The sequence below is a fragment of the Phyllostomus hastatus genome, unplaced genomic scaffold (assembly GCF_019186645.2).
Source record: "Phyllostomus hastatus isolate PE091 unplaced genomic scaffold, TTU_PhHast_1.1 phas_scaffold_78, whole genome shotgun sequence".
NCBI classification, from domain to species: Eukaryota; Metazoa; Chordata; class Mammalia; order Chiroptera; family Phyllostomidae; genus Phyllostomus; species Phyllostomus hastatus.
Genome location: NW_025334041.1, coordinates 17,250,367 through 17,314,597, shown reverse-complemented (window position 1 = coordinate 17,314,597; position 64,231 = coordinate 17,250,367). Strand labels below are relative to the sequence as shown.

Below are 64,231 nucleotides of genomic sequence, written 5' to 3'. Positions count from 1 at the left end.
TTTTCACTAGTAAATAAGGAAAGGTTTACGACAAGTATTTCACAACATGATAAAGTTATCCTACATACTACTTTGCCTCAATTATCGCACTATTTGAAATTTCCTATTAATTCAGAAATTTTCAAAGGACACGTAAACTGCCAATCCCCACGACAGTGTTTATTCAGCTTCTTCAGTCTGGAAGCAACCTTTCTTCTTGTCCAAAGTGAATAAATACAGCGTTTACACAGTTTTAATAAACGGATTGTTTGTAAATCACAGTAGGTGCTAAGGGGGTAATACTAAGAGCAAAAAGCATAAGTTAACCATTGCATTCTCAATCCCTCTGTTTGTTGTTACTTGTTTTTCTCACTTACATAGTAACTGGATATAATGCTGTTGAAACACCCTGATCGTTATGCTTGGATTATATCTCCTGGCCATAGTTTAGATGTTCTGAATATTATCTAAGAAGAGATTTATCTGTATATATATAAAATATATATGAGGACTATCCAGAAAGTATCCACCCATCTAATATGAAAGATAGAGACGTTTACTGAAGAAGATTTAAGATACCAGAAACATTGCACATAGGACAATGATGCCTCGGTCCCCTTCGAAGTAGGCACCGTGGGACGTCACATGGTTCTCCCAGTCACCATCAGCTGCCCTGTCGTATTTTCCTGAATATCGTTGATGGTCTGAACTCTCTTTCCTTTCAAAGGTGAATTTCAGTTTTGGGAAAAGCCGGAAGTTGCAGGGCACCAAATCTGGGCTGTAGAGGGTGCTGAGTCACCTGGGTGATTTGATGTTTCACCACAAAACTCTGCACAAGACGTGATGCATGAGCAGGTCCATCGTCATGATGAAGCTGCTAATCACCAGTTGCCCATAGCTGTGGCCTTCTAACTCATCTGGATAGTTTCTGCAGAGGAATTTTCAAGCTTAACCCAAAATTTGATGCAGATTTGTTGCTCTACTCACTCAGTCATTTTGAATGCAACAGCCACACAGTACACATGCTCACTCAACAGCATCTACTGCCTGCACTGACTAGTCTAGTGAAGTCATCATTGTTCATGTATCTGCATTCCAGTCCACTCTCCTTGACTGCCAGATTGCATCAATGTCATGCAAATTGTTCTTGTTTATTAAAATGGCTGGACTTTTCTTGGACAGACCTTGTTGTAGTTCCTAATTTTACTTATCACCACATTTTACTTATAATTATATATGCTTTAAATCTGAATTTTCAAATATGGACTCTGATAATGTCATATCACCTGAAGTTGCAAGTATCTATATAAATATTTACCAAACAAGCAGGCAATTACATAGCCCTTTTTAAAAAAAAAAAAAAAAGATTTTATTTATTTATTTATTTTTAGAGAGGGAAGGGAGGGAGAAAGAGAGAGAGAGAGAAACATCAATGTGCAGTTGCTGGGGTTCATGGCCTGCAACTCAGGCATGTACCCTGACTGAGAATCGAACCTGCGACACTTACATAGCCCTTTTGGATGAAATGTTCTAGTTTAAAAGTATTCGCTTAAAATAATGAAATCACTTTGCGATGTGTGTTTGGCGCTGTGCACGTGCACCTTAGCTGTGAGCATCGGGGAGGCTCCCGAAGGGGTGAAGAGGGTATCAGAAGGGGGTGGGCCACTCTCTGAGGTTTTGATGCCATCTTTATATGATTTATACCACCCTTTTATGAAAACTAGGGTCAGCATTTCTTGTAAGGGCCTATTTTCTTCCCAATTAGATCTTACTGCAATGGAGTTTCAACACTGCTCTTTGAAGGTTTTCAAGTCCCAGGAATCTGGCCAATAAAATTAACCATGGAGCTTTCAAGGGGACCTGCGAATATCCTCATTTTCTTCCATCTGTCTTTAGCTGACTGCAGAGCAAAAAAATAGAAAAGTGTTTCCTTTTTTATTTTTGGAATATTATTTTAAAGTTGTAGTTTTAATAAACCACCTGCTGGTTTCACAGTGTGTGAGGGTGTGAACTCACCAATCTTTGACATTAAATATATTCCAAAGAACATGGTATGGAAAGTTTGAGGGTGGAGAGTAGACAAGAAAGAAATCTAGATATGGTGTGTTTTGATATATAATTCATTCTTAAGTCATTCAACAAAATGCATATTAATAGATCATACTCTAGATTCCCTTATAAGAAGTCACAGGGTATTCTTAATATTCCCGTGCTTTGGAAATTATTACAATAATGAATTCATCTTTATCCAGTGGCAAAGAGTGGGCTTCCCCAGTCATAAAACAATGCAACGGCTTGCAGAACTTTACAAGGGAAGACCACATGAAAGCTCTGGAACTCCAAGACTCACACTGAAAAGGGTATTTCTGAGTGAGGAGAAGCAATGACTAATGAACGCAACTGCTGATGTAGGTGTAAGGTGTCCTGTTAAACAATCCTTAAGGCCCTGAGTGAAATGAATGGGTGTAGTGGTCAAAGCTTGACAACTAGAATAATGAAGTGTCAGGTTCAAGTGCAGGGGCAGCTGATGGTGATTCCAACAGAGGATTTTGCAGAGTGTTTTGAACAGTGAAAGAGATGCTGGGAGAACTGTGCGAGGTCCCAAGTTACCTACATTGAAGGGGACTGAGGTGTCATTGTCCTAGGTACAATGTTTCTTGTATCTTGCATCCTCTTTAATAAATGTCTTTATTTTTCGTATCACATGGCTGGATACATTCTGGACAGACCTTGTATACCTAGAGGACCGAAAAGGCAGAGAAGCTCAGATCTTAAAAGACTGAAATGTAATGAGGGCAGGAAATATCCAGACAACACAGGACCTATAGAGTATGTTTATATGATAAGGTTGAGTGCTACCTCTTTGATTGGCTGATTTATAATGAGGGACAGAATGTTTCACTGGTAAAGCCATCCACAAAAAAAAAATGTAGCTTTTTTTTTTCAGTCCTGGGCAGTGACCTTGGAGGACACAAGGCATTTCTCCTAGCCCTCTTTCAGGATGCTGTGGAATGATGTGTGAGGGGCACCTCCGTTACTGAGCAAGGTGGGGACCAATATCCTGACTGATTAATAGGAGCAGTCATGAGTGCTGACTCCTTGTGGTAAAGGAAGGTTGGTTGCAGACTGACAATATTTTAGCTTTCTCTCTGAAGCTTCAGCCAAGATCTAGAGTATCTCTGGCAATTTACATTAACACAACACATTTTGAATTTGGGAGTTAGAGTTTATAATATATTGTATAATAACAAAGCAGAGCCTTTGGGTGTTAATGAAGAAAAAAACTTTAAAATCAATAGTTCATGGCTCATGTGAAGGAAATAAATATGGATCCTAGGTCTTGAAGATGTCCTATTAAATGAAGCTATCTGCCTATAATTAGTTGATATAGATACGATTTAATTGTTAAAATATTGAAATAACTTTTTCTAGATATAGAATTTAACTTTTCACAATATATTTCTTGGGAAATACACCCCTGGTAAAAGACTTACATTTCATAAATAATGTTCCTGGCATCTACATTTCCAAGCAATTTCTGAATTGGTTTCCTCTGCTATCACTAACTGACAACCTGTGATTTATGGATTGGGAATAATTGAATTTCTTGGCTGTCATATACTTTGAGTAAGAAATATTACATGCGTTTCCAGAAAAATGATTTAAGGAAGAGAAGAGTGAAGTAATGTCAAGCTTTGAAACTTTATTTGGAAACTGTGTTCTAACCAAATGGTACTTAAGATGCTCTAAGTTTCTGAAATGTGTTTAAATAACCTTTGAAGAAATGTTGAAGTAGTTTGAGACAGATGGATACCAAGCTTGCTACTTTTGAGCTAAATCGATAAACAAAAAGGAGACTGCAGCTTATTGTTGTCCTCACCTTTCCAAGCTCAAGAAATGTAGTTTTCATTGACGCATGGTGAAAGGCTGAATAAATTTCTTCAAAAATTGGAGTTACACAACATTTCATTTTGCTTGTCAAACAGAAAATATTTAGTGATTTAGTGAAATCATTCCAGGACCAGATTTCTTTTTTTGAAAACCATGAAATCTCTAAAGCAACTTCTCAGTTTTATTGTGGGTTTGACTTGCACTGTTTCGGGGGGAGTTTTTGCAAGTTTTGGTCAGGTCACGGATTGAATTGGTCCATCAACTTCAAATTCCATACCATTCTATCATAATGATAATTAGTTGACTGTGGCAGAACCTGTATAAGTATTGAAGCTTCCAAAGCACCTCCCCTCCATGTGCTCTTTTTTAAGTCTCTTAAAAATTTGTATTTATCGATTTGAGAGAGAGAAATATGGAGATGTTGATTTGACGTTCCACTTATTGATGCATTCATAGGTTGATTCTTGTGCGTGCCCTGACTGGGAGCGTATTGGGTCAATGTTCTAACCCACTGAGCTACCCAACCAAGGCCCCTCTGTGTGCTTTTGCCTAGCACTGACCAATAGGACTTTCTGAGATGTTGGAAATATGCTTTAACTGTTGTCCATATGCGGCTATTCAGCCCTAGGAATGTGGCTAGTTCAACTGAGAAACTGAACCTTTGCTTTTGTGTCGATTAATTTATATTTAAATTTAGATAACCCCATGAGACAAGCAGTGGCTATTGCATCAGAATATATCAGCTGACGTTAGAACAGTGAGTCTGTGGCCTGGAGCAGGTAGAGTCTGCATTAACGTTGGCTGCTCTGGCTTGTGCTCAGAGGCTTTCCTCAGTGGTTCTACATTTAGGAGGCAATAATTCCCTACCAAAGAGATAGATGAAAATTTGTTAGGACGTTTTTGGTTGTTCTGACTGGGGTGTCCTCCTGGCATTAGTGGGTGGGGCCAGAAGCGCTTAGTGACCCAAAATGCATAGGACAGTCTGCACAATGAATTACCCTCCACCTCACATTGGCTGCCAGCAGCAGCCAACTTGAAAAATGGAAATAGATTAGCAGAGTTCTCTAAGTTCCTCAACTTAGCGATGGGGTTACATCATCATAAACCCATCATAAGTTGAAAATATGATGTCCAAAATGCATTCCAAACACCCAACTACAAATTTCAGGACTCTCAGCCTACCTACCTTAAATGTGCTCAGAATACTTACATTATCAGGACATAATCCCACCATCAGTCAAGGAGTAGCTGTGATTTCCTCCCACCTCTTCTTTTCATCAGAAGAAGAGACATTTATGGGCATTTTGTAAATATGATGGGATGAGAAAACAACCAGCATGACATCCAAGAAACGCTGGCAGTACAGCACACCGCAGAGCGTCGGTTGTTTGCCCTCATAACTGTGTGACTGACTGAAAGGTGAGGGTCACTACTGTCCAGCACCACGAGAGAGGATCACACTGCATATTGCAGCCCAGGAGATGAGCAAAATGCAGACTTCAAAGTACAGTGTCTACTGAATGCGTATAACTTTTGCACCATCAGAAAGATGAAAAATCCGAAGTCGAACCATTGAAAAACAGGGGCTATCTGTATTGTGGTTTCATTTGTGAGATCTGTGATCTCAGTCCTATCTGGAGTTAATTCTGTCCCTTGTGATCTGATCTTATTTCCTCCTGCCTCCCCAGGGACCTCACTTTCCAAGTATGCTCATTTTGTCCTGTATGGACAGCCATTCTCTCTCTCTATTTGAGCACGCTCTAATCTATCCTTTGTCAAACAGTACCTTTCCTTTTTTAAAAAAAGTTTGTATTTATTTTATTTTTAGAGAGAGGGGGATGGAGGGAGAAAGAGAGGAAGAGAAATGTTAATGTGTGGTTGCCTCTCATGTTCCCCCTGCTGGGGACCGGGCCCACAACCCAAGCATGTTGAGAGGGAACCAGAGACTCTGGTTCGCAGGCTCTCTCTCAACCCACTGAGTGACACCAGCTGGGCCCAGATAGAACCTTTTCTTAATTCCATATTTTGGTTGGGACCATCTCTGCCTCTCATTCCCTGTAAAACTCAGAACAGAACTTTTATTCACCAAGCTATTGAGGGAAATTATTTTTTGTATCACGATGAAAGAAAGCCCACACCAAATGTAATTTCAAAACACACTATTTTATTATGCAGACATATGAACAGAGTCATCATACCATGTTCCACTTTCAAACAATTGCATGTATTTGTGTGTAGGTGTGTACACACATACACATATATGTTTAAAAAGTTACAGGATGAGTCCATTTTTGTTCTTTCATGCTACAATAGCTGCCTCTTTTGTAGCTAGTCTCCACAGCACACTACCATACCAGTTTCATGTATATTTTTCTATTTTTGTGTCACTTTAGTTTTTCCCAAGGGTAGGCTTCTACTAAACTGTAATGTCGTCACTTAAAAATATTCTAGTTCACACTTCAGTGTTTGTGAAAATTAAATTTTCAGGTACTGCAATGCTGTCTTCCTAATTTTCCCTACCTACCTCAAAAAGAATGACTATACACTCCAAATATATCACTCTAAGTAACCGAGTCCTGAAAATATTGGGTAAAAATAACTTACATTTAAAGATATAGCTATACTTGGTTATATATACTGTAGACTATTTAGAAAATTGTGATGATTGTATTTCTTCTTAACTCTATGTGAAAGCAGTGATATGCCTACTTTTGTCCTTTAAGTGTGATTTCATGAATTATTTCAAAGGCATTCAAACATCTTACTGATGTATTATAACTCTGTGTTGTGCAAACATGCCTACAAGGAAATGCCACCGAAAATTAGAGTCAGTGACTATTCTTTCAGTACAAAACTACAACTTTAGATAAACTCAGTAAGACCACACACACAAAATGTTGGCATTGTACAGTTTAGATTTCCAGAAACAAAGACCATGCCTGCTTGTGGCATCCAATGAATAGTGCTGATGTGGATTCACTATCTGGGGTTGCATTTATGGCAACTTCGGTAATCTACTGGGGAATGAAATCATCCAAATGAGTTGGGACACTTCAAAAACTACACCACACAATCATAGTCCAGCTATTTTTTTTTTACTATATACAGCCAGAAATTTTTATGAGCTCATTTAAACATGGTAAGTGATTATAATGCTGCTCTAAAACTAAAAGACCTTCAGATTTCCACTAACTGGAATTATCATTTTTCTTAGCACAATTAAAAGCTGTATTTTTGCATCTAAATGACAACATGTTCTCATACTGGGTATTAAAAGTGTTGATTTACTTATGGTTCAGTAAGTAACACACAAAAATGAGTTGAAAATTGATTAGCTTTGGGGAAAAATAAAAATATACAGTACAGTGAGAGTTACATATTTAAAAATATCAGAGTTCTTTATGTGCTACCAGAGGTTATGTTCTTACAAATATTTTCAAAGACCGTACTATTTTCTTGCCTATACATTTTGTATAGGTCACTATCTTAACATTCCATCATGGGAGAATTGATTCTTGCTATGCAAATGCAAGCCTATCTTTTTATTTCCTTCTATAGAGAACTCTTTCAGGTTCTTTGGATCTATGCACTCTTAAAAATGGTTTGTCTATATTGGTCCATGTGAACTGTAAAGCAAACAAAACACTAAATTCAGTTATAGCAAAGCTCACTGTAACTTCATCATTTGGGAATAATTCTTCTTCCTTGCATATGATTTAATTGGGCTGCAAGTGGTTAAAATGTATATATCAGGAATAACCATTTGTCTGTAGTTATGAATGTGGAAGTATGTAATTTAAAGTTATGTTTATAAATCAATATTACTATTGTTATTACATAAACACCATAATAATAGTGAAATAGCCAAATAATTCAGTAATTTATCTTTATACTACACTGTTCAGATCAGTCGACTCTATAAATCCCAGCGACAATAATATGTACACACACCAGATGTATTAAAAAGAATAAAAATGAGCAAATTTAGTAGAAATTCAAATATGTGATTTTGTAGGCATAGAAAAGCCTTGAACAACTGCCTTTGCCCCTCTGTGGGGACAGAATCTCGATGATACCTGCCCAGGATCACAATTTCTCTTCTACCACTTACTCCCATTCACGAATGCTATACATATGTGCTGTATATATTGTCGATATTCACAGTATATACATGCACATACACATGCATACTTGTTTACTCTTAGGCCCCTTCATGAACTTGCAGACCGATCTACACAGTATAATCAATACCTGTTTATTTGCCCTAAATGATATTCATTTACAACTTTTTCGCTCTTGTGCAAAAATGCAAAAATATCATACAGATTAGTATTCTTTCTCTAAAAATCTTTTTATGCTTTAAGTTTTTTTGTCACTTACAAATAAATTAGGAAATATAGTTTATTCAAATTGAAAATCATTACAATGTTTTTACAAGGCATTGCTGAGGTTTTGAATTGTGGCGTTCTTGAAACCATCGTCTTTCAAAACAAGAACTCAGTAAGTTATTGTTATTTCTTGATAGTTGCAATTTGGATTACTTACATGAAATACATCATGACAGATCTAACGCTCATGCTAGTCAAAAAGTGTTTGTATAGAATATGAATCCTTCTGTTTTATCTATTCCTTGTTTTTTTTCTCAAAAAGTCTTTTTAAGAGCCATCTGGAAAATGTTGAAATTACTGTACCAGAACATTTCTGGAAAGTTTTTCACCCAGTAAAAAAAGCTGAAGACATAAGTGAGGCAAAACTGAGGAAGAATAATTTTAGTGGATGTTCAAGAGAGATAACAGCAAATGCAACAAATGTTTTAGTTTTATCTCCCAGTCCTTTGGTGTTTCCTTGCCTCATGAAAATCCTAAAAAATGTTCAGTTCTTTAAACATCGGCTATACTCTTCCATTGAATATCAGTTGTGGTCCGCCATTGCTCATGCTGTCTGTCATTTCCTGTTAGGAAAATAACATGAATTAATTAAAATTTCTATCAGAGTAAAGACATTGATTTGGTTGATGGGTTTGCAAAACAGAAATTTGAAGCCACTGAAGAACTTGCTGGGTTTGGGGGAAGGACAAGGATTGGTATTGGTGTTGCATTGGAGGCAATGGAATTTCATTGGACTGCATCTTGGGGCACACAAAAATACTGAAGTGACAGTCTGTGAGACTAAAGTCTTCTGCCCACAGAAACAGTGCAGTCTAGCTCCAGTTCTGAGTTTCCCCTTTCATTCCCCAACTCTGTTTCGGAAAGACCTCACCTAGAAAGAAGATGGTTATATGCCCAAGTGTCTCTAATGTAGAGGCTCCTCTGCTGAGCATGCCAGCAAAGAGCCAACTAGGGGTTGCCTTCATTCTGCAGACAAGTATGTGGCCTTTTTGCTGAGAACTGGAAAAGGCCCACTAGGGGATCACTGCTTATTTGTAACTATGGCTCACTAATAAATCACAGTGGAAAAATTACTTTTATGACACTGTCACTCATACAGTTAAAAAAAAACAAACAAACAAAAGGAAAACACAACATGTTTTTTAAGGGATCAATTGCTAAGCTAATGAGAAAACTACATGGGATAGCAATTACAACTTAAATATCAAGGATGAGCTAACATAAAAAGTTCCATTTGCAAAGATAGAAAATATGTTAATTTAAGAAAAATTTAGAAGCTTCAAATTTGTATTTTATTAAACCTTACATTCTTCCCTACACAATAAAATGTAGTGAGGAGATGTGAGGTCTGTTCACATTAATAGTGGTTAGTGCACCATATTATAAATAATATTTAGGCAAAACTATCCAAAAATAGGTAAACAGCATCTTTCCTCATTTGAACAAGCCTACTTGCAACAGAACAGTAAAGAACAATTCAAATGAAAATTATTTTCCCAATTATCTCATGTCTATCAGTTTATATCTACTTTCTGTTTGGATGAATTAATAACTACAAAGTAGAGTGTTTGCTTTTATAAGCTTTGGAAATTATTCCAGATATTTATTTGAAAACAAAAAGTTATCCATACCTCGTTTTTAGTCTTTTCTCTTTGAAAATTCAATACACATGTTAAAATAGAGTGAAAATGCTTGCTTTTTTGTATTGGGGGTGTTTTAGAAAGTTTCTGAGGAGGAGCAAAGAGGTACATGAAGATAGGAACTGGCCTGGTGTTTGAACATGACTTTCGAAAACTTTGCTGCGTTTTAGAAGATGGGGTAGAGTTCCTTCCAAGAAAATTCTGGGGAAGGAGACAATGGGCATGCAAGACGTTTCCTCTCACATCAAGACCAGTCTTCCCAGGCGAAGTGCCCTGGCCCCTTCCAGGCTGTAGGGGGTTGGTCATCTTGTCCCTGGGCATCCATTGTGTCTCCCCTAGTAAGCTACTAAGAAATTACCAGAATAAAAGAGCCTAAAAAGTCAAACCCCTTTAGGATAAAGGCTCTGACAGGAAGCAGAGAACATCCCTTAGAGCCCGCAGCCGGCCTCTGTGCCCTGGTGACGGTACAGCGAATTGAGGGGCTGGCCGTGCTAGAGACATGTGAGGCGGAAGTGCATCTGAAACCACACTGAGATTACTGGGCTGTTGTCAAGTTAATAAATAAGAAAACAGATTTAAGGTTTCATTCAAGAACTCAGGGTTGGTGGCAAGGTAAGTAGAAAGAATTCTTCCAAAACAAAATGAACTTTAACAAAATTTACCCATACATCTTTTTCTATTTCTCCTACTAGATCAAAAACACAATTTCCTAATGAATGTATAAGAATGAACTTTCCTAGTTTCCTTTTCTTCTCCTAAAATGACACTGCATTAATAGTGTAGCCTAAAACCATTAAAAACTAATCTAATGTATAATCTTTTATTGCAGGATTAAAATATCTAGTTTCTTAAATCTTAACAAAAAAGAAGAATTTTCTCAACTAAATTCATGCTAATATAGATTCAGTAAAATCACTGATGGAAAGTAACAATGGAAACCAGTTTTTAAATGGGTGAGTATCATACAGTTTATTTGCAAGTAGGCATGTCCTGTTTAACATCTAAATGTGGGCCTGACCAGACGAGAGTATTTGCAAATGGACATCTTTTTGCAATTGGGCCACGGTGTCTATGTGACTTTCTGTACTTCCAATTGTAACCAAACCAAGAACCGCAACTATTTTCAGCGATTCAAAATACGGGAAATAAATTTAAAATGCATCAATCAGATAATTTTGCAAGAAGAAAGTTTCCATACAGGATTTTTACTTTATTCATGTCAGACTTCTTTGCTCATGCAGTCTTGGCATGAGGGAGAAACAGTTTGTCTTGATCAGGTACATCTATTATTAAAAACAAAACTCTGGTCTGAGAATGATGATACTGAGTCAGAATCAATGACATAGCAGAGAATAAAGGAGTCATGAATCATCCAAGCAGAAGTGTGTTTGGATGCCTATAGGCAGGCTGAATATTTTAAATACTCAACCAGATTTCAAGCTTCAGATATGCCATGTAATTGTATGTCTGGTCCTCAAAGTAGCTCTCATGAAAGTGACACTTTGAGGAGCCACATCCAGCATCAGTCCAGACTGATCTGCTGACCCCATGGCTTCCTATAAGAGGCAGCACTTCCTGCAGTGACATTACAACACGGTAACTCCCTGGAAATCAGCGTACCTTGTAGGTAACTCTGGTGTCGGGGGCACCACCGGGCAGCTGGGCAAGTCGGTTATTTCAATAGCCCTCAATCTCTAATGTAAATATAACAATCATACAATAAATATTGCACACACATATACACAAAAATAAATCACACTAGTATTAAAAAATAGAGCATGAAACAGCCACTCTCCAAATAGATAATGATAATCTATTTTGAACAGCCCATTGCTTTACATGACCAGTCTTAGTATTTCTACTATTAACTCTTTTTTTGAAGGACACACATGAATCTAAAATTGCTTTCTAAAAACACTTTAAGAGCCTTTACTCTCCTTAGTTGAATGCATAGATTGTATACAAAATAGAAACATAAAACTACAGAAGAAACTTTTTCTTTAAAATAACATTGTATAGAAATATGCAACAGTAAGTCTTGCTCTTCTTTCTTCAGTTCTGTAGTTATGTAGTTTTATTTCCATGATATCAAGTAAATTATGATGTAACCACTATCTTACTGAGTTTATGTCACAGATGCTTTATCTTTTCCTTAATAGATCCAGTGGCAGGAACTAAATTTAAAAATATGTGCAAATATGGTAGAAACACAGACAGCTCACTATATCATTTGTCCTTTTCTGCAGTAAATGTAACTTCCTGTCTGAATGGGTTTCATGAAACAATTATGCAAAGAACATTGTTTAAAATACCAGCAAAGCTACCCAAATATGCATGAACTGTAGATGAAAATTAAATGAAGCTTTATGTGAATTGCAATTTCTGCACTGATAGGCCAGGCTTTTTGTCGCCTTACTAAAAGGCCCTTTTATGCTTGAAAATCTAATTTACATAATCAAATGCATCTACTTACAAGCACAAGGGGTGGGCTAGAAAGGCGAATTCATCCAATTTCTAAAACTGGCATCACTGAGTGGAGAATGTATTTAGTGTTTTTCCTCAGTATAATACATAAACACCCATATTTACAAAGCATTTAATATTTTATGAAATCCTACTTTAGATACTGTGTTTTTGTATAGGGAGTCTACAAAATTATGTTGAAAATAGGTGTGTCCAGAATTGCAGAGAAAAAAAATAATTGCCCATCCTTGGTCCAATAGGACCAAAATTTCATAAAATGTAATTTCTCACATTCCCATCTAAAGCTCCAAGTTGACTCATCTAGATTTGACTGCGGTCTTCAGCCCCTGCCAGCAGGGAGAGGACAAGGTACAAGACTCACTTTCTCGGCCATCTCGTGAGAGTGGTGCAGCGAATGCTCCCTTTCTGAGAACATCCTCCTCTGTTCATAGCTGGCTAGACGACACGTGAGCCATGAAGAGAGGGTGCAGCCCCCAATCCCAATGCAGGCAAGAGACATGGAGGCGAGATGCAGAGGATAGAGGGAAGAGGTCTTCTTTGTCACTGCCCGGAGGAACTGAACATTCAGGATGCCCCCAATGAGTCCACAGATGCAGCAGGCGGAGAAGAGAATCATCTGGTAGGAAAAAAGAAAGGTGTGTTACTGTTGAGAAAGCAAAGCTGACTCAGTACAGCGCAATCTCCCCTCCACCCTCCCCAACTCTTCCTGTCATTCAAGTTCCAAGCAACTGTTACTACATAGCCTACATCTCCCAAGACTACATAAAGAGTCTTGGGAGAAAAGGTGTAGAAAGAATGAAGGCCATGTCTAAAGAGTGATGGGAGAATTGTAGAGGCTAATCACAATCCTCCAAGAAAAAAATGTAGCTGAAGGTTTCTCTTTATGTAATTTTTAAACATTACATCTTACACGTCTAAAGCAATGGGGCCTTCATCCTTGTCATCACTATAGATATTCTCACACGGAAAAGTGTTATTTGAAGAGGAGTCACACAAACAAGCTGCACTACCCTTCCTTCCTTGCCCTTTTCAGACAACGGGTCTCCCCCGGGACACTCTTTAAGGCTCAAAGATCACTTCCTAGGGTCCGTGTGTGGTATTCATTTTGCCAATATTTAAAGGTCTATGATTTTTCCTATGGCACTCAATAAAATAAACCGCATTTTCCCTTCTTTCCAAACTCTCATAAAAGGACGTGGAAGGCAGTGGGGAGTCCACACTCAAGCACACAGAAGTTGTCCTCCAGCCAGTATCAGAGTTGATGGGGAGTGTGTTCCACACCCCCAAAACCCATGATAGTGCCATAAAACATCTGAAAACACTTACGTTTGCATTCACAGTAATAAAATAAAATTAAATAAAAAATTTTGGGGAATTAACTCTAGCTATAACAACACAGCTGTTTTGCTGCTGTGTAAAATTAACTTTGCAGTCAAGCAGAGCCAGTAATCTTTATGCCTGGTTCCATATTTAACAAGTTAAATCTCCCACAAACTCAAGTTGTATCTTTTTCAGCTTATCGAAGGATTCATGTGTATGTTTGGGAATCTATAAATTGGAAAAGTGGAGACTGTCATCCACAGAAGTCATTAAGGGTTGCATATTCATGTATTTAAAGAGTGTCTTTCTTTCTTTCTTTCTTTCTTTCTTTCTTTCTTTCTTTCTTTCTTTCTTTCTTTCTTCTTCATAATCTCTAATAATCTTCATGGTTTTCTTTGAAAACAAAAAAGCCAGGATTTATTTGTCAGTCTTCTTTTATCCTAAATGAGTAACATTCAACATATGAAAGTTGGCTAGTCACCAGTTCCATTTTTTGAGCTCTGATATTTCAAATACTTCAATGCACAACACAAACAAGTGGGAAACTTACGACAAGTCCAGATTTTTTTTTGGCGCACAATATCCCACATACGCCACAAAGAAGAAACTGAAAGGGAAAAGAACAACAGTTACTTCACATCCAAAGATAAGAGGACGCCTAGTTTTTAGCTTGTAGTTCACTCATGGCATTTGCTCCAGGGAAGTTGGAAAAGTTTACATTCCCATCCAAAGCTGAAAAAGAAAATACTCCATTCCAGAATAGGAAGGGGAAAAAAATGAAAGTTTGTTATTTGCAAGGTTGATATAGGTAACTGTGGTATCTAAGCAAAACTTGAATCAGTTTTACCACAAGGCAAAATTATGAAGTTGATGAATTTAGAGTTCTGTTCCTCCAATTTTCATTCACTGTCTGCTTGTCCCTTCCTACTTTCTCAGGGAAAACATTGGTGTGATACAATCATTCATACTATGCAATTAGAAACCAATGGGCTAGACTGCAGGTAGGGAATCTAGAACAAATGAAAAGATAAGGCATCAGAAAGGGAGATGTTTTTCTATAGACACATTCTTTATACCTCTCAAACTATGCCAGGTAAAATGTCTACCCCTCATTCTACCAGAAATACTCTCCTTGTGAATATGTTGGAAGAATACAAGGGAATGAAGCTACAAGAGTCTCCCCATCTGCTGGGGACATGTTCTGATACCCCCAGAAAATGCCCAAAACCACAGATAGTATTAAACTCTATATATACAATATATTTTTTCCTACACATACATACCTATGACAAAGATTCATTTATAGATTAGGCACAGTAATTTACAAATAATAATAAAAGAACAATAACAATATACTGTAAGAAAAGTTATGGGAATGTAGTCTCTCTCAAAGTATTTTATTGTACTGTGCTTACTTACCTTTTCACTTAAAGCAGTGATTTTCAACTTCTGTGCTGCAGGAATTTTTAAAGTATGCAAAACCTGACTATGTAGTCAGGGGCACTGACCTCTTTCCCCTTAGACTGTCAAATCAAAAAATGACAGCATCCAACACAACAGCCAGCTGGTGTGAATGAATCAAAATTACACCATTTTTTTGATAGATTGGCAAAAAATACATTTTTGGGTGAGCCAGAAATTTTCATAATTAGTTGATGTGTGCCATGAGATGTAAAAGGTTGAAATCGATCACTTAAAGGAAGGACTTTGTGACTCCTCTCTAACCTATCCGAATTGCCAGCATCACTGCTCTTGAGCCTTGGGGCCTTTACTCAGTAAAATAAGGGTGACTTGAACACAAGCATTGTGACAGTACAATAGCTAATCTGATTTTATCACACTACTCAGAATGGTGTGCAGTTTAAAATGTATACATATTTTATTTCTGGAATTTTCCACTTACTATTTTGAGACCATGGTTTTCCATAGGTAACTGAAACAGCAAAAAGCAAAATCGTGGACAAGGGTGAATACTGTATTGATGGCAACTACTTCCCTGTAAGTGAGCACAAGGCTGACCTAATTGCTTTGCAAAATTAGCTGCATCAAATCATCTTTCAATGAGACACTATTAAGACATTTCAGCTGTCAAAAAGGTAAATGGTTTAATTTGGATAGAAACATTTAGGGCCATTTGAATGTACATTTATACATACTTCTGGATGAGAGGAAACCATATAAATAAAATAATCATTCATTAATAAATAGTAAGCTCACTAAGGGCCTTCAGATTAGCAAAAGTAAGTTTGAACGAGGTTAAACTCATTTCCATTTGATTTTCTTCTTTTTAAATTTGCTACCTCAAGTCAGAACTATTTTACATGTTGATAGATTTTTAAAACTACAAATCAAAAGACTTGAAGGATTATCTAAAATAAATTGTATGCTGTGAGAAGCAGCAGTAAAATTGGATAGATAATATTGGGTAAGAGAATTTTCCCTTTGCAAAGGAGTTTTCTGCATAAGGAAACTCAGTGATTATAAAGCAAGCAATGATGCAGCAAGGCAGCTCAGAGAACACAGGGATATATACGAATTTGGTATATAGTATAGGTGATCTTTCAAATTAATGGGGAAAAGATTAGAATAATTTATTCAATAAACAGAATTACGGCAATTTGTTAATCTGCCCCAACATCATATACCAAAATGTCTAGGAAACTGTTTGAATATTTAAATATATAAAAATATAGGACTTCTGGCCAAGATGGAGGTGTAGGTAGATACACTTTGTCTCCTTGCACAACCAAAAGAATGACAACAACAAATTTAAATTAAAAAATAACAAGAACTGGCAGAAAATCAAACTGTATGGATGTCCAACAACCCAGGAGTTAAAGGAGAAACATTCATCCACACCAGTAGGAGGGGTGGAGACAGGCAGCCAGGGTGGAGAGGACTCTTGGAAGGTGGTAGCTGGAGGACTGGGACAGACAAGGAGGTGGCTCACGGACCATGTGAGGTGGCAGCTGGTGGACTGGATGGTCTCACATTTATTTGCAGTTAAACTGGGAGGAACAGCTAGGGAGTGGGGCAGACCATGCAACCCAGGGTTCCAGTGCTGGGAAATGAAGCCTCAAATTTCTGACTGAAAACACCTGTGGGGATTGAGGCAGCAGGAAAACTCCCAGCCTCACAGGAAAGTTTGTTGGAAAGACCCACAGGGTCCTAGAATGTACACAAACCCACCCACCTGGGAATCAGCCCCAGAAGGGCCTGATTTGCTTGGGGGTAGTGGGGGAAGTGACTGAATGCCCACTGAGAGCCCACCAACCCACACTGTTCCCTCTCTGACCCCTCCCCCACATATAACGTGACAGCACAGTGCTGTTGCTTCCACCTCAAACACCTAAGGCTCCACCCCTCACTATATAAAAGGTGCTCTGAGACAAAAAAAAAGTATGGCTCAAATGAAAAAACAGATCAAAGCTCCAACTAAGTGATGAAGAGATAGCCAACCTATCAGATGCACAGTTCAAAACACTGGTAATCAGGATGCTCACAGAAATGGTTGAGTATGGTCACAAAATAGAGGGAAAAGTGAAGGCTATGAAAAGTGAAATAAAGGGAAATGTACAGGGAACCAACAGTGAAGGGAAAAAAAATCGGGACTCAAATCAATAATTTGGAGCAGAAGGAAGAAAGAAACATTCAACCAGAACAGAATGAAGAAACAAGAATTCCAAAAAAAATGAGGGCAGACTTGGAAACCTCCAGGACAACTTTAAATGTTCCAACATCTGAATCACAGGAGTTCCAGAAGGAGAAGAACAGCAGCAAGAAATTGAAAACTTATTTGAAAAAATAATGAAGGAGAACTTCCCCAATCTGGCAAAGGAAATAGACCTCCAAGAAGTCCAGGAAGCTCAGAGCATCCCCAAAAAGTTGGACTCAAAGAAGTACACACCAAGGTACATCATAATTACATTTCCCAAAACTAAAGAGAAGGAGAGAATCTTAAAAGCAGCAAAAAGAAGGAGAGAGTTACCTACAAAAGAATTCCCATAAGACTGTTAGCTGATTTCTCAAAAGAAACCTTGCAGGAAAAAAGGGGCTGGAAAGAAGTATTCCAAGTCATGAAAGACAAGGACCTACATTCAGGATTACTCTACTTACCTATATCCAAGATTGCTCTACTCAGCAAAACTCTCATTTAGAATGGAAGGGCAGATATAATGCTTCCCAGATAAGGTCAAGTTAAAGGAATTCATCATCACCAAGCCCTTATTGTATGAAATATTAAAGAAACTTATCTAAAAAAAGATGATCAAAAATACAAACAGTAAAATGACAACAAACTTACAACTGTCAACAACTGAACCTAAAAAAACAAGAATTAACTAAGCAAACAACTAGAACAGGAACAGATTCACAGAAATAAAGATCACATGGAGGGTTATCAGCAGGGAGAGGGAGGGGAGAGAATGGGAGAAAAGCTACAGGGAATAAGGAGCATAAATGGTAGGTACAGTTAGACAGGGGGAGGTCAAGAATAGTAAGGGAACTGGAGAAGTCAAATAACTTATACATATGACCCGTGGACATGAACTAAGGTGGGGGAATGATTGTGGAAGGGTGGGTACAGGGTGGAGGGAAATAAAGAGGAGAAAAAATGGTACAACCATAATAGCATAACCAATAAAATATATTAAAAAATAAATGTATAAAAATATGAATGTAGAAAGATAATAAAGTTAAATATTTATATGATTTAGAAGAGTAGGGAAGGATTTTCTAAACATACTAGCAAAGTCACACACAAAGGAAAATACCTGTAAACATTAATACATAAAATTGTAATTTTGATAGCCAAAAATATAACTCTCAAAGGCAAAAAAATAAATTGGGATTATATTCAGAAAGCATAGGACAATAGGTTAACAAAGTCATTTCAATATCATAAAACCATGAGAAGATAGAACTCAAATACTTGCATCATTTTTAGAAGCCTTAAAAGCTATTTCCAAGTGACCACTTCTCACTGTCCTCTGTGTCCACGGTGTAGATGATCACGTCCCATACGGCGGAGTCTTGCTTACTGATCCCATCTCACGTCTCTCGGGGCTGGGCTCAAGCCATTCCAGATTGGACCAGTTCTGTACCTCTCGGCGTTTCCAAGATTCAGACCAAAGCACCAGCGTGTTCTTCCCCTTGCTCCCCCAACTAAACTGTTTTTCACCCTGAAAGTCCATTCACCTGGAACTCATTCTTGAAATAATTTGAAAGCAGTTCTTTGGATCTCTTTTGAAATCTATAACCATTGCCATTACTTACTCACAGCCAAGCCTGAGGGGACCTCAGGAGAGGTGAGCAGAGTTCTCCACGCAGCCACTTTGTTGGAGCATCTAGGTGGCAATAAAATCGCTTCTATCTATTGTTCCACTAGGAAAAGGAAGTTCAGGACTTGGGAGGAGGAATGCAGAGTAGGAGGAACATCAGATAATATTTTTTTTCACTCTCAGTCAACCCTGGAGTGTAAGTACTTCCCCATAGTTACTTTTGTTAGGCGACCCAAAATCCACATTCCTTAGAGGAAACTTGTAACCTGAGGAAAATTAGACCCATATAATCAGAAGTATCTAAAATCATGGAATTTCTGAGGAGGTTTTAATGGATCTTGACTGAAGTTCAGCCATCACAGTTTATTGAAAAGTGAAAACAAGCACACAAAGCAGCAAAGGATATTTTATTTCATTGGCTGTCTTTACCCAAGTCGCAGCACTGCAAGGGATCTTAGCAGATGAGTAATCGAGCCCTTACAGTGACCGTGGGAACCAGAGGTCCAGACAGGGTTAGCGGCTTCTTCAAGGTCCCACATCAAGGCCACAAATCAGAAAATAATGTAAGGTTTTATTACGTGTCTAAGTTAATTCTAGTAAGTGAATAGAAATGCTTTTCACAAGCTTTTCAGTGCTAGTGTGGTGTATTATACTGGCAAATCCAACCAGGGGAGTTCAGTGGACACTCGGTCACCTGTAATTGCTCTCCTTTGCCTCTGCCATTATTCATTTTTGTTATAGGAAAAATAATTATGGGATTACTCAACGGCATTGCAGTCTAAAATTAAGTGTGCCTTATTATATAGGGGATTTGTTATAATATTTCAAGACACTTTTTTGTTGCTGAACATAGTTTTATTCACGGTGCCAAGCACTCACCACATTATGGAAATTACAAAACATGTGAAAAACAATTTGATTAAAAGAAGTAAAACTGATGGCTGAAGATTACACACACACACACAATTTAACAAGAGAAAATGTAATTTTATTCCTGAAAAGATGGGCTGCTTTAACACATAGAATGGTATTTGTTTATCTTTATGAAACTATGTAAACTAAGTGATCTAAAGATAGGGAATTAAGTGCAACAATGTAATAAAACTAGTTAGTCCTCCAAGTAGAATTCATATCATTCCAACTTAGATTAAATTCGATAGATAAATAAGGTTGCAAACTCACTGTAGGATAAAATGGAGCTCTTATCCTACATTTTGAGTGGATTTTCTAAATAAAAGGTCCATGGAGATTGCAGAAAGTCCAAAGATGTTCTTTCCACCTTAACAGTAAGCAAAACCAGATAAGGACTACTTTTCCAGACTGACAACTTTTCTGCAGCCAATCAGAGAGCAAAGGTTCCAAGACGGTGAATAACCGCAACTCAAAGAGGAAGATGCTCCTCCAAAACGTCCGGAAACACAAACTATCACTGTCACCAGTTGCAGAGATGGGAGGAAGGGACGCTGGTTGTCATACACATGTGGGGGGAGGGGTGGTGGTGATGCAAAGCCCAGCTTCTCCTTTAGGTCTTCTTTCTTACAAATCAAATGTTCTAAGCCCTTTGCAGAGGGGTAGCAAAACCTGTCATTTCCAGGGCATTTTCAAATGCATATCACTACAGATAATGGAGAAAAAATAGAATAAAAAATTCTTTATGTAAGGGAAGGGGCAAAAATTCATCTCTGGCCTAACATCCTATGAGTATTCTAAAGGAGAGTCAATAACCACAGAGGCAAGGCAGGCACCTTGTACACAAAACCAACCACAGATGCCAGGCCAAGTTTGGCTGTCTCAGGGAATGGGGTACAGGGCACTGAGAAAGTCTTGCCCCTGAGGCCAGATCCCAGGGCCTTCCCAAACCAAGACTGGAGCAGAACAACAAAAAATCTTCATCTCCACTCCCACCTGTCCATCACCATGGGCCTAACAGGTGTGAGTAACAAGCAACAGCAGTCTACACTGAGGGAGATGCAAGAGAGTGGCAGGAGACCTCCACTGCAGGGAGGTGGGTGAGAACAAGAAGAAGCTGAGTTTGAGGCACTGATGCTGAGTAATGTTAAGGCAACTGCGCGCAATCACCATTGATGGAATTGATCGACTGCGGTGCTCCGAAGACAGTCATCGTAACAGTAAAGTCCGCTCCTCACTAGAATGACTCCGCCTTCATACTAATAGCCTAAAGAAGAGACTAAGATAAAATACAACCAGGTTCTGATAAAAAGGACTTTGGATTTTGAGCTATACACCAGCCCAATCCTCACACAAGAGAGTACAAGAAAGACACGCTCATTTGGTCAAAAGCTCTGTGGAAGGCTGGATTATGGCTCTCCAAAGATTATGTCCGAGTCCCCAGAATCCATGACTGTTGCCTTCTGTGGCAAAATAAATAAATAAATTATAGATGTAATTAAATTATAATCTTCACATGAAATTATTGTGGATTATCTAGGTTGTCTTTATATGTAAACACCAGGGTCCTTTAAGAGGAAGACAAGAAGGTCAAAGAAAAAGAAAGCTATAGGAAGGTACCAAAAGACAGAGAGAGAAAGAGACTTGAAAATGCTACACTGCTGGCTTAGAAGACGGATAAGAAGGGCACAAGGCTGCGAACGTAGGCAGCCTTAGAAAAGTGGGGAGGACAAGGATCCTCCAGGAGGAATGTAGCCCTGAAGACCCACGTTGGATCTGTGGCCTCTAGAACTGAGAGAAAAAAAATTTCTGTTGTTTTAAGCCAAAATTTGTTCCAGTGGCAATAGGAAAGTAACACAGGCTCCAAAACGTTATTTCTCTAAAGGAGTTACTAGAAGCTGTTCTTCCAAAACACAAATAGGGGGAGACATGAGATAGGAAAGGAAGGTAGAGTGAAAACACAAAATAAAACAAAATAGTAAACCTTTTAAATTGAAAAATATTGACTGGAAAAGTTAATATCTGTTTAGAATTAACATCCCAGGTGATTTCATGAGAGATGGTGGGTTGGGAGTAAAGAAGGCACAAGTAAACTGTCCCAAGATTCTTGTGTCATTAACAGTATAAAAGAAGACTTAACCTATTTTAGATGTCAATGGAAAAGTAGAACTTTAAATTTGTTCATTTAAAATAGAACTTCTCATTTGTTCATTTGCCCATCAGTAGAGGAGTGGATAAAAAAAGCTGTGGTACATTTACACAAGGGAATACTACTCAGCCATAAAAGAGAAGGAATTCTTACCTTTTGTAACAGCATGGATGGACCTGGAGAATATTATGCTAAATGAAATAAGCCAGTCAGAGAATGACAAGTACCATAGTGATTTCATTTATACATGGAATCTAACGAGTGAAATGAACTAACGAAGTAGAGACAGACTCATGGACCCAGAGAAGAGCTGTCAGAAGGGAGGGAGCTGAGGGCCGGATGAGAAAGGTGAAGTTATTAAAACTCACGGACACAAAGAAAAATATGGTGATTAGCAGAGGGCAGGAGGGTGGGGAAGGTAGAGGAGGATAAAGGGGGGATAAATGGTGATGGATGGAGACTTCAGTTGGGGTGGTAAATGCAAAATATTGTGTACAGATGATGTATTGTGGAATTGTATACCTGGAACCTATATAATTTTATTAAACAATGTCACCCCAATAAATTCAATAAAAAATATAGGTGACCAGAAAAAAGAAAAACCATAAAATGACACTAAAGTTTGAACCAACAGATGTCAGGAAAGTTAAAAAAATGAAAAGAAATAAATGAAGCTATAAAGTAAATTGGTATCATTACAATAATGCAAATGATCCAACTAAATGTGAATTCATTCAATTTTCTTAATAGGAAAAATAAAAAAGGGACAGGTTCACTGCTATGTAAGAAAGAAAAGGGACTTGTTAGAACCTCCCCCCAAATAAATTAAAACCTCTTCTTTCCTTATTGGTTTTCTTCTTCTCTCTCTGCCTGTTTCTTGCTATCTCACTGTCTTCTCTCCCTCTCTCTCTCAGCACTGACCTACATGCTAGTTAATTAGTTCTTCATTAATGTTTCTTTCTGCCCAAGAAACTTTATTTTGGGAAAGGACCAAGAGTAAAACAAGCTATTGTAGATTTTCCGAGTTTAAACTGTGTAATGGAAAGTTTTGGAACCACAGTGGTAATGCAAGCAGGTAAAAGCAATGGTGGTATCAACTGACCGGGAGAACAGTCAGGTGCTGGGTAGTAGGCATTGTCATAGACTGAGGGATGATCTTGTTTTAAGACAGCTTATTGAAATTTTTCCCACATTACATCTATCCACCTCAAATTAAATACTTTTGGAAATTCACTGTTACAGAGATGCACTCATTAATAAATAGAAATGGCACTTTTTTTCTCACGATGATGAGCTGAATCACAAATTGAACTTAATACTTTGATACCTTTTAATATGTATACAATTTCATCAAACTCAGTCAATTTCTTTAAAAGGTATAGAAAAATTACCAGGAAAACACACTGAGAGTGAATGTCGACAAACTGATCTGGAAGGAATCTATCTATGGTTCAATAGTGCATTTTCCATGTGTGGATTAATTTTGATGATTTGCTTCGCTACCACCAGTTGTTGAATAACTTTACTCTACTTCAATCACCAGTGAAGAATGATAACTGAACTCTTTAGGAAATACTTTGTAGTGCACAAAATGCCAGGGTGCTGAGCAGTTCCTATTTTTGCTGGTACTGAGCTGATAAGATGGTGATTTTCCTACATGATACCCTGACTAGACTCATGAGGCCATCCCCTCTGCCATGGGCTTCCTTCCATTTGGGACCCCGTGTCTCCAGTGATGCCAGTATAAATTATCTGTGCAGAACAAGGAAAGTTCATCAAGTTGGAAAGCCTGCCTGATGACAGTGATTCCTGGCCATGTATTAGCTTTTAAAATTCCTGATACCTTGGCCAATTAAACACTGGAATCTCCAAGCTGGGGCTAGGCATCACTATGTTTAAATCTCTCCACTATTTTAAAATCTTCAGTGTGTTCCTGATGTCCAAAGTGGCATGCAAGGGGTTCCCCAGTGCTTTCTCAGAAGGCCTGTTTGCTCAGGCTCCCTGCTGAGGCACCCAGGTTCCCCTTAATCACTCGGTTAGAGATGAACAAGCATGAAGCTACAGGAAGTGCTCTTCAAGGGGGAAATAAAGTCCTTGTTTATGACATAAGGTCAAAGTGTCATAACTGTTCTGTCTCTAATGGATCTTAGAAATAGACATCATTTCATCATCTATTAACTTATTCCACCCAGTGCCTTTCTTTCATCATTGCTCACAGATTTTTGCATATGTATGTGTGTGTGTGTGTGTGTGTGTGTCTGACAATACCCCTTTTTATTACAAAATATTTCATTACAAAATCATAAGCATGTAATTCTGTAACATAACAATATCACCCTCAAGCACATCATATGACATTTTAGGTGAAATTTTCAAATTGCTGTCCATCTTCTGTGAGACATTCATGTACCCTACCAACCACACTCAAGTAGGCGTTTCTTCTGCCGGACCCTGTATCATGTAAACCAGTATATGTGTGAATGAGATAGAATAAAGTGCTGTATATTTCATGCTAATTTGCTTTATTCTATTTGTATGTATATACTATATACTGGCAATGAGCTACCTTTATTTCAGAGGAGAGAAGACACGAAGGTAAACAGTTACAATTGACTTAACAACCAGAGAATTAATTTCACATTCTGCCCTGTAAAGTGACCCAAGCACCTTGTCCTACTGCATGAATGTAATATAGACACAGTTCCCCATTAACCCACAAGGATACTTGTATAGTATATTACTTACATTTTGTTTAAAGTATAGGGCTGTTATAAGGCCCAAATAGAAAAACATGTAAGAAACAAATAGTTGTGATTACCTGGGTTGGGGAAGTGCTGGAAGGTATTACGCAGCGATTGCCCATGAAGATTCATCCTCAATGGTGAATCACTCCCAGCCTTGTGCATAGGCAAGCCAGATAGTGGCCTGAGTGCTGAGATGGAAGAAACACTAGCAGAACTCCTGGACTCTGAAATACAGGCTGCCATCTTCCTGAACACATTCTGGAAATGTATAGGTCAGTGAATGGCTCAAAATTCTGTGCTCCTCATGGGTATGAAAAAAAAAGTACTAGTAAAAATTCCCCAGAACGCGTGTTTGGAAAGCAGGATGGCAGGCCATATTTTGGAGTTGAGGAGGTCTGATTAGTGTTTCTTCAACATCACTGTGTAAGACCATTATCTCGTTTGCCTTTGCACAAGGCTGGGTTTTTGTGTTTAATCGAATTGAACTTGGAACCTGCTATGATCAGAGCTTTCAGGCGTAGATTCGTAAGTGCCATGGAGTGGTTGACAAGGACTGAGCTCAGCCCTTCTGAAATAAATGGAGCCTGTCCTGGAGAATTGAAATTGAAGGCTGAATGTGGCTTATTCTCAGTTAACTGTAACAAAAACTAAACGCCTATATATTAAAGTAGATGTAGTCTCATCTTCAATGACCAGCAGATTTCATCTTTATTTAGAAAAGATTCTGTAGTTCTACACATTCATGGTAGTAGCTGAAGTAAAGCTTTTATTGTGAAGAGCATTTTGAGTCTCTCCACCTTGTAGGAAAAAATGGATAGCAAAAGGAAGGTTTGTTCCATGATGAGCAAGTCAATGAAGAAAAGAAATTATGGGGCAGAGACACAGTTTTGAACCTCATATTATACAAGAAAAGGAATGCAATGTATTATTTATTGGTGATTACTGGTACAGTCATGGTAAAAAATCATCGATTTTTATATCCAACATTGCCATAGCATCTCAGACAAAGCTGTGCTGTTGAAATCAAGTTTCTGGATGGTGTAATGAAATTTCAAACTGAATGAACGAATTGGTAGATGGACAGATTAATGTATTTACAGTAAGCATGGGAAGGGGCAGAAATTAATCAAATTTAGCCAATTTTAAGACACATAACTGAGTGCAATTAGTCTTTTCATGGAATAAAATCCAATTAACTTCTTTTTTGTTTTTCTGAAACAATGGTTCATCAGATTACGTTAATTCTCTTCTCAACGGTGGCATTTCAAAATAATTTGAATGATATTGACCTTTTAAACGTCACAATCATAGCTTTGTGGGTTTCAAAATTTCCTTCTGAAACCTCAGATGCTCTTTATACGTCAGCATTAGACCTTTCTACACCAAAATCACTGAAAAAGGTGTTAGCGTGGCACTGATGATAATCGCCACATTCTTTTTAAAGGTGAGAAGGTACTTCCCAAACTAGAAAAGGTTGTGACCTTTTAAAATATTTTATCAAACATTTTTATTGAGATCTCATTGATACATAACATTATGTTAGCTTGGGTTCTCAATTACGTGAGACAGAAAATGATTTGGGAAAGTAACCTATGAGTATATTTCCCAGCTGTTGTTGATTCATTTTCCCTGAGAACACCAGGCTTGGCTTGAGAATAGACATAAAATAACCTTTTCCACTTTGGCGAAACGAGAAGTTGGACAGGGTCTCAGCACTCTCCTCTGAATGCTGTTACCTATAGTCAGCCTGTCTGTTCTGTAGTAAACTGTCCTTGGTTATTATAGATCCAATTTCCCCTTCGATCACCCTTTCACCTTCATGCACACACTACCCCAATCCCATTCAGAAAGTTGATCCTGGAAGAAATCCAGATACTTTTCCTTCAGTCAGGGTAAAGATCAAATGTAAAACTATCCAAGGATATCACCAAAAAAAAAAAGCACTTCAGGACATTAAAATATCAGAATACAATTTAAAAAAATTGTTTTGTAACTTTTTTTAAGCCATCAGGTACTATACCTGGCAAATGCAACCCGTCTGCACAGAGATGCTAAAGAAAGGAGGGGAGTACCTCACTTCCTAATTATAAGCCATGGCCTGTCCTGGCAGGGCCATAATCAAAGGTAGGTGTTTTCTATCATTATGTGGTCCTTCATACTATGGCAGGCAGAGCAGGGTCCCTACAAATAATTCCAGCAAACCTCAGAGCTTATGTCACAATTATAATATTTCTGACTTTATGTACTTAAAATCTTTGTATGATCATAAAATAAATCAATCTTTCCTCAACTGAGGACATATGTTTCATGTACCAATTCCATCTGAATATGCATGGACCACCCATTTTCAAGTAACAAGGTTTCTCTCAACACTCTTGGCTTCATGCAGCGTATAAAGGTTGCTCATCTACATCCCCATTTTCTTTTTCTCCAAGGACAGTCTTTGAGAATACAAGTTTGGGTATCTTGATGCTTGGACCCATTTTAGCCCCAATGACCCGAGTTATAAAGCATTGACAAGAATTTTTCAAAGGATTTTGTTCATAAACCATTTTATCAGGATGACATGGGGACACTTCTTTTTTTCTTTTTTTTTCTTTTACTCGTTGTTCAAGTATAGTTTTCTCCCTTTTACTCCAATTCCAGCCTACCCACCCAACCCTCCCCACTTCCCCCCCATTACCACCCTCCCCCTAGTTTTTGTCCATGGGGACACTTCTTATAAGTGTAGTCTTGGGCTCCTATTGAATCAAATTTTGATGGGGTGGGATCCAAGCATCTGAATCTTGGATATATCCCAAGGCAACTGCATTGCTCCTTATAGTTTGAGAAACTTAGCTGGAGCATCACAGGACTGATTCAATTTTCTGTCTAATAGTTTGGCTGAATGAGTTGGCCCTACCATAAGCTGGCCAGAGGTGGGAACTGCCATGGGAATAGTAGCCCGTAAAGGAGCAGCAAAGGACATCTGAAATCAGACCCTGAACACTAGGCTTATATGATGAACCAAGCTTCTTCTCTTTCCTGAAGGGTTTAAACTCTCATATTTCTCCATTCCCAGGTATTCAGCTGGTTAACAGAAGCATTCTAGGAGACGTACCATATTTTGCCATGTATAATGTGCTCCTGTGTATAATGTGCACCCAAACATTAAGGAAACACATTTTTGGCCCAAACATTAAGAAAAAAAATCTTTCATCTTAATTTTTTAATTCAATTTCTTATTTATTTATATTTAGAAACAAACCAGTCATCATATTCAGGGTATTATTTTGCATACAGACATCATTATTGCTTTCTGGAGTTATACTTTTAACACATAAGCATAAATAAAAGAATTAAAAACATTTATATAGATATAGAATTACTACGCATGTATAATGTACATCCTTATTTTTCCCTCAAAAATTTGGGCAAATGAAGTGCTCATTATATGTGGCAAAATACGGTAAGAGTGTTTTGTTCATACTTATCTCCATCAGCCACAGGAAGGGAGGAAGTTGATGTTAATTTCTCTGGATACTATTGTGGACATTTTATGTCTCTGCATGGCCAGTTTTAATGGCTTATCTTTGACAGGTTCATTTTTTTCCCATCAAAGAACTAGTAGTATATTTGGGTTTTAAGATCCTTTAAGCTTATTTTTTTTCTCTGTTTTCCATGATGGTGGATCCTGTTCGGGGATCAGAACACCAAGATTTAAGCAAAGATGGGGGCCATCAGTATTCCGCACAGAGCCTCCCAGGATCGAGAGAATTGTTTCTCTAAGTGGGGTTAACAAAAATGGTGATGACAAAGGGGAAAAGGGCCAGAGGCCATTTTTCTGTTCATCTGCTTCTAATTTCTTGCCCCCAAATTTTCTCTCTATCCCTTTCTCTATCTGCCTCTGTCTGGTAAGAAAAAGAGCCTACACCAGTTGATTTAGAGAATCTTGCAAAAGAAACAGAGAAAATGTTTACTTTCACTCTGTGAGTCAGCATTGTAGTTTATATTATGCAGCCAGGCTTTCACTATTTGAAATAGTTCTTATAATAAAAAGTTTGGATCAGGTAGAAAATTCTAGTTTTCTTTTTGAATATATTTATGGCAAAACCTGCCAATAAACATAAAAGGACTGTGAAAACCAAGAGGTTGGAAAGAGTCAACCAGAATAAGGTGTTTCCAAATTCCATGGGTAACCAACGAGTTGCAGAGAGTTATCTATAACACACCTGAAATTTCCTAAGGGAAAAGTGTCCCTTTTCTCCACAAAGCTATTTAGTTAAGTTCAAACTGGTTTTAAACAAGGGCAAACATGCATTGCATCTTTCACTACCTGGTTCAGTTAGATCGTCAGCAAGCCCTAAAATCTTGACGAGGTGCATAGATAGATGAAAGTCAATTCTCAAAAAGGGCTATTGGAAACATTTTGAAGTTAAAACCGATTATAAATTTCTGATTGCCTTAAAATGATCTTACAAGACATGAATCAGGCTGTTCAAATGAGCAGATTCTAGGAAAAGAATCTGGAGAGTGAGGTATTTGAGGACTAAATGTTGGAAGGTATTATTGCAATTAAAGTACAATAATGGTGCAGAAGATTTATAAACTTAAGGTAACAAAGGATCCAGGGAAGATGCTGAGTTTCTGAATTGCTTCAGAATAGCTCTGAATGGTGGTTTCTGAGACTCATTGATTTGTGTTATTAATGTGATGACTTTCAGCTTCCTCTGGATAAAGAGGACGATCATGAAACAATTGGAACCCTTCTTCCAGGCTTCTACCCATTCATTTCCTCATTACTCAGCACCTTTATTATGCCAGTGTAATTGAATAGACACGTACATGACTTTTTAGTATTATAAGATAATATTACAGTGAATAAAAAATAACCTACACACTCAAAAGAGCCAGACAATAGGTTCTGGCTCTTAAAGGAGCAAAAAGATTAAATCTGACAGATTTTCCATTTCCTGGAGTTAAGGTGTGCCTGAAAACCCCACAAAGATTGCAGGAGAAATACAATAATGTGGCTAAAAAAAAGAATTTTGGAGCATAAAAGCATTCCAGATGCGGTCTTTGAAGAAAATAGTAAATGCTGCATTCTCCGTCAATACGCTTCCGCACAAAGACTATTTGCCCTCCTGGAAGAAAGGTTACAGATGCCTTAGCAAAAGGGCCTTCACCTTCACCATCCAGCTCCTTTTTTCATTTCCATTCAGTGGCCCCAAACAGAAATGCTTTCTCAAGTATTGTTGCGATCAATTCTCAATTTTCCACAGTTAACTTTTTCAAAAGTTTGTAACACTTATTGCTTGGGTTCTTCCTCTCGGTATTTCTGGGAAGGCTGGGGAGGGGGGAAAACCCCACACTCTTTAATATTTCCATTTTGTGGATATAGGAATTAAGATGCCAAAGTATCACACAGCATGTGGGTAGCTTACATTCAATGAGAATGGAAGATTGGGGTTCTCACATTATTGCTTGGTGTGCACTCCAGCCTGTTTCACCACAGCTCTAAGTGTATCCGAAACATCTTGTCAAGAGCATTTTTCTAATGAAGAAGTCATCAAATGGTCCCAATGAAAAAGCTTTGAGAAAAGTAGCCAGAGGAGAGGTGGGAGGGGGATAGGGGGGAAGAAAGGGAAAGGTCATCAAGGAACATGTATAAAGGACTTATGGACAAAGTCAATAGAGGGGTGAGGAGTGAATGTGGGAGGTGGGGTGGGTAGGGTGGGGGAGTGTATTGGGGGGAAATGGGGACAACTGTAACTGAACAAGAATAAGCAAACAAACAAACAAACAAAATTTCCAAGGGAAAAAAGAAACTTTTGTGGAGGGAAGAACAGCTATACGCATACACTCATCACCATAGTTTTAACCCTGCCCTTGAAATTCCTTCCTGGTTTTCCTCCCAGTCACTAGCATATTCAGCCTCAGCTTCCTGACTGTATCTCTAGCTCCATTTTGCATAAAACCTAACGTTAAATAAACCCCTCTCTATTTATCCCCTCAACACAGCTGAAATAAGCTGGTATTATAAAAACAACTGGATAAGAAAACAAAGGGGTGTGACAGCAAAATTAACAAAGAACTTGTCAGATGCATGGCCATGGTCCCCTTGCGGGTGCACAGCTCATCTAAAGTGCAGGCTGTGCTCCTCACGACTCCGCCTGAAGGACCCGGTGCTGCTGATTCCAAGAGGAGGTCAAACCTTAGGAGACAAAGGGCCTAAGGTTTGACCTAAGGTTTGGCCTAAGGTTTGATGTTCATCTGCTTCCAACTGAAATCATCCTTTGGAGTGTTCTGTGAGTTGATTTTTTTTAATTGAATTTATTGTGGTGACATTGGTGAATAGGGTCATATAGGTTTCAAGCACACATTTCTATAACATATGATCTGTATATTGCATTGTGTACCCACCACTCAAAGTGCAACCATCTTCCGTCACCATGTACTTGGCCCCCTTTATCAACAAGACAGGTAATAACAAATGTTGGGGTGTTTGGGGAGGAAAATGAACCCTCATACACTGCTGGTGGGAAAGTAAACTGGTGCAGCCACTATGGAAAACAGTCTGGCAGTTCCTCAAAAATCTACAAATCGAGTTACCATATGATTCACCAATCCCTCTTCTGGATACCTACCTGAAAAACTGTGAGTTGATTTATTAAAAATGGTGACCTCTTTTTCATTCTAGATTTCTATCCAGAGTTTTTAAAAAGTTAAATACCCCAAGGATCTTTATCTTTTCTTATTTAAAAGTGCTGAGATCATAAAAAAGACCTGTCCATGAGATTCAATTGCTGAGAGATAAGAGATACAGACTATACAGAACATGTGCATTTTGTGCTATAGGATGTACAAATTCATGGGGTGAAGCTAATGGTAGCAAAAGTTTGGTTCTTTGCCCTATATGGGACATGGGGGTAGTCTAGAATACTGGCTATTATTTTTGGATTTAAATTCTAGACTAAGAAAAATGCATATGACTTACACAGAGGGAGATTTTCAACCATTACAAGGAAAGTTTCTCTAATGAATAGGCCTGTGTGCAAAATCGCTTGGGTTTACTCATAACAATAGTGAGGTCCCTTTGGATATGTTTGGGGAGTGACCGAGTGACCATCTTTTGGGGTGTAGAGGACAAACTGCTATAATTCTGACAAGGAATTAAAGTAGGATCCTGTGAAATGTACTGACAATCTGGTAATTTACTGCATAGCAAGATGATCAATTTTCAAAGAACTGGAGTTCAGTGACAGATGTGTGGCACTATGCAGTCTATCTCTGATGAAACAGAAGGCATTTTAATCTTAGGCTCCTCAGTGTCCTGGGCTATTTATTGTTGTGACCTTAAATTAGTCAAGACAATGTACTGAAAATAAATGTATGGGCATACTGCTTAATTGAAGCTACTGAATATATGGAATGCCAGATATCAGTTTACTGTAATTGCAGAAACAGCCTTGCTATTTTTACCTTTCTTTTTATTTAAGGTTAATAATAGATGACACTCTATGGTCTCCCATACATAAAGTTATAATTGGCATCCATATATGGATTTTATATTGTAGGCAACTTTCCAAGGAATTAATTAATTAATATTCTTTAGAGCACAGGGTGAGTTAGGGGAGCAAAAAGTGGACTTGGTTGCCTGACCCAGAACCTGAGCAGGAAGAAACCACTGCCAGGTCTAGATTTAGAAGTTAGAGAGTTTCTTCATTCCTGTCTTCTCTCCTTAGTTTTCTCTTTGGAGCTCGAGAAATCATGGAACATCCCTCTCATGCTGGCAAAGTTTGCAGTTGTGGTGATTTTGCCTTCTTAGCTTGTACCTCTCTAGGGTCAGTGAGGTTGGATTATGTTAATAATTATTGCAGTGACAAGATAATACGTAGGCTCAGGGAGTGAAAATGCAGTGTAATAGGCATAGTAATAAAAAGAATGGGCTAACATTGATTGAGAACTTGCTAGAGACCAGGCTCTGGATTAAACATTGGACATGCATCATCTAACTTAATCCTCATATTCCACAGAGAAAACTGAGACAATCTTTTCTCATAACACAGCTGGTGACGGCTGACCTGGTGTTCAAACATTGGCCTTTCTAACTCTAGAGGCTGAACTACACTGGGTTTTCTAACTGTTATTTTACACCCCAAATTCCCTCCAAATTCATTGCCCTTATGTTTCCTTTTTCTTTCTGTATTAGAGGAAGCTTCTGAGGCAAAGATCAAAATAAGCCTTAAGGTTAATCTTTTGACAGAGGATATTTTGGTACTGTGGTAATAGAGATCAAAGACAGCTGTCCATCTGATGAAGATCAGAGCTTGCATGGCTGTGACACAATGGGAAGAAATGGAATAAATGAGGGCCCACCACGTAATTAGGAAATGTGTTAAGGGATCTTTTCCCCTTAAAGGCTATAGATTCCGGTCTCTAAAGTAGTATTTTCCTACCACTTGGTGGCAGTAGCTACCAATTAATTTACAGGTTTGTTTTACAATTCACCACAAAAAAATCTGGTATCTAGCTGGGAGTGATTTCTCCCTTCAATTAATCAACCTTTAAAATATATATATATGTATATATATTATTGAATATGCTATTACAACTGTCCTGATCTCCCCCTCTTTGCTCCCTTCCACCCAGCACTGCTCACTCCCTCGAGCAATCCCACCATTATTGCTCATGTCCATGGGTCATGCATACAAGTTCTTTGGCTACTACATTTCCTATATTGTGCTTTACAGAATAGCCATCCCCATGGCTACTCTGTAACTACCTATTTGTACTTCTTAACCCCCTCACCTCTTCACCCATTCCCCCACAACCCCCTCCCATCTGGCAACCATCAGAATGTTCTTCGTATCCACGATTGTGTCCCTGTTCTTCTTGTTTGCTTAGTTTGTTTTTTGGATTCAGTTGTTGATAGACATGTATTTTTTCCATTTCATTGTTCACAGTTTTGATCTTCTTTTTCTTAAACAAGTCCCTTTAACGTTTCATATAATAATAGTTTGGTGATAAAACCCCTTTAGTTTTTTCCTATCTGGGAAGCACTTTATCTGCCCTTCAATTCTAAATGATAGCTTTGCTGGGTAGAACAATCTTGGCTATGGGTCTCTGTTTTTCATAACTTTGAATATTTGTTGCCAATCCCTTCTAGCCCGCAAAGTTCCACTTGAAAAATTAGCTGACAATCTTATGGGAACTCCCCTGTAAGTAACTAATCTCTTTTCTCCCGCTGCTTTTAAGCTTCTCTCTGAATCTTTAACCTTTGGCATTTTAATTATGATGTGTCTTGGAGTGGGCCTCTTTGCATCCATCTTGTTTGGGACTCTCTGTGCTTCCTGGAAATAGACTTGCATGTCTATATCCTTCACCAAATTAGGGAAGTTTTCTTTCACTATTTTTTCAAATAGATTTCCAATTTCTTGCTCTTTCTCTTCTCATTCTGGTACCCCTATGAATGTGAATGTTGAATCTCTTGAAGTTGTCCCAGAAGCTGCTTATACTATCCTCAGTTTTTTTGGATTCTTTTTTCTTCTTGTTGTTTTGACTGGTTGTTTTTTGCTTCCTTATGTTCCAAATCATTGATTTGATTCTCAATTGTATCCACTCTACTGTTGGTTCCCTGTAAGTTGTTCTTTATTTCAATTAGTGTATCCTTCATTTCTGACTGGATTTCTTTATGTTGTTGAGGTCCTCACTAACTTCCTTGAGTATCCTTATAACCAGCGTTTTGAACTCTGCATCTGATAGATTGCTTATCTCCATTTGGTTTAGCTCTTTTTCTAGAGTTTTGATCTGTTCTTTCATTTGGGCCATGTTTCTTTGTCTCCTCATTTTGGTAGCCTCTCTGTGTTTGTTCCTGTGTATTAGGTAGAGCTGCTTCGACTCTATGTCTTGATAGTGTTGTCTACTGTAGTAGGTGTCCTGTAGGGTCCAGTGGCACAGCCTCCCTTATCGCCCAAGCTGGGTACTTGAGGTGCACCCTTTGTGTGGGCTGAGTATACCCTCCTCTTGTAGTCAAGCCTTGATTGCTGTTGGCAGATCAATGGCAGGGATTTACTCAGGTCAACCAGTTGCAAGGACTGGCTGTGACCACTTATTTCAAATCTCCACCCTCCATGGAAGATTGGCTGTGCAGGGGCAGGGTGTCAATGCTCTGATGTGGTCTATATCTGTCTGCTGGGTACTCTGGACCTGAGATTTCCAGGGTGGTGTAGGCCAAGGTCAACCCCCACCTATGTTTTCCCTGGGGCACCTTGCCTGAGCTAGAAATCAATCTGAAATGGTCGCTACTTGTGCTGGGCTTGGAGATTCCCAGGCAAAGCCAAATCTAAGCTCGCTGCTGCTAGTGCCAGGCCTGGAGCTCACTGAATCCAGCTGTTGCTTGTTTGGTAGGACTTAGGAAGTTGTGAGGCATGAGCCAAGACTAGCCATTCACATGGTGAAGGAGTTTGGGTGGGCCCATAAGTTGGGTGGGGCAGAGTCTCCAGAGATCTCCAAGGCAGGTCAAACAGTGTTAGCCTAGATGCAATCTCAGATATGGCACCAGCTTGCCGACTCTGTGGGTGGAGTATTTAGCAAAGGGACAATGGCCTGTGCTCTCCTTGATATTAGGCACTTCAGTTTCTCTCAGTATGTCATTGGTGCCTTTCAAGCTGCTGCCCAAGTTCTAGAGCTCAGAGAGAGTGAGTCTGAGTAGGTGAGTCTGTGCATAGGTTCTTTAAGAGTAAAGGCTTGGGGCTTCAGAAGTTTGTTCTACCAATGCAATCCCTGCTTATTTTTGCAGCAAGAAGTTGTGGGGACTTATCTTCCTGGCACTGGAACCCTGGGCTGGTGGGCCTGGAGTGGGGCTGGAACTCCTTGCCTCTGAAATATCCCCCATGCATTTTTATCCATGACACATGGGTGTGGGATCATCTTGCTCCATGTCTATGCCCCTCCCACCAGTCTGGATGGATGTGGTTTCTTTAATTCCATAGTTGTCAGACTTCCATTCAACTCTATTTCTGATGGTTCTGAGCAATGGTTGTTCTATATTTTAGTTTTTTTTTTTTATGTGATTGTGCATGAGGAGAGCCATGTCTGCCTACACTGCCATTTTGCCTGGAAGTCCCAGCCTTTTAATGTAATACATATACTTCCACCAGTTCCTCTCCCAAGTATATTTATGATGATGCCCTCCTGCTTCTCCTAAGTTAAAGTCCTTTGCTTTCCCTTTAGAATAAAGACCATACATGATTACAATAGAAAAGTTTCTGCCATTCACTGCTTTAGCAGTGTTCATTGTGTGACTGACCAAAACACAGGTATGACAGAATCTGGTAAAAATAGATAGGAAGGCTTATGAAGGCACAGGTGGAAGGGAATTTAAATAATCATTGAGTATTAATTTATTAGTACTGGTTTACAATAATCAGGGAACTTCAAGCATGTGGTCTCAATTGACGAAACCAGTCCATTTTATAGAAGAAGCTGAAGTTCAGAGAAAAAAGTAAGTGATCTTGCCCAATGTCTACTTGGATGGTGTTAATTGAATGGCAGAATTGGATTTAATTTCAGAGCCATCTGACTCTACAGCATGTGCACTCTCCACTGTCTCAAGCTGGCTCTCTGATAATGGTAATACCATCCCTTAGGAAAAAAGCAATTATGAAATAATTCTAATTTTCAAGCTTGAGAGGTAATATCAAAATTCTAAGGATGCCCAACTCTCCAATGTGGAGACAAGAAGAAATGAGTTTATTTGATAAAGAATGCATCTTTGTTGAGCTATGAAGTAAGGTAGAAGGTGCAGTGGCCTACCAGAACAGGTAAAGGCAAATGTTTTTTAGGAGGTATAGATAATATTTGTCTTAAATAATTGTATAAAGTGTCTGAAAGAGGGCTAGACTAAATACTAAAATTTAGTCCTTAAAACCATCTTTTCTTAGAATACATTAGGCTACCATGAAATGCTTATAACACTCTTTTAAGTTTGACAAAATGACAGAATGCAAATTTTGTTTTTATATTGCAAAAATTATTATTATCTTACTTACAAACCTAAAGCAATATATCACAACATAAACAGTGATTATTTCTGCATACTGGGATCATTGGTGATTTCAATGTTATTTTTTTTTTACTTTCCCAGTACCCCAGAGTAAACTTTTATATAAAATAATAGAATATTTCCTTTTCCATTTTAAGAACTTTGTTCTGGTCACATTGTATAAGCTATTGGTTATGGCTTTAGCATTTAGAGGAGTTAATGAACATGAACAGGATGGAAAATAAGTCAGCAGAGGCAACCCTTCTTAAAAATGGAGAAGGACATAAGCGTACATGGAAAGAACTAGAAGTATTTCCCTCTTTGGCTTCAGATTCCCACCATGTGAATATATATTTGAATTAAGTCACAGAATCCCCAAAGGGCATCCATTTAAATTCCAATGTATAACTTGGGTGGGTTTTACACACAAATAATTAGTATCCATATGGGGAAAACATCAGCTTCTTTTTTTATGTGTACGTCAGAACACTTGGTAGCAATCCAGAGCAGTGCTAAATGTCCTGGAGAGTTCTGTTTTCAATGAAAGAGAAGGTCAAGGGTTTTTGGGATTTAGCCTTGTATTCACAACAGCTCCTCCAGATTCTTCCCTTCCATTTATCTTCCTTCCTTTCTACTACTCCCTGTTCCTGCTTCCAAATAAACAACATTCACAAACAATTCTTAGTAAACTAGGAAGTTAATGAGTCATACAATCATAATATCACCAACATCACTCTATTAGTTTTTGCTTGTCAAGAGTCTACAGTTTAAGATCAATCTTGTCCATTAAAAGAGGCTTTCTTGTTCATCTTTAAATAACTTTGACTTTCAGAAATTTCTTTCTTTCATTAAGCCTGAAGCCCTTATCCTTCTGGTATCTATCCATCTGTCCACATGTTAAGACAAGTACACCCTTGACCCTGTATTTTCTCTTGGACAAATGAACCCTGGTTTCTCACCTTCCTAATCAGTCCTGACCGTTCTCTTATCTTTCTCTCACACTCTCTTTAAGAAACAAGTGTCAGCAAGGTAATTGCCTGGAAAGCAAATCAATAAATTGGCATACCTTCTTCTTTGAGTCAGGAGAAGATTGCTTTCAGGTAAATTTCCAGATAGCTGAGGTCCTAATCATCGTTATCTCTAGCCTATAACATTTACCCTCCTTATAGGTATTCGCATCTCAGAAGAATTAACACATGACCTAAACTAGTGGAAATTTGTTATTGGGTGACAGACATTTTTAAGTGGTGTCCTTCTGGTGTTGGACATTCCAGGCCATTTTCCATTCCCAAGTAGAACAAGAAAGATGAAAATATATGGGACCTACAATGTTTAGAAGTCTGTAAACAAACCCCACGCATTATCCAATTCCTTTCCTTTACAGATTGTTCTGTACTTTACAGAACTCAATAAAATTAACACCATTCCCTCAGAAATACAGTGAAGCTTGTATAATTTATGCCCAAAACACAGCTTCAGATTCTCTGAAGGCAGAAATAGCATGTATTATGTGATTTTTAATATTTGTTTTAAAGGTTACAACTTCCCAATGCTCATTTCCTTGAATAATGTTTTGTTTCTAAAAGTGTCTGAGAGGAGTAACTGTAAGAGTTGGAACAAGTTGAGGGGAATGGTTAAACATGAAATATAATTTTAAGCTTTCTTCTGATTTCTGGGGGAAAAAATAAGGAGCGCATCTGATTAGAGGAAAAGAACATCGTGGTTATTTTGGGTTCTAGGGCAGAACTAGGAAGAACACAGGCTGATGTGTTTTTTCTGCTACATCACATGAAGAGAAAACATGAGTATTGGAAGAGAACCTAGCCCCTCTCCCCTGCTAGATAGCGTAGTGCTTATGTACCACTGGCTAGAAGATACGATCAAAGGGTGAGAAGGGTGCCAGCTACTGGCTACTCTGAAGCATTAGAGGAGCCATATTTAAGCCTCAAGTCACTTCTCACTCTGAATGAAGATTAATCAATGGGTGCTGTCCACCAAATCTGGGTTATAGAACCACCACTGCTCTTTCTAGCCAGGGCTTAAAAGAAATGGATGGAAGACAGCCTAACTGTGACAAGTACAGACTTTGGAGTCAGGAATGCATGGGATTTCAATTCAGCTATGAAATATATTAGTGGGGCATCACGCAGCTATTTAAACTCTTTGAATCTCAACTGCCCCATCTGTAAAATGAATATATTACTACAAGTATCTTAATACTTATCCTAGTTATTACATTGGATTGAGAGAATGCTCATGAACTTAGTATAATTTCTAGTACCTAATGAAATAAAACTAAATGAAATAATGAAATAAAACTAAACCTAATGAACTGATGAAATAAAACTAAACTAATTAATAATTATTGTAAATATTATATACTATTTTTCAGCACCTGATGGGTATAGATCATTGTCTGAATTCATAACAAATCCCAAAAAAATTTTCCATATTCTTCTTTTCCCTCATTTGCAGAATCTTGCCTGAGGCCAACCAGCGTGTAAACTGCTCGTGTTCCCTCCCTCATGGAGGTGGGTTGTCTGATAGTAAATCAATATGTGCCTCAGGATTTGGATATTACTTTCTTCTCCAGCTTCTGGCGCTGCTGTACTGAGCTGCAATTATCAAGACTTAAAGGCTTATAAGTGGACTACTTTCTAGAAAGTAACAATCAAATGTATTAATTTCTATTCAATAAAAGGGAAGCCTTTTAACTGTTAGCAATATTATTTGCCTCTGAATGTGATATTTCAAGGCAAAATGTCATGTCTAAAGTGGGTCCATGTTCCAAGAGACCAGAGAATAACACAGGATGTTGTTCGTCATGAAAGCTGCATCTATTTTTAGCTCAGCCTACAATCATTCTGCGAGTCAGTGTGCTCGCAGCCAGGAGCTGCGGAGTCAATGAATAGATCCACAGGGTTACTGTCAGTTCCAAATACTCGCAAAGTAACTCTCCACTCGGCTTCAGCTCATGACTTTCCTGCTTTTTATCACTCTTACCACTATTCTCTGAAAACTCAGAGGCATTTAGATTTGTTCTCCTTTTCCATATCCATTCCCATCAAATCAATTACTGTGCGCCATTAACTCTACATCCACAGCAAACACACTTCGTTTCGGCCTTCACCAGCCCTCACCTGGATTATCTCAAAGGCCCTCCCTGCCCTCAGTTTCCCCAATGTCACTCTAAGCTCATTCTCAGCATGATTTTTAGCATCTCACTCCCTTGTTCATTTTTTCCAATGGCTGTAAAAACTTCTTGGCCTGTAATCAGGGCCCAGATGTATGGTCCATAAAAATCTGCCCTTTTATTGCCATTCCCACTGGAGTGACCTCGCATCTGATTCCATATTTTAACATGAAAGATGTACAGAAGCCCCCTGGCTGCACATCTCCACACTGCTGACCAGGTCATTATTCCTAAAATACATGGACTCTTCATGTTACTCCTGTCCTCCAAACCTTTAAAACATTTTTAGTGCCTGTCTGGTTTTGGTTTTTTAAGTATATAATTCAAATTCCATAGTATAGTACTCAAGTTCCTCAGTTAGGTCAAGCATCCCTCTTCAGGCTGTTTTCTGCCTGCACATTCTGTGCCCTGAAGCCAACATTCTCTCTACCTGTCTCAAGCCTTCCATGGGTCATGCCTCCACCAACCTGAGATGCCTTTCTCTCCTCACCCTCCATCAGTCCGTCTCTACTTCCTTTTCCCAAGCTTGCCCTGTCCCCAAAGACACACCCTCCACAAAGTCATCTGTCTCCCTCTTCATTTTCCTTCGTGCACCCATGGGGTTAGCACACATCACATTCTCTGTTTATTCATATTTATTTTATCTACAGTGGGAGGTAGTATATATAAGTCAGTGATTAAGAGAGACTGATCTAGAGTCAAGCTGGCTGATTTTGAACCATGGCCTCACCATTTACCAGCTGTGTCACTTTGAGAAAGTTCTCAAATTATTTTACCACAGTGTTCTCTTTAATTAGATGCATAGGAGTTCATTCCTCATAAAATTGCTATAAATATTAGATAAAATAACATGTGTAAAGCACTTAGAAGAATTCAAGTGCTTAATATGTAAGATGATTTCCCCCACAGGCTATAAAGACCTTGGAGTCAAAGTCTAGTGTATCATCTACCTTCAAATTCTCAGCAAAGTGAGACCAGTAGGTGTTTGCCAAGTTGAGAAGATCCAGGATCCTGTAGGTTCTGAGACTTTGTATTACAATAACTATCTCATTCAGATTGGCCCCGTTAAAGGACCAAGTATTTCGGAAAGCAATGAAAGGAGAAGGAAAGCCATCAGAATATTAAAAAGGAGAAGTTAGTTGATAAAAATGTTAATTATATTATAATATCAACTCTAAATTGCAGAATACAGAGGGCAGTCTTGGGCAAACAAGCTGACAGCTTGCAGTAAAGGATGAGTTGGGGTGAGTATGTGTTGTTACCAGACAACTTACTACAGTAAGTTCTGATGGACTTGCTAAGAGGCTTTCTTAGATGGCTTACTAAGATGGACTTAATTGGGCTAGGAGGCTGAGGCTATGCACTGTCCAGAACAAAGTCCAGCCCTTACAGCAGAATCCCCATGCTCCCACTAGGCCTTCCTTTGCCATTGACTTATATTAAGCACGTCAATGGGCTTCCCCTTTACAAGGAGAAAGTTGGAGTGGATGGGATTCGTGAGTTCCTCCCTGCCCTGACATTCTCTGCTCACTGCACTAAATGCATCTGTTCTTCCTTCATTCATTTTTAGCAGACTTTTCTCCAGTATTTACCGCATGTACCAGATATTTCTCCAGTATCTACCCAGACACATATCATAGCGCCGTGACACTAAACATATCATTTATAATGAAATAACATCTCTATTCCTTTTATAAGAATGAGGAAATTCAAATATCACATGATTATGAACTTAAAAGGGTCAACCCATGTGAGAGTGCGTAGCCTTGGCTGTGGGATATGGCAGGTGCCCATAAATGTTTATTGTCTCTATCCATTTGAAAATTCTTTCTTAAACATCAAGATCCAGTGTAAATATTAACTTTCTTTGTGAAGGCCTTTTCAACTCCTCTTATGCATTCCTAGTCAAAACCTAACAAAATATGTTATACTCATGTCTGTTGTAAAAACTGATACCCTGATGATAGTTCATGGTAATTATTCACTGAATACCTGTCATTCCAAAAAGGTTTTGACTCAAGTTCTTTTTTTTTTAATCTTTAAAACTGTAGCATTGACACAGGACCTCGCACATACAAGAAGTTCAAATGAGTGTTTGTTGATGAATCAATAAATACGAATGAAAGATATACAGGTTAGCAGAAATGGTAAAAAGTCTCTCCTTTCCCCAATTCTTTTGGTACTTGCCAATTGACAGTTGAAATCCCATTTTAAGAAGTCAAACAAAACTGATTTTATCATTTCAAAAATAAAGGTTGAGTCTTGGCTGGTGTGGCTCAGTGGACTGAGCACAGGCCTGCAAACCAAAGGGTCACTGGTTCGATTTCCAGTCAGGGCACATGCCTGGATTGTGAGCCAGGTTCCCAGTAGGGGGCACGCAAGAGGCAACCACACATTGCTGTTTCTCTCTCTTTCTCTCTCTCTTCCTTTCTCTCTAAAAATAAACAAATACAATCTTTAAAACATAATAAGAAATAAAGGTTGAGAGGCTTGTACCACATGAGCAAGTATCTTAGTTGTCCATTTTGGGAAATGCTATATGAGTAACAGCTGCTTCTGTTCAGTTCAACCTTCCTAGTTCACTAGTAACACAAATGGATTTAAAGTCTTTCCTCATTGGCCTTGCTGGTGTGGCTCAGTAAATTGAGTGCTGGCCTTTCAACCAAAGGATCACTGGTTTGACTCCCAGGCAGGGCACGTGCCTGGTGAGGGGCACGTGAGAGGTAATCACATATTGCTCTTTCTCTTCCTCTCTTTCTCTTTTCTTCCCCCTTTCTCTAAAAATTAGTAAATAAAATCTTTAAAAAACCTAAAAAAAAAGGCTTTCCTCATCTATTATTCATATCTTGGGTAATCCAGGCATGCAGATTTTCCTGACAAAAAATCCTTTCTTTTGATAAAAAAAAAAAGAATGTATCTAATAAGAGTTGTCCAGTAGGAATCTAAGGAAGCCATAATACAAGCACACATGTCACTTTGCATTTTCTAGTTGTTATATTTTAAAAAGATAAACTTTTAATAGTAGATTTTATTTATCTCAATAGACTCATTATCATTTCTCTATGTAATCAACATTTTAAAAACTTGAGCTATTTTACATTCTTTTTGTCTACACTCAGCCTTTGAAACCCAGTGTGTATTTTACACTGCAGCTAAACCACATTTAAGGTGCTCAATAGCAACATGTGGTTAATGGCCACTCTACATGACTGTGCAAATCTAGATGATACCATGACTGTGCAAATCTATGTGATACCAAAGGCCAGCTGCAGCCATAAATCAAAGAAAAACAAGTTCCTCCCAAATATCTTATCACCCAGAGATTCAATGCTTTTCTAGGTTGGTTGATTTCAGTTCTATGAGTGCTCTTTTTGCCCTCTGCTGACCCCAGTAATCCATTACATAATGACTCTCAAACTTGTATCATTTAATGCTCTACATACTTTCAGCTTGATATTTCATAAAATCCTCATGTCTCCCTCTAAGATAATATGCTGGAGATTTGAGGGCCTAAGATACTTGATGATACTATTTCTTGGCTAGAGCTGAAAATAGATGAGCAAAATTATGAGTTAAAATTACACTTCTCCACAAGAATTGTTGCTTTCAGAATATCCTTTACTCTTCACTATAACTGATTGGGGTATAAAGGTGGTGAATATTGCTTATCTTTCATAATGATATTTCAATTTCTTAATGTCACACTAGAAAACTCAGCTCATATAATCACTAGTAAGAACACTCTTCTATATCCATGGCTAAGGATACATTTCTGAAACAGAGCATCTTTAAAAAAAAGTGTGGCCCTTTTATTTTATTTTTAATTTTTTAAAATGAGATTTGTCCAGATGACAATGATTAATAAAATGATGTGGGTTGCAAGTGCGCATTTCTATGGCACATCATTTGTACGCTGCATTGCATGCCCACCACCCAGTCACATTTCCTCCCTTCACCTTGTATTTACCTCTATTTCCCTCACCACCCCCCACCCTCTTCCCTCTCCCATCATACTGTTATCTGCATCTACGAGTTTTTGTTTCTTCATTTTTCTTGTTGTTCATGTGGTCTTTTTAGAGACATATATCTTTATGTAAAATATGCTGACAAATTTTTTAAGTGTTAGATGAAGGCACAATATATATATATAAACCTATTTGTTCTTAGCCAATTTAGGCAAATTGTATACTAAATCTGAATGTTAATTTTAGTTCCCATATGTTTGAGTGAAAAAGAAAACACTCAGAAAATATTCAGAGCTACAGGACTTCGGCAGTCCCTGTTTACAGCTTGATAAATGAGCTTTGGAATCTGTTTTTTAAATTTTCTTGAAGGAAATTCACTTACCTAAATTGATTACTAGCTCTTGTGGGTTTGGAAATAGTAGTGAACTTTTTAAAATTAGCTTCAATCTCTTAGTTGCTTTGGAAAAGCACCATGGAGAGCAGACCACTATTTCTGTAGAACGCTGTTTCCTTGAAACTCCCAACTGGAAGGAAACCCCGAAAATCTGTTAAAATGCTAATTATATCTCCATGATACTTCAGCAGTGCCAGTAATTGGAAATCATTCCTATTCATTTTGGGGTAGTAGCCAGGTAACTGCATTTTCCTTTTGGTTGAGCACTTATTTTAAGGATACTTAATATTCTGAGGCATCTGTGGAAATAGTGTTGGACCAGGATTCGGACTCTTGTCTGGTTCTTTATCAGCAGTGCTAATTTTCTGGGCTCCAATTTGCTCATCTGTGAAGTGATAAATTTGGAACAAACAGTTTCTCTGTATCTATCCCCTTTTTTATTGTGTGAATTATAATTCTCAACCAATAGGGAGAGAAAACATTTTAATGAAATTCTCCTCAAACCAGACTTCTAGCTCTTCCTTACCCTTAGTAATCAGCAGATCTCAGATTAGACAGGAAACCCAGAAGCCTTCAGAGACTCCTGTCAGCACTCCCCCTTAAGTGAAAAAATCTGCATCTTTACTCATCTGCATTATGCACTCTCTCTGTTTTACAATAGACAAAGATAAAACATCAACATGAAACCTCCACTTCAACCGCCCTTCACCCACTCAAAGAGTTCCTCTCTGTTTATAGTCTTCCTTTCCATTCCACTATTCACATCCACACGCAAAAGTGCTCCGAAATCTCCCTTATAACTTGAAAGTCCTCTACACAGTCCCATTTTTTTCTGTAGCAGGAGACATCTACGCTGAACTATTTCTATAGTCTTACTTCCCCTTCTCCCTTTAGCAGGCTTCAGGGTGGCTTATACGCCCACTGTTTAAGTCCTTCTGCTAAGGTAGGCCCTGACTTCTACCTTTCCGTCCTCATCTTACACAGAAGCCCTTTCCCTTGGGCTTCTCGAACACCATGCTTTCTTGGCCTTCAACATATTTCTGTGGTCACAAATTCTCAGTCTCTTTTCTTCTGCCTCCTGACCACTATCTGACCCTGAATATTATAGCAACTAAAGGTTTTGTTCTGGGTGGGCCAATCAGTCACATGGTTTTAAGTACCTTGACGTGTATCCTTGTATTTACAGGCTAGTCTCATGTTCCTTTTCCCAGCACAGCCCTGTCTCCTGAGCTCTGGGCCCACCCAACAGTCCACAGCATCACTCCCTTTGGATAGCTCACAGGCACCTCTGACTTAACAGATCACAAATAAATCCTTGTTCTCTCCCACCATGTGTAGTTACCCACCCCTAGTACACATAGGAGTTTTCCTTTTCTAATCATCTAATTCTCTAAAGAGTAAATGGGATCCTACCGGTTGCTGGATCCCAAAATCTGAGACCCTTTCTTACTACTTCACCCTACAATGGCATCTAATCAGAGTCTTGTCAACTCTGTTTCAAATATCTGTGCTTTCTCTATATATTTTTAAAGATTTTATTTATTTATTTTTAGAGAGGGAAGGGAGGGAAAGAGAGAGAGAGAGAGAAACATCAATGTGCGGTTGCTGGGGGCCATGGCCTGCAACCCAAGCATGTGCCCTGACTGGGAATCGAACCTGCAACACTTTGGTTCGCAGCCTGAGCTCAATCCACTGAGCTATACCAGCCAGGGCTCGCTTTCTCTGTATTTTTATTCTTTCACTCTTATCCAGGTAACCATTGTATCCTATATCCTAGTAGCTTCCTAACTAGACTTGTAGCTTCTTGTTTGACTCTAAAATGTTTTCTAAACTATAGCCCCAGGTGGCTCCTATTATCCTATTATAATTAGAGGAACATCAAAGCATTGTAGCATGTGTCTTTAAATTTTTTTTATGTTTATTGATTTTAGAGAAAGAGAAAGGGAGAGGGGAGAGAGGAAGGGAGAGTAAGAGAGACACTGATATGAAAGAGAATCTGTTGCCTCCTGCATACAACTGACCAAAGATCCAACCCACAACTTAGGTATGTGCCCTGACCCGAAATTGAACCCACAGCCTGGGGTACATGGGACAACGCTCCAACAACTGTGCCACCCGGAGGGCAGCAGCTGTGGGTGTTTTTATTGATCATTACCTGTTTGCCTCTCCACCTCAACCAGTGCTTTCTAAATTTCCTGCCCACTGGCCATATTCTAGTCACTCGGGCCTTTTTCTGGGTTCTCAAGCACACCGAACTTTTCTTCTCTCAGGGTCTTTGCCCATGGTGCTCCCTCTGGTTGGAACCATGCTCTTCACCTGGGCAATGCCTTATTATCCTTCAGAAACGACTGCTTTCTTAGAGATGCTTTTCCTGATTCTCTTATTACTAATAACAGTTATATTCTTCATAAACCTATATGTCTCCTGTTTAACATGTCACAGCCTGTAATTGTTATTTTGTGCATTATTTGTTCATTGTCTATATTGCTTTTTAAATTAACCTTTAGGAGACTGGGGATCATGATTATTGTATTCACTGCTAGATCCTCAGAACCTAACTCAGAGCACAGATTATAGCTGAGGAATCAATATTTGTTGACTAAATCTTATCAGAAAGAGAACTGAGGAGAATGAGCATTTGGCTCATGAGATTGGGAACAGAAACCTCCCTTGATTTCCCATAGCCCTTCCTCCACACCACATTCCCATTCCTTTTTTTTTTTTTTTGACTCATTCCAACCCTGTGCAGACCATGTAGCTCAGGCCCATCAAGTGCCTTTGCCAGTGACTTTAACATTGATTTGGCCCCATCTCCATAAGCCTTAACCTGAGGGTCCCAGGCTCTGAACTGTACAACCTCGCAATTCAGTTCCTTGGGCTTGTTCTGCCTTTGTTAGATTTACTGATCTCCCTAGTGGCCTCTGCTCTCCCTTCTCTCAACTCTTTTGCATTTTTAGCCCAACATTTATCTTTTTTTAAAAGGCACTTGTTCACTTTTCTATTTATATTTCTCTCTTTTCCTAGTCCATGTGAAATCCTGCTGATTATGCAGTGTTCTTTGCCCCCTTAAGCTAGAACCAATTTCTTATTTTCTACTCCCAAAGAGAACACTGAGAGATAAAGCAAGGCACAAAGATTCATATACCATATTTCTCCCACTCCAGAAAATTTTGAAATTCCCAAAATTTTAAAAGTTCAACTAGAAAAGGGTAAATGTACATTTTTATCTATAGAACCACAACATCTTACACATATAATCACCTTCACAGAAACATAAATTACCAAGGGGATAATATGTACAACAGATAGATTGATGTGATATGCAGCCCCCCTATACCACCTGGTCACCAAGAGGCAACCACAGCAAACAAAGAAATCGAACCAAAACCACTCGGGGGGGGAGAGAAGGAAGTAAAAACCCTCACAGTGATAAATGGGACACACAGCAGGTACTAAGAGTAACCTTTTCAGAGACCGTCAAGTAACTGAATGAAACCAGCAATACACGAGAATGAATTTCAAAAATTGTCAAACATAGCATGTAGCTGTTTGGCATGCCAAGCTCTTCTAAATGAATCCAAGTCCAAAAATCTCAGAACCTTCCCACTAGCTCAAGACTCAACTCTTTTACTGTACAGAAGGAAACAGCCTTGGTCCTCAGAATGCCTTTCCGTCACATACCCCCCTCAACGTCCATGTAATGCAACCTTTCTTGTATTTAACTCATTATGCATTGTGGCCTGTTCCAATTCTGCTTTATGATAGTTTTTTCTTTTTAAAAAATAAGCTGTTAAATATTTTGAGTATATTAACCAAATAAGTGTTTTGCTGTTAGAGCTGCTTTTGTTTCAACAGTAGCAAAGAAAGTTACAACTAAACTCATGGATTTGGGTGAGTGGGACTTTGAACTTGCAGTGTATTTAAGTATCAGTTGTCCAGTTAAGTCTTAGATGTAGTCTTAATTCATGTTAGTACTTAAAACAAAACAAAACAAATGTCTCATAAATAGCAGTTACAAAATTTGAAGAGTTTAACTCCTGAATCCAAATTTCTGTTATTTCAGCCAAATACAACAAATAAGTAAATTTTAAAATTCAAACATGTCAATTGAAGGTAATGATTCCTACTTTGGTAGGAAGTAAAAGAAGATGCAACCAATGTTGAACATCCAGGTACAGATATTGTATCAATAGCATGGTAATTACTAAAGCAACAAACTTCTTATATATATTACATAAGACCTGTGTATGCTATATTTCATAATTATAATTCAATAACTATCTTTATATAACCTAAGGTAGTTTTACATGTTAAGTTACCTCGATTTGCATGATTTTTGTTTATATTTTTATGTTTAAGATTCCTTCATGTCATATTTGAGTAAAATAAACTGAGGTGTTATAATATATTTGAGCAACATTCAAGTATACATGTGGTATATGTACATGTATATACATCAAATATACAACTTGATATACATGGAAAATATAACAAAGTTTAAAATGTGGAAGATGAATTTGGTAGAGAGGAAAGAATGAAAAAATCAACCCTTGGGAACACACCAACTTTGAGTCTATAACTTGTGACCTGTCCCCACAGAGCTGAAGATAGCCAGGGACTCCAGGGGTTGAGGACAGAAGTTCTCTCTTCCCAGAACTGTCCAACCACAAACGAATGTCCATCCACCATGCCTGGCAGTTTCTACAAGCCAGCCAGTTAGGGAAACAAACTGCAGTTGAGAGAGGGTCGCGGCACTATGAACTTGCCCCAGATCAGGGTATCTAGTAACTCAAATGTAGCCTATACTGCACATTAGTGAGCATTGTGAACTGCCTCCAAGGGATTGCTTATCTCTTCATCTCCCCCTCATACACGCATGCGCATGCACCCACACATACCTTCTTTCTTCCAGTGACTTAAGTTTTTATCCTACTGCTGCTACCTATTTTACTTTCAGATTTTAAGTCCCTAAATCCTAAATTCATTAGGTCCTCGTCCCTCAGTGAAGAAACTGATCTGAAATAAATGGTATAATGAAAGCAGTTGAATTCATAGATAGTATAGTATCCTATAAATGTAAGTTGCCATTGCTGTTATTATTAATGTCATAATTATCATTATTATTTTAATTCCTCAGAGTAATCCATGCAGGGAAATAATTGGCAGGAAACAAGTTAGAGAACAAACTAAGATATCAAACAGCTCAGCCAAAAATAATGAGAAATCAAGCATACATCTCTATTTAGTAAATAATAGTTATTTTTCTTTATCCCAATACTGACCTGGAAAATATTCCTTGGACCCTGGGACATGCATACTAAATCACAGTTAACTATTAATGCCCCAAATTGGTTATGAAAAGTACATATTTCCTAAGGGAGAGTACGTGACCTAGATGTTCCCAAGCCTTGAGTCCAAGGTCAATTTCATCAATGGTCTCACAATAAGCTCCCCTTCAGAAATGTATAAAAATAAAATGTCTATAATACACAAATAAAAACCACATATGAAAAATCAATTTTCTGGAAATATGGCAAAAGCATGCAGTCATTGTTGTGGGCTAGTCATAGCTATTTAATACCTAATATGTATAAAGTCCTTGATGTAAGTATTACATTTAGTTTTTGGAACAACTCCATGAGATAGGCAATAGTATTGTTATTTTATATATGAGTTAGCTGATTGCTCAGTGAGATAATATAACTCACTCAAACTTAAAGAACTAGAAAATGCCAGAGCTAGAATTTGAACCCAAGTCTTAATGCCTTCAAAACCAGTTTTCATTTCTTTGTGTCACTCTGACACCTCCAATGACATAAATGTCTCTTATTTTTATATGTCAGGCAGCTATAAGAATAATTGAACAAAAGGAATGTATGATCTTACAAATCCACCATCAACAGGAAAGTCATTTGAAGTTGGGGTTATATTTGTGTTGGTAGATTTATGCTTCCTTCAAGTCTCAAGACTTTCCTCAAGTCTTTCTGTTGATCCAGGATACACATCTTGGAGCTGAGAGCTGGTGTTTTGCCTTGAAATTGAGCAGCAATGCCTGGCTCAAGTGCCTTTGCCTCATGATCATCAAGTTCAACCCAGCAGAGCTCACCAAGCTTAGTCAAGAATCAATAGCAGACTAGTTTTGCTGTTTTTTTCTGGACACTTAAAGCAGGTCCCATCCTACTTAGATGGGGTAGATCTTTATTTACTATGTGAATATATCTTCACTCTAACAAGTCCAGTCTCCTCCATCTCCCACAGACTCTTCATTTTGTTGTCCCTTCCATGACTTCACACAAGGTAATAGCTATGCTTAGTACACCTTTTCTCTTCTGCCCCCTGAACACCTGCCCAGTCTCCAAGGCCTGGAAAACATTCTCCCTTCATGAGGAAGTCATCCTTGACCTTCACCAATACCTCTTATTTTGAACTATCTTTAAATATGTTGTTTTGTGTCATCCTGGTTTGCCTTCATAACATTTAATAATCATTGAGATGCATAACTTAGTCTAATATTTAAAGCTAAAGCTCAGGCTGCAAGAGTAGCAACAACTTAATTTGATACCTCACAGGGTATCAATCCAGGGTTTGAGTTGGTTGATCAGTTGACTTTGCTAGTCTCTTCTGGAAAACAGACATAAACTGTGATCAAGACCTGACCTTCATGCTATCCTGTTTGGTTCATATATTCAGGAGTAGGAGCAAATAATGAGGTCAGGCCTCAGTGAGTGACTTTTTTTCTTGAAAATTCACAAGTACGTATTTTGAAATAGGACTGCCAGACTTTAATACTAACTCAGCTGATTAAATAACACTGAATACCAGGTAATTTCCTTTCTCCACATAAACTTTATAAAGTACTATATTCTTCACAAAGTTAAAATTAGAAACAATAACATATGTCAAAGTATCTGAACCATAGTTAACTATTAATAAATCATACCCTGTATTATTTCTAACAGATAAATAGCTTCAGCCACCCTGTTTCCCAAGGTGATCTACTTAACCACTAATATTTTCTTTTTGCCTTGACCACGTGATTTTAATAATAGATCTTGAACTAATGGAACCTTCAGTTGCTCCTCAGGAGTCTTAATACTGGTGCTAAAGATCATGGGCATGGATTAATGTTGTAAGAATCATTGTTGAGTATGGATACCTCATTGATGCATCTGTTAATAATACACAGGCAGTAAACACTGCTTCAAAAGCCACTTGGGTTGTTCAAGCAAAACTCTACAAGCCTCCAAGATAATAAGTATACTTATTAGAGTATTCATTTGTGCTTTTAACTTTTTGACAAGACTTACATGGTTTTATATGTTTTTAGGACTTTATGACATAAATAGTAGTTATGATATCTCCACTGTTTGAGTTGCCTAACTTAGATAATTGTCTAATTTACCTGATTACCAAATGTTTTTATGACAGTTCCTATCACTGTCTCGACTTCCCAAAGAAAACAAAGAGAAAGATGTTTCACAACAGCAACTGTTTCTCCATTCAGTTTTATCTAATGTTGCTATTTGGGTACATTTTTGTAGTTGCTGTTGTGTTTACCTGAATTAAATCAAAAGCTAACTAGGCACATGCTATACATGGGAAAAAAAAGGATGAGTCAAACTGGAGTGAATTAAGAGGGCTGGAGAAACGCTGAGAGGCAGTGCAGCCCTGGTGTGCTGTAGGTCCCGGCCAGGCACGGAGCAGCGTGAGGACAGCAGGGAACGAGAGGAGCTGATGCCCACTGGGCAGTTACTCTGTGCCAGGCTTGGTCCTGACAGCTTTGTACATATGGTCTTAGCCTCACTGCAACTTCACAGCAACCCGTGAAACAGGTACTGGCATTTCCCTCCTTGACCTAGTGAACATACATAAATATCTAGTGCCACAGTTATACTAAGTGAGATGTGTGAATTGAAACTATCATTTGATTTAAATAAAGTATACATACATTAGACCTGTATTCATGAGGACTGCGTGACTTTGAACATCACAGATGAAAACAGTCACATAGTTTCTTCTTCTCTTTCTCTCTTTCTCTTAGGACTATCAGAGTCTTTATAACTGTCATCTAATGATTATGGCATTGTCCATTTGGCATCCTGAAATAAACATCAATCCGCAGAATGACTATCTGGTAATTTGACTAAACTACTAAGACAAAAAAAAGTATTTTGAACAGCTTTGGACTCAGTTATTTAGGTACAGAAATGCTAGAAGTCCTATTTAAATGAATAGCATTTCATATATATATTTTACTATATACTTATATTTATACTATATATACACTTATATACTATATACACTTATATATAGTGATATATATACTCATATATAGCATATATACTGTATTACTATAAAGTACTAATATAGTACTATATTTAGTAATATATATTATAAATATACTATATATACCTACATATACCTATACCTATAGTAATATGTAGGTATATATAGTAATATATACTTATATATAGTAATATGTATTCTTATATATAGTATTGTATATAAGTACTTATATATACATAGTAAATGAAAATTTATATATTACTTATATATATTACTTATATATATACATAGTAAATGAAAATTTCTTTGCTTCAAAAGTTAATGATTCAAAATCATTTGAACGGAAAATTGTTGGGTGTTTCCCTCTTTTGGTGGGTATGTGCATACCCATCAAATCTGTTTTAGTTTTTATTGATTTTAAAAACAAGAATTTCAGTTAGGATGGCTGGTCTTTGCCCCTATTTACCATTATCTGAGGGCGAAGTAAATATACAAAAAAGTTAAATTGCTTAGCTGTATTCAAAGCACATACTGGATGATCTGACTAATAATTAAACTAATGCCCAGAGCCATCTTGAACATTTTAAGCAAAAACATCCAAATGAAAGACTGACTTTATTCAGATTGTTTGTATCAAGCAAACTGTCAACAAATAGATGGCTGAAGGGGACCAAACTTTTCTTGAATAATAACTACATTTACCAGTAGTTTAGCTCGGCTAACTTATCTAATTGCCAATTATCTAATTGCCCTACCAGGGGTGTCCAAACTTTTGGCATCTCTGGGCCACACTAGAGGAAGAGTTGTCTTGGGCCACACATTAAATACACAAACACTAATGAAAACTGATGACCAAAAAAAGGTTTTAACTAAATTTACGATTTTGTGCTGGGCTGCATTCATAGCCATCCTGGGATGCATGCGGCCCTCGGGCCACGGGTTGGACACCCCTGCGACCTAACCCCAGTGGGTAACAAGTAGCACTTGAGAATAAGAGTGTGTTTCATATAAGGAAGAGATTCTTTACCCAGGCTTTACAGAGTTCATACATAGACTTCACTATATCCAGAGACTTGATCAAAATTACTTTATATGTTCAAACAATACTATTTATGCATGGAGAAATATCTGTGAGATTACACACTAAAGTTATAAGCATGGCTAATTTAGATGACATGGTAGGGAAAAGAACTTCAGTTTTAATCTTTTTTAACCCTTAGAAAAGAGATTTTATTTATGAACTAATTGCATAATTAAAATTAGTTTTAAAATGATACATAAATATACGTTTGTGGTTTTATTTTCTTAGGATAGGTCAGTGTTTTAATTCATGCTAAAAGATATAAATACCTTATGTTTTCTATTTTGAGCTTGGTGAATAATGATATATTATATGGTAAGAGACACACTAGCTCCAAATTTTGTACACTTGAAGTAACTGTTTGAGGGATTTCTTTCATTTTTCTTTCTTAAATGAATTGGACAGATTTAAATATTAAAATAATACTCTGGAGCAGCTATCATTTACATCCAGCACATCATTTGTATCGATATAGTATGGATCAGAATGTATAGCAGGCGAATTTCATCACAATCTTAAAATTGGCTGAGTTGTTGCCATGGTGAATCATAAGTCCACACAACAGGTAGCACTGGAGACTGAGAAAAGTGAGTATCACACAGCAACTTGTAAATATAGCCTTGTCTGCTTAACTCGCTGTTAATGTTACATGTTAATTATATTCCACGTAACTATATCTTTCCAAGGCAGTTTACTCAATGGTTCATTCATTGTTATCTAACAGTTACATCTTCTTTTATGCTTTTAATGAGGTGACTATATCAGCAATAACAAAGAATCAAGAAGAAGCAAACTACTGCAAAGGCATGTATAGTTTTCTGTTGCTATAAAATTATAGTTAAATGATTTTTTTCCTTCTAAATGCCCACATCTTTTAAACTGATTGCAGAAACACCTTTTGCAGGGTTATGAAATAGTGACTGGAAGTAATCTGTATAAGCATCCATCTCATGGATTTTAAGCCCTTTATCTTGATACTATTTTATTTTTAAGCTATCTTTTAAATTTTTAAAAATATTTTGGATCCATGTAATCAAAATACTTATCTGAATTCTTACTGCATTTGGCCTAGATAAAAGACCTTTTGACATTGGGTTCCAAATATAAGAAATAATCCTTTCATAGTATAGCTTTTATTTCAGTTGACTTCTAAAATTTAGCTCAGAAATTTGTAATAATGATAGTAATGTGTTGAAAACACGTCATGGCACCAATCAAAACTCACTCTGGTTGTAGACAATGGTAATCCTGACAAGTTATTATAAAACACTACTTTGTATTTAAAAATAATACTGATTTTTAATTCATAAAATACCAGAGAGATTTGTAATCTTCTGTCTAGTTTTCCTCTGCATGTTCTTGGAGTCTTTTCAGAAAGTAAAAATTATTATTGTTGTTGTTGTTATTAATAATAACATGCAAATGTGAGGAAATAAATCCATTACCCTGGACTAACACACAGCCTCTCCTGTCCTGGCCCCAACCATCCTTCCCAACCTGGTCTCGCCCTCACACAGCAAAGCCCCAGAGGAGCCTATTCGTCCTGGAAGGTAACCCACCCTGCCCCCGGTTCTTCCTTCATCCATACTGCCCGAAACATTTTCCTTCCTCATGCCCTTCTCTGCCAGTCTGTGCACCCAGTGTTAGCTGCTTACATTTATTCAGTGCTTACTACATGCTGTGCTTTTAACTAAGAGCCTTATTTGTGCCTTTGTGCCTTCTAATAACACTGTTTTACAACATAGGAGGAAACTTTGGTTATTCGTGCAGACAGCAAGTGGCAGATCTTGGATGTGTACCCAGACAGGCTCCAGGTTTTTCGCACTGTGCTGTATTACTTAACACTGCGATACACTAATCCCAAGTCCCCTTAAACTTGCAAGATCAAGAGAAAATAATAGTTCTCATGTCGATGTTTCATTGGCCACCCCAATATCTCTTCCCTTTATCTGTCCCTCTGTTTCTCTGAGTCCAGATTCTAATTTGTCACTGATAAAGTCAGTGATGTACCCTTCATGTTTCCTCCACTAGGCATTCTGATTCATTTTGATAGCCTTTGTGAAAGACAGTAAAATGCCTTACACATGGTAATTCCTCTGTAAATGTTGGCTGTATGAATTCATCATTGACAGAATTGAGAGAACTCAAACTGTATCACAAATGACCTCTGAACAAATAATTTAAAAAATCAACTTAGCAAGCCTATATTTTGATAAATAATGATCACAACTTGATATTGATTTCTTCACAAAGTTGCTTTTTTAACTTGAGTTTATAAAAGGGACCAGCTGTTTGGGCATTCTAGTTTCAAATCCATTCATTAAATCACATGCAGTTTTTAATTTTTTTTTTTTTACTGAATCAGACAGTAGAATTCAAAACTATTGTTCTTGGGTCATAAGTGAATTCTAGTTACTCTAAAGAATCAGTTAAAAATGGAAATAAGTATTTATGATAATGACTATACATTACTCTTATTTGCTTTTCACTGAGATATAAAATTTTCATTTTCTTTATGTACACATATATCAACTCATTTAGATAGTCTGGAAAGAGAGATAAAATCATTTAATTATTTTTCTTACATGATGTTAAGCAAGTGTAGCTATTTTTTATTCTTGAATATAAATGGGATACTTTGATACTATTTAGGGACAACCTAAGTTCACTCACTCAGCCTCTTAAATATCGGAGGGAAAGTGGTTGAAGTGTTTGAAGCTTCTCCCCATAAGCCATCAAAAGATCACATTTACCTCCCCTTGCTTTAAATGTTGACATTACATTTCATTTTGACAATCATCTGTTAGAATTTTTAGAGTCAGACCATTTCTGTTCAATAATAACAACTTCAACTCTCAGAATAATCGCTACTATGTAGAGGATGTAAAATCAGATTTAAGCTTTGCCTTTTAGCTTGCCACATATAAATTAAAAATATTCATTAAAATTACATGATAAAGAAAAAGGTAAATGATTCAGAGGTCGGTAGTAACTTATTAAATCTAGAACAAGGATGCTTGGAAGAATTCAATGTTAAGCTTGAACACCATTTTTCTTTTTCTTTTTAACTTCTGCAATTTAAAAACATTTATTTCACTTTGAAAAATTAAAATATTAAAACGAGTTTTCTAAAACAGAATTATACTGGGTTTAATAATGCTAGAATTTCCCTCAAAAATAAATTACTTTGGAATAATTTTTTTTTCTTGAAAAATGGTAATTTTTCCCTCAGTAACTTAAGTAACTAAGTCATGATTGTTAATTACAGCCACCAATTATCAGGGATAGAATAACATCCTATTCGATTACCTAAAGTAAGATCGAGCTAGAGACCCAGAAGGACCTGACAGCTATGTAACTTAAAGGAGAAGAAAAGTTGATTTTCACCATTGGATCCCTACTGGAAATAGTGCTGAGTTATTTTGCTGGCTCTTGGGGGAAGGAATGGATCTGTAAGGCTTTCTTGGAGATTCACCTAAAGTAAATAAAGCAGAAGCTCTTTGGGTCAGCCATCTGACCCAGAGAAAAGTATGCCATTTTCTCCAAGCATTAGGCACTCTTTGAGCTGAGTTATTCTCCAATTAGAATGTTGTTAAATACCATACCATTTACTGTCCAACTTACTGCCTAGAACTTACAAAAGAGTTTTTAGATGCAAAGTACAGAAAGCTAGCAAGGGAAGTTAAGAGCGGTGTTATCTGGGATAAAATGCTCCTTTCACACCCACACCACAGTTCTCTTTTTGTCATTCTGGTGTTTCCTTTAGTGTACGCGAAAATAAATGTATAACTCCGTCCTTGCTTGTTCCGGGTACAAGAAAATGATGTAACAACTCTCTCCTTTTGATTTCCCTTGTCAAAGAAACGGGACGCTGAGTCTGCCCTTGACAGGTGTGACCACCCCCCCCCCACCCCCGCCCCACGCTGTCAGCACCCCTGGGCAGTCTTTTGCAGATGCAGCTGGTGAAAACTGACCCCTCCCCAACTTTCAACAAAGGCATTTAATTTGGTCTTAAGCCAAGTTATTAAAAAGGAAAGAGAACAATTAGAGTGCTAAATAAAAGGACAACATCAAGAGGCATGCCCTGCCAACGCGAACCTACACACAAGCCAGAGGAGGTTTATGCTTTTCCTCCCCGGGGAGGGGTGACTAACGCACGCACACTGCCCATCACCTTAAAGAGGTAAAGAGAGTGAAATGGCTCAACGTACACACACCCCGCTCCATACCGGGGACGAGTCTCCGAGCTGCGGCTTGTGCTGTCGGAGGGCCAGGCTGAAGCTGACCGCCCCCACGGCCACGCTGGACACCCCCAGCCCTATCTCCAGCACGGAGAGCACCAAGAGGCTCCCAATAATCTGGCCGCTGGTGCACATTCTTCCTCGGTCATCATTCCTTCCAGGTCAGAGTGGGAAACCAACCTTCCACCTTCTTTCTTCCACTATCTTCCTTACCCCTTCCTCCCCCTACCAGACCCCAAAACTTTTCTTTCTTCACCAGTGAAGCATTATCCGCAAGGACTGGATTTCCAGAGCCGGAGACCCTCTTCCCTGACCCGGCCAGAGGCGAAAGATCCGCTCCAGTCAGTCCCTGGCACGTCCAGACAGGGATCTTGGGAGGATCGGGGGTCTGAGTCCAGGAGCGGAGAGGGACTGAGTCCCAGGGCTTCCGAAGAGGAGCCGAGAAGCGAGCAGCTGGAAGCTGGCCCGGCCTGGGGCTCAGAGTCCCGCTCGCGAGGCGCTGTCCAGAGTTCTGCCGCGTCCCGCGTCTCCGCGGGGCAAACCCCGCTCCCTCCTCCTCCTGCCAACCGTCCGGCTCCCCTTCCTTCCCTTGCCAAGGAGATGCGCTTGGCTTCCCGGAGATGCAGAGCCGAACTGCTCCGCGCCTCCCTCTCCTGCTCCCGCTCGTCTCCTCTCCTTTGTTTTCGTGGCCACACAGAGTGCTTCTGCGAGTCCCTTGGTCCCCAGGCTGAGCGGGTGGATGCTATTCAGCACCACACGCCTCGCAGTTGCTGTGTCGCCAGAAAAAGCGACCTTGTCTGATGGCCTTTTCCCGTCTGGATTTCTTCTCCCTCATCGTCCTCTTCCTCCCCCCCTCTCTCTTGATCTGACTCTCTCTCATCGCAGTGACCTCATCGGGATTTAAGAGGGTGACGGAGGAGGGAAAAGCTTGGTCTATTTGTGGGTCTAGAACCAATGCTCCTGGCTGGCCCTTAATTGGTCTCGCGTAGGGACCCTAACCTCCGCGACATAAGCGATCCCCACCTCCGCATCTCCCTTACTCTCTCCCTCCTGGGCTTCTATCCGGGTGGGAGGGAAAGGGATACCTACGTCAACGCGGGACTCATTCTGTGTAAAACTTACCTGCATGTACACAGGGTGGGGGCGTAGTGGGCAAAGAAAGGCAGGGAGCGCGCTGGGGATGGAGAAAGGCAAGACTCCTAAATTCACCAAGGAACGCCTCTCTCTGAAGAGCTAGACTCAAGGTTGCTCATAAAGCCTGTCCACTCCCCAGTTTCCTTCCTTGTTTGGTGGAGGGGGACATGCGATTAGCTGGGGCCACGCTTAGGTGGAGATGTGGCCGGCAGGCCCTTGCTGTCCCTTTGCTCTACATTCCGGGATGCGTTGCCAGACCAAACGGGACTGGGACCGTGTGTTCTCACTGGAATTCCAAGAGATGTGCACATTTAAGTACTACATTGGAAAGGACACAAAACCCAAATCTGGCACAATGCACAATTGTTTATGACAGTGTGCCCTCGTCAGGATCGTTAGGGCACACTGACAAGGCTATGACATAGCCTTGACTTGGAGATCTGTGTTTTGTAGGCTGATGCGTACAGGCCTATAGGTGTCTGCAAATCTCTGTGTGGGGGCCCTGTTTGCAGGTCTCTGATTTTGCCCCATGAAAAATCACTAGGAGGTATTTCCCCCAGGAGACTCAGGAAGTGGGGGAATGAGAAGTTATTTGGCCTATCATCTTTCTCAAAAGCTGGGTTCCCTAGTTGGTCATGGATTGAAGGAAAATGGAAGACAGGAGGATTGAATTAGGACACATGAACAAGACCAGGGTATCTTGACCTCTGAGTATATGCAAACCAGTGCCTGTGCACGCACCTTCCTGATTTAGAAGCTTCTTTTTTAAAGTCCCAATGAGGAGAACACTAAAGCTGAGCGATATACAATCTACAGCCTAAGTGGCAGTTTCAGTTTTTTCAAATTTGATTCAGGGCTTGTTTCATAGTTAAATTCAATTTTACACCATAATTTACTTTCCTTATTATATATTTATACCAGATACTTTTAAAAAATTTGAGCCTTCTTCCTTTAGAAGTAAAAAAAGCAAGACAGGAAGAATTATAAGTTATTAGGCCTTAAAGAATCTTCAGTTACTATGATATGTGGAGAAGGAAAACTTTTATTTTGAATGATTAGTGAATTTACTTCCTACTTGTTCAACATTCAATCCACCAAGTAGTCAATTGCTAGAATCCTTCAAATAGTTTTGGCTTTAATGAAGCATAGTTTATTTTATTTAAATCTTGTAGAAGTCACCTAAATGATCCAGTTTCTATGTAGAATCATGAAGCATCTCAGGACCTAGTTTGGGTTTGTTTTTAGTCATTGCTGCCCCTTTATGAAAAAAGTATTCTCCCCTAGGAAGAGAATAACAAGCTGTAGCTATTGTTAAAATAGACTGCAGACATATAGGAAGGAAGGTAACTTACAGGAAGGGAAAGGAGTTTTGTGGAGAACACAGTGGTAGTGTTAACAATAGACGACTTTCACACAGGGAAAAAAAATGGGTAAGTCGTGTATTATGGCTGGATTTGTATCTCTGAATGTGATAGAACTATGTTTATTTAAATACCCCAAGACCTAATCATATGTCTCAATATAAGCAATCTTGATTGATCCTTTAGTATTGGTACAAAATCTAAGACTTTTGAAAATCAAATGTACATGAAAGAAATTAAATTCATCTTAATGTGTTAATGACTACCAGTAAGTCACACTAAAACATAAATGTTTGTAGGAATAAAATTAAAACAACTATTACCTACAGAAGAAATGACTGTTTTGTGTTCAAAAACATGAAGGTCAGTGTTGTTAAAATTTTCAAAAGCATATTACATTACCTGTTCTGGGAGACAAAATATATATTGCATGACCTTATAAATGATATAAAGCTCTCCCCCAAAGTAAATGCAAGAGAAGCTAATATTTATTCTTAATCAGGGAGATCACGGAACATAATAGTTCAAACCGGCATCCTCTATCTCCCAAAACTATTTGTTAAAGAAAGAATTATAGAATAAAATAGTCACTCAAGAGAAAACTACAATGAGTACATTGCCATCCAAATACCAGTGGCTCTACAGTTAGAGAGGGTTTAATTCTTCCTATGCCATGGTGCACCAAAAGAGCTATTTATGAGATCCATTGAATCGCTGTTTAATACATCTTCAACAAGAGCAATAGTACAAAAGAATCTCAAGTTTGCCACCTGCTGGCTTATATATGACACGGTGAATATACATGTGTGGATAACCTCAAAGTAATTCTTATTAAACATAGCTGCTAATCAGAATGAAATTCTTCGCAATTGCTGTCTTAAAGGACCTAAGTTCTGCCAGTAAGTATTTAAGTTCTGAGTATCTTCTGTATCCATTTGCCCATATAAGATTTAAACACATTTTAATGTATGAATGAAGGAAAATCTAGGAGTTGGTAAACAAATACCACCTGTCTTAATATAATAAAGTAAGCTGATGAAATAATTGAATCAAAAATATAGGGTTAATAACTGAAAAGGTCAAAATTTTAAGCTGATGAATTTTGAGATCTGAATCAGTGTTTAAGCTATTATAAACTAAATTTGTATGGTGATCATAGGCACTGGACTGAATGACCAATGTAGTATCAAAGATTAAGGAAAAGAAAAATCACAAAATTGTTACAAGTCATTTAAAAGTTCTTAAGTGTTGCAAGTCTATTTAATATCTTAATACTTTTATCAGTGTGTTTAAAAATGGTTGTACTATAGGACTTAGCTAGGCTTTAATAAAGTGTTTCAGCCAAAAACAGAAAAAACAAAAACACTTTGAGGATTTTTAAAATTTAAAGATCAAGAAGTACATATAACTAAACCTGAATTTAGCTTTTTCCTGTTTTTCTTATAGTAATAATGGAGTTTAGAAGTTATTATCTAATAGTAACATTAATGCTTATGAAAATTAGAGAAATTATAGTGCTTAGTACTGTATTTATTATAATTTTGCATTTGTCTAAATGTATTTTGACTATTAATGACTTTTACACATGAAAATATCATATGATAATTTTAAAGTGCTTTCTGTCTTTAACAAAGAGCACTGGTCCTTCTGCATCTGGCCATTCCTGAGTAACAGGCATTGGACTTACTCTCCTGCCATACACAATGTATTTAAATAAAAAGAGTTCGAGAGTCCTTGTTGAGCACTCAGCCTTCGGTGGAGAACACAGGTGAGGCACACACAAGGAGTGGGGCTGACCCATATCTGGAGTAAAGACAACTCCATATCTTCAAGTGCTTCAACTTCAAGTGCTTTAAAGCAGACCCCTTACGTAGCAATCTGTCATTAGTAACTTATCAAAGTCTAACACATCTTTTAAAAGATGACAAAACCCATCACTTGACAAAGTAAAACTCACAATATATGCTATCTAATTATTATAATAACTGAAATATAAAGGAGCAGGAAAATGTGATCCATAACTCAGATATTAGAGATGATGGAATTAGCTAATAACACTTTAAAACCCCTGTTACAAATATCAGACATTGTTCAAAGATGAAGAGAAATATATTAATGTAATTGGAATATAAATTAAAGATATAACAAGAAACAAAATATAAACTCTATAAATGAAAATTATATATCTGAAAGGAAAAATAGTATACCTGAGATTAATTGATTAGTTAATGAAGAGAAGATCAGTGACCATTAAGACACTACAGTAGAAATGAAAATTACACAGAGAAAAAAATCACAATATGAATTAAATCACAAAGAGAAAATAAATGACAACAATAAGAACAGCAAATCAGTGGCCTGTAGGATAATTCAAGAAGTAAGACATAGATATAAGTTCTCGAAGAAAAAGTGGATAAAAATATTTGAAGTTATGACAGCTAATTATTTTCCAAATTTGGTAAAAACTACAAACCCACATATCCAACAAAAACTCAATAAACTGTGTAGGATAAACCAGAGTAACTGCAAGTAAGGTAAACACAGCAAGGCATATCACAATTAAAAATTGAAAGCAAAAACAGGAAAAGAAAGACACACAAGTACAGTGAAAAAGAGGGACTAATTTTAGACTTCTCACTTAAAATTAGTCAATTCAGAGGACAGGTGAATGCCATTTCAAAGTAAAGACACTTAAAACCAAACAAACCTATTATTCTATAATTGTATACCCAGCAAAAATATCTTAAAAATGAAGGCAAACAGATTCTAGCAGACCAACAACAGCAGAGAGAATTTACTTAGTTAAGGCATAAGAAATTTATCATAAGAAATATTAAAATAAATATTTTCAAGCAGAATTAAAGTGTGCCAGAAGGAAACTTGGGTCTACAGAAGGAAATTCTGAATCATAAGGGTGCATTATGTACGTGATACTTTTTTCTCCATTTTAGTCTTAAACAGACTCAAAGATGCATGCTGAGACCGGAGCTGCCATGCATGAAAGAGAGTGTGCAGTGCCAGCACAGGCAAGAAAATGACCAGGTAAAGCAAAACATATAGTGCCTACTGGAAAATATTCTCAAGTGACCAAAAAAAGAAAAAAAAAGAAAAAATTAAGCCCATATGACCACAAAATAAACCAGATGTTGAAACTAACATATTAACTATTTTAAAATAGAAATTATAATGATTCCCAATAAACTAAAAGAAAACATATTTTTCAACCAATGAATATTTACATTAGCAGAAAAGTGGGAAATTTTAGCAAGGATAAAAAAAGAAAATTTGAGAAGTAAAAATACAATTTTGAAATAAAAAAATACTGGAGGGACTTAGCTAAATGAATATATGACCAAAAAAGAGTGAGTTAATTTGAAGATAGATCAATAAAAATTAATAATTGTAATTTAAAATGTTAAAACAAGATAACTGTTTTAAAATTGAATGGAGGCCCAGGGACTTGTTAAATGACACCAAATGGTCAAATATAAGTACAACTGTAATAGATGAAAAAGAATGGGAAAAGTAATTGACCAGAAAAAAATGTGAAAATATAATGGCTAAAATTTTACAAACTTATGAAAGAGAGAAGAAAGAAGATCACGTACTTGAGATACTAAATCAACAACAAACAGAAAAAAACAAAGAAGCTAACAATAAGGCAAAACAAAGCAAAGTTAAGTTGTTGAAATCCAAAACTAAACATCATCTCTTAAAAGTAACAAGAAAAAATGCAATGTTATGTATTGGAATCAATGCCTTCTCATC

General features: G+C 38.0%; 1 protein-coding gene across 5 annotated transcripts; it reads right to left on the bottom strand.

The window, feature by feature from the left end:
- Positions 1 to 6,037: 6,037 nt before the first annotated feature.
- Positions 6,038 to 58,976, bottom strand: TMEM196 (transmembrane protein 196). Of its 5 annotated transcripts, none has more exons than XM_045826953.1 (5): positions 57,939 to 58,976; positions 14,253 to 14,309; positions 12,744 to 12,998; positions 11,519 to 11,592; positions 6,038 to 8,821 (listed from the first exon to the last, which is right to left on the bottom strand). In XM_045826953.1, the coding sequence occupies exons 1-5, from the start codon at positions 58,101 to 58,103 to the stop codon at positions 8,815 to 8,817; spliced, it is 558 nt and encodes a 185-aa protein (XP_045682909.1). In that variant the 5' UTR covers positions 58,104 to 58,976; the 3' UTR covers positions 6,038 to 8,814. The 5 variants fall into 5 exon arrangements, with proteins under 5 accessions (XP_045682909.1, XP_045682910.1, XP_045682913.1 ...); XM_045826954.1 differs by having other exon boundaries at positions 57,957 to 58,976; XM_045826957.1 differs by lacking the exon at positions 57,939 to 58,976 and adding an exon at positions 18,637 to 18,803.
- Between the last annotated feature and the right edge of the window lie 5,255 nt (positions 58,977 to 64,231).

What these genes read in the sequence shown, in the direction of transcription:
- TMEM196 (XM_045826953.1), bottom strand. Translation starts at nt 58,103, where the DNA reads ATGTGCACCAGCGGCCAGATTATTGGGAGCCTCTTGGTGCTCTCCGTG. An exon ending in AAAAAAAATCTGGACTTGTC is followed by an intron (nt 12,999 to 14,252) that starts GTAAGTTTCCCA and finishes TTTTCCTACCAG; the next exon opens with ATGATTCTCTTCTCCGCCTG. An exon ending in CTCACGAGATGGCCGAGAAA is followed by an intron (nt 11,593 to 12,743) that starts GTGAGTCTTGTA and finishes TATTTACATTAG; the next exon opens with AGATTGAGGGCTATTGAAAT.